At 42.1% G+C, this 52,636-nt stretch overlaps 1 protein-coding gene across 2 annotated transcripts; it reads left to right on the top strand.

The window, feature by feature from the left end:
* The first annotated feature begins 599 nt into the window (after positions 1–599).
* Positions 600–52,382, top strand: TEAD4 (TEA domain transcription factor 4). Of its 2 annotated transcripts, none has more exons than XM_027722124.2 (13): positions 600–782; positions 1,130–1,208; positions 15,021–15,275; positions 31,771–31,835; positions 32,731–32,793; positions 36,539–36,673; positions 37,503–37,546; positions 38,851–38,906; positions 39,555–39,685; positions 40,619–40,792; positions 47,765–47,905; positions 49,333–49,485; positions 52,143–52,382. In XM_027722124.2, exons 3-13 carry the CDS (start codon positions 15,269–15,271, stop codon positions 52,254–52,256), a joined length of 1,083 nt encoding a protein of 360 aa, XP_027577925.1. In that variant the 5' UTR covers positions 600–782; positions 1,130–1,208; positions 15,021–15,268; the 3' UTR covers positions 52,257–52,382. The 2 variants fall into 2 exon arrangements, with proteins under 2 accessions (XP_027577925.1, XP_027577924.1); XM_027722123.2 differs by lacking the exon at positions 600–782 and adding an exon at positions 9,380–9,434 and having other exon boundaries at positions 959–1,208.
* Positions 52,383–52,636: the final 254 nt, after the last annotated feature.

Raw genomic sequence — 52,636 nt, forward strand, 5'->3', positions numbered from 1 at the left:
CTCTGCCGTGTTGGGGTTGTTGTTCGTTTCGCAGGGGCTCAGCTATGCTGGGTGGAAATCACGGCACGTCTCTAAGGGGCTTGGAAGCAGCGCTGCCGGCGGGCCGGGACTGGCTGGCAGGGATTACCCAGGGAAGCCGTGTCCTGCCCGGGCGGGCGGGAGTGTCCCCGGCACCGGAGCCCCCTCACCGGGCGCTCGGCCCATCGCCGGAGTCCCGCCCCGGAGAAAGCACCAGGCAAGCAGCGGCGTTCCCAGGGATCTTCCCCCGGCTGAGGTCGGCTCTTCGCGGCCGCAGACTCCAACTTCTCCTGTGGCCGGGCGCCGCGCCCGCTCTCGATCCCTGGAGGCGGCGGTCGCGTCCCGCCCGCTCCCAGAGCTCCCGAGCCGCCCCCTTCCCCCGCTCCCGGAGTTTCCTTCCCCCGCCCCCGCGGGCCCCTCTTCCGGCCATTGCCCGCGTTCCCTCCGCCCCGGTCACACACAGCCCCCGGCCGGGGACTGCCCGGCCCCGCTGAGTTTTGTTCCCAACTCCGCCTCGGCCCTTCTCCTGCTGCCCCCCGCCCCCCGGCAGTCCCCTCCCAGCCCCGTCCCAGCCCCTGCTCTAGCCGGCAGTCCCCTCCCTCCCTCGGCCGCGTTCATTTCATACCAACTCTCATTCCTAGCATTCCTCACTTCCTCCTTTCAAACTCCAGGGGAAATAAAATCCCTCCCTTTTCCTCCCAAACTCCTGCCCGGCCGCCCCCCCGCCCCGCTCGCCGCTCCGCCGGCCGCTCCGCGCTCCTCAGGTGAGTGTGCGCTTTGTGCCTGCGCTCCTGCCGGCCCGGCCGCCCCCCCGCTCCTCTCCCATCCCATCCCATCCACTCCCGGCCGCCCGCCCGGCCCGGCATTGTTCGCGTCTCCCTGCCGCCGCGGGACCGAGGAAAGGGGAGCCCCGAGGGCCCACCCCGGAGCCGCTCCTCGCCAACTTTTTTTTCTTTCTCTCGGACTTAGAGGCGGCGATGCTGAACGAGAGGCTGACCCGCCCGCTCCCCCTGTCCCAGCCCCCGCTCCCACCCCTGAGGGCTCGGGGGTGGGGATCGGGCGGGAGCGAGGGGCAGGCGCGCAGTAACAGCGCTCAGTGCTCTTTTGGCAGAAAGTCCTGGAGCTGAAGGAGGGTTTGAAGCCGGTCCCCGCTGCCCCTACGGAACCGCAGCCGCTCTTGCCTCGCTCAGGTCAGGACACGCTGTTTTACGGTCGCTTTCGCGCGGGGCGAAGGGGCGCGGGTGCCTGAGGGAGACGGGCTGGAAGGGAGAGTTCGGACCCGGTCATGTGCGACAGAGGAGGCACAGGCGTACAAAGGAAGCGATGGGAACATCCTCAATGGAGGCTCCGGCGGCTTCTCCCGTCGGGAAGGGGCTGCCGGCGATGGCACTTGGGGAACTCGGTCTCTTGTCGCATCGGCTGAAAACTACAGCGCTAATGTGAAAAAAAAAAAAAAAAAAAGGTTTCTGTACCGTTCGTAGAGATGTGCTTGGGGAGGGTAGAGAGGAAAAGCAGTGCTTTCTGTCATAGATTTTAATGTAAATTATGGAAGATGTTTTTTAGAAAAACAAAACAAAATTTCCTAAGGAAGCCTATCTGAGAGAAGGAATGTGGGTTGTTGCAGAGTATTTACCAAAAGATGAGGGAATAATGTTTTTCCCAGTTCAATTTTTCTGAAGTTAAGGGTTCAGTTTTAGTGGCATGCCGTCGGAAAGGATTAAACACAACAAACAAACAGACATAAAAAACAAACAAAAAGCTTTCCCAAGGAATTTCTTATCTTACGTAGATAATTCCGTTTAAATAATCTCTTGCATGGGATGGTAAAGATGGGCCTTTTTTGGAGAAGAACGTAACTCAACGCGCTTAAAGACTTCTGTAAAGTGTTTTAAAGTGAATGGTCATATGTAAGTTAAAAAAACGCCCCAAACCAAAAAAAACCCCAGAACTAACCACAACTAATTACCAATTTAGCCTTTGTTCAACCTGAAGTTACACTCGTGTTGCTTTCTTGTCTTAAAAGTTGAGTTCTGCGGCTCCTCTACAAATAAACAGCAAAAATACTTTTTCAAACGCGGGGGACTGGGTGGGAGAGAAGGAGATTTAGGGTTTTTTCCCCCCACCCCTTTTCCTATTACTGCGAACAGATCGGCTTCCCCAAGACCTTATTGCGGTGTCTGTGTGCAAAGTGAGCGGAGCATTCGTTCACCTGTCTGTCCATCTGTCTGTATAGATGTAAGAGGTTTTATTGTTCTCCTGCAGAAGGAAGTAGGCAGTAGGACAGGGCAGAGAGTAACGGGGAGGAGCGAGAGGAACAGAACAAGGGGGAAAGCAGAGTGGATATATAGCGAGTGCTAGGGCTGGGTTGAAGCTGCTGTGTTATCACCTGTGCAGTTAAAGCCTTTTGGTTTTGATAGGCTTCTTTCTCGCGACTGAAGAGCGTGGTTCATCCTGTAGTGAATACAGGGGGGCTTCTTTATTAGAGCAACTGAATGCTGAGGGACTCCAGTTTTCTCTGGAACTTGGATTGGCAGAATCCAAGGTCAGCCAGCCAGTGGGTGCAGTCACCTTCTGAGTTCTTACTAAATCCCTCTGTGGATGGCTCCCTCGAACTCAAGCAGGCAACAAAGTCTATCAATCTCTAAACTGGACTATCAGCTCATTGTTTGTATCCTCTTGGAGGTGATCTTGGAAGCAAATAAGTGTGCATGAGAATGGGTGCTAGGAATTTCTCCACTGTCTTGGTTTCTGCTACATCTTTTGGATTTTAAATTAGTTCTACCAATGGCTTTGAAATATTTTACGTTATTATTGTGGCAAGTGTCTTAATGTTGGTGTTTTACAGAACACTTGTGGAAATATGGTATGAAAATAGTATCGCGAAATTTTAAAGAGAAAAATGGCTCTATGGCACCCAATCTTGCTTGTGGCTTGCATAAAATCACAGTTGCCGTTGACTTTCTTACTCAGGTATTTGTTTCACAGAATTTAAATACAGTCCGTAGTTTTGAAAGGGTTGCTGAAAAGTACAGTCACCAAGAGATGCTACTTTCATCTCTGTTTGGAGTGACGTTATGCTTATTCACAGCTTTCCTTCCTTAGTATTGTGTCCTTTTCTGATCGTATCTTTCAGCTCTTGGTTCTGTCCCAGCATAACCCAAGGGGTGGGTCCACAAGGACTTCAGGCTGGCACTGCTGTGGAGAGAACCTGTCCACACATCCTCAAACTGTCCATTTCCTTACTTGTTACACCTCTCTGCTTTGTTGCTGGCATGGACACTGGCACTGCTGTTCACTGACTTGGGTCAGGGGGCTGATCCAGATGAAAAATAACACTCTTTTAGCAAGTTAGTTTTCAGCCACATCTGTTCTCCAGGCAAGTTAATCATACGGTCACGTGCTGGAGTGTCTGGAGGAGGGGGTGCAATGACTAGAGGGTGAGCAGTCAGGGAAGAATGGGGGTATTTTCTTAGCAACATTGCCATTTTTCCACACCTTAAGTTGTTCCTTGGATCATGTCTACAGTAGTTCCTGTGATAGTGAAATGAATTTCTGGCCACAACTGTATCTTAAGAAAGTGAAAATTCAGTGTTACCTTTCTTTAAAGATCTATTATACTTTCCCTTTAGCTGAGGTTTGTCTTTTGTTCATTTGTTGGATTTGGTTTGGTTCCCATCCCCTCAAATACTATGTAAAATTTTCTTGGGCAACTTTTTCATCACCCAATGTACATCAGAAAAGTTTTCTTACTCTGTTGGAACAGTTTTTGCCTTGCTGTTTCTCCGAAAGATTCTTTATTCTCTAGCTCTGCATTTGCATCTTTTAAGTTCCTAAAGCTACTACTGAGGCTAAAATTTTAATATTTTTCAATGTCTATTATTCTAGTCCTAATGTGTATTTTTAATACTCTTTTCACTTTCTTCAGTTTATCTGTGTTCCTTCTGCAGAATGAGATTGGATATTCCATGAATTGGAGGTGATTCATCTCTCTTTGTTGCCTGAAGTGATATCTGAGCCCAGGCAGATTAAAGTCACATTGGTCATTTTGCAGAAGCATTTGCTTTGCTGACAACTCTGTCATTTGTTCAACATTCTCACTTTTGCATGTCTTTAGCTCCCGATTCTGACAGGGCTTTTTTTTTCCTTGATTTTATCTCTGGGGTTCTTTTCATTGTTATTTTTTCATTTTCTTTGCATTACTTTTTCCACATAGTCTTATTTGTCTCCCTTGCTTCTTTCATTTGTTTTTATGCAAACTCCCTTTGAGTAGTTTCTATCCACCAGTGTTTGTAAATGTCATTCTGTATCATGCAAGTTTCATTAACATTACCTTTATTCAGTCTTAGATCTTTAATTAAGATGTCAAAGGCAACTGGACTAGCAAAGATCCCTGCAGCAATCCAGTAGATGCATGCCCTTGTACCTGTTGGTTTTGTTTGTATATCATTATACATCATATCTATGTTATATAACATATGTATCATTATGCTTATTTTTGAAGCTGTTAATTTTCTAATAATATGAACAACCAAAGCCAATTTTTAGCTATGATTTCCTTAAAGAATAACAAATAGTATTCTAAGTCTAAACTTATTACGTTGTGCACTGTATTCTTTCCATTCTCTACCTTCACAGCAATTCTATCCTGCTCTGAAGAGCAATCAAGTTTATTAGTAAGGTTTATAGTAACGGATGCTCCTCTCTCCAACTTCTGTCAACCACCATGTTAAATAAATGCCCAACGTGTTCCTTTGTAGAGCCTTGTAAAAAACGTCAGGAATTCGCATGCGTGGAGCTCTTTACAAGATCTGCGTGGAGCTCTTTACAAGCTCTTTACAAGATCTGAGACTACATGATTAGAAAGAGTTCTTTAGGGTTTGGAGGTGGTATTTTGGGTTCTTGGGGTTTTGGGTTCTTTTTGGTGGGGGAGGGTTGGTGGATTTTTGTTTTTATTGTTCCTGCCCCTCAGGTCCTCCTTTTTCTGGAGATGATGCAGTCACTCTGCTTTGTTTTTAACACCATATGAATTAGACGTTTTCCTGCTAGGGAGGGGCAGGTTTTCCAGTTCCTGGTGCCACTGGCTGAGTCACTGGCTCTGTTTTTCTGTTCTGTTGTAGATTTATAATTACCTTGTTCTTACCTTTGTTAGAATGTGATTGCCAAAGGGTAGGTGTTTTACTTTGGTGTATTTCTAAGACATGAGTGCCGTGGCTTTCAGAGCCTGGGTACCAGCTTTTGAAGCATCTGCTTTGCTATTGCCAAAGAGAAAATAAATCAGTGTAGTCCTCCAAGTGCCTCCTTTCCAACAGTATGGTAACCATTAATGACAGATGTGCAGGTAAAGTCTAATTTCTTATAACCAGGACTGCTTTAACTGAAGCAGGAAATGTCAAGAGAGCATGGAACATATGTATGCTGAAATGGAAAGGGAGGATTTGCTGATGTGTCTTAAGTTCATTTTACCTGATCATACATCTCCATAGCAGGTCCTCAAAATAAAGCTCATTGGTACCAGATTAGCCAGACTTAGACTGGTCTTTTGGTCTGAAAATCTTGTCAGCTTAGGGGAAAAAAAAGGGAGGTGTAAAAGAGAGGTTGGTATAAGAAGATTATCTCCAAGCACACTCACTGCTCTTTGAATTATTTTTATAAAAATAATAAAATCCTATTTATTTCTGTGCCCTATTTGTGAAAGGTCTATATGGTCAGAAGAAAATAACTGTGTAGGGGAAACAATGTAAATCTGTTTCTATCCAGCTTGTATGCTAACTGAAAAACAGAGAAGAAGTGTCTTTTTCCGTTCCTTTTGGTCACAGGTTTTATTTGTAAGAACATACTTTAAAAACTGGAGTAGAGTCTGTTGTTGGCTGTGTCCCTTTAAGAATCTAGTTTTGCTTGGCTAGCTGCCCTTGTTCTCCTGTAGATTAATCCAACAGAAGGTATATAACCTGTTGACCTTCCTGGCGAGAAGGGTCTGGAAGGGCAAAGAGATAATTTAGAAGGTTCATGCTTTCCTGTAATATCTGGGGACAAGTTTAACTTTTTCAGTTTTGACATTTCTTTTTATTTTTTTTCTTTTTTTCTTTCTTACTGATACCTGTTTGAGGGTTGGGGTTGTAATTACAGATTCTCATTATTTTCATTTGCTTTCTGTGAAATCGCTCTGTTTTCAGCAGGTTGGAAATGACAGCTTGTTTATGCCATATTTAGAGAAAGGAAAGAGTTTTGAACTCAAAATTACACTACTTTGAGTTGAGGACAGCTTTACTGTCCCATGTATCAAACTAATAGGAGAACTGGAATCTGGTTTAAATGGCTGGTGTGTGTTTATCTGCTAGGAAATCTCAGACTCTTACAGGAAACCAAATCTGTTTGACTTTCCCCAGTGTCAGCCTTAAGAAGTAACCAACTTTGCTGTAAGCTGTGAATGTTTACCTTCTGCATGTTCCAGATGGAGCGTGTGCTCCAAAAGTGAGCTGGGTGTCTGAGTTCCCCGAGGGAGTGAAGCTTGGTTGGTAGCCATGAGTAGGGTTCATTTCATATGATGAAGATCTTTCATGACAGGTATTCTTTACTTAGTCATTGTGTTATCACAAGTTTCAAACTCCTTTAAGCTCATGTCTGACTACTACTAAAATCAAAGCACATGTGTAATTGGTTGACTGAAGGAGGAAAAGTCAACGGAGCACTAAGCATTGCTCCCATTTTATATACCTGTTCTGCCTGATTGTGGTTTGCATTTGTCTTGAGGCTTTAGTAGAGGGCTTAGCCCTGGCCAGACAGGTCATGCCCACAAAACAGACCACCTGCAAGCACCGCAGAAGTGGAAGTCACAGGTTGTGTGGTCAGTCTCTCTCTCTATTTTCTTGTAAGTCTCTTAGCCCAGGTTCATCTGTTTCATTTCTTGGAGACTGACTATAGTCTTGGAGCTAAACATTTTCACCACTTTGGATGAGGTTTGCAAACATCTGTCTTCTGTCTGAGTTCATGTGCAGTTCTGCCATTAGTGCAATGGGAAGCTAAGTACGTCACAGTTGTGAGTTTTTTCTGGAACATCTACCTTTGAGTCCTAGACAAGAGGTTGAAAGATGTCCTGAGCAGGAGGCAGGATTAGGAAATAAGGATTTGATTTGGATATCATAAAATGGGCATTATGAGTCTCAAATTAGTGTTAATTGCCAGTAAATACTCAAAAGATGTTCTATTTCCAGACAGTGTTGAACATGAGTCCCTCTGAAGTTAAACCACTTGCAATTGCAAATCGCTTTTAAAGTTAACCTTTTCTTGTCTTGAAGATCTTGTCTAGATTTTAACTCCACTCTGATTTTGCTTTTGGGTGGTTCACTTTCGTCTTTGTGCTGTACTTTTTTTCATAGGTAAAATGCAGGCTTTTGAGCCTGATGGTGAGATTTTCAGGACAACTGAGTTTTGGTGGGTTTAGGAGCAAGGGTTTTTTTAGTTTGCTATTAAAGGTTCCCTATCCTCTAATAATTAAGTGAATAATACTCTTTGGGAAAATGCTCAGCTTTGTTTATTTCTGTCTCTAGCTTGGTTTGGTAAGACTCAAGTAATTTTAATCTGTCAATATCTACACTTGTCTGTAGTTCAAGGGACAGTTATAATTTTAACACATTAACTAACACTACCAGTGATTCTGTGATAGAAAAGGGACTGATTATCTGACTCCCTTCTGGGTCTTTGCTTTCTAAACAGCTCTGTGCTTGATGGGAGAATGACTCCTGGTCACTGCTGCTGCCAGCACGAGGGTGACTAACCATTTTCACCCTGCCACAACCTTCATCTGTTTGGGAAGCTGGGAAACACATGCCACATGTCTTGGAAAGTCAGGGAGAATGGGAGCTCTGGGAACAGTTCCCGCATGGGAGATAACAGTGACTCCCCAGGAATTCCACTGTTCCTTTGAGAGCTGGGGCCAGCCCACTGTGTGGCTCAATCCCAGGACAACCTGGCAGTGTCAATCTCTGCTGCCCTTGCTGGCTCGTTTTTCCCTCCCAGCTGAGACATTAATCATGCCGTAGTCATTTTGTCAGTCCAAGGCTGATGGCCTTATGATGTGGCCTCTGCCTGGGAGCTGTGCATCAGTTACCCATCACTCAGGATTGATCCCCAAGCTGGCCACCCCTAGACTAGTGGGATCAGAACTAGCCTTTGGGTTTTGTTGTTGGTTCGTGGGTTTTTTTTCTTCCCTCCTCAGGGCAGCAGGGCTCTGTGCTCTGTTTCCTTTATCGCAAATGTAACCGATTGGATGGTGTGCAAGGCCACCCACAGCCTTATCTCATCACATCCTGTTTGACTGCATTATCCAGGGCTGCACTGATAGAAGTTCTGCTCTCTCCTTGCTTTGATTTATATCACTCTGCTGGACACTACATCCTCTCTCTGCTTCAGCCAGAGCTAGCTACTGCAATAATTTAAGAGTTGTTTTGCTTTGCCCGGGAAGTCAGGTGCCTTTTGAACAGCAGCTGCTGCAGGCGGTTTTGGTGTAGCAAACAAAGCGAGCTTGATTTTGCGTTAGGCAGTGTGACGACCATTCAGCTGGAGCCCGAGCTTATGCTGGATATGATCTGAGGATTGTAGTGCTTGGTCCTTCGTAAACCAGTCTTATTCAGAGGTGAGACAGAGGCAAAAATCTCACCATGCAGCTTTTAGATGTAATGAGTAAATTACCTTGCCCAATACATAGAGGAAAGTATCAGTTCTTTCCTCTTTGTCTGGCACTGCTGCCAGCTAAGAGCTTTTGCTTCACCTGCAGCAAGTAACGCTTACCTTAACTTGTTTTATTCATTGGATTATGCAGCATTACTCTGGTGTCCTAGCTGGATAGGGCTCTTCACTGGGAATAGCCAGCATTGCTCAGGATTGCAGGATGCTCTGGGCAAAAAGTAAGATTATAGCCAGGCTCACCATTTGGCTAAGCTGTTATGGAGTGCTTGAGTGAAGCCCCCTCAAAAGGCTCAGTGAACTGCACCCACCCATCTCCACTGTCCCCGGATCTTCTGCTGAAACTGAGTGGCTCTGGCTCCAGGCTGGCTTAATGATGGGAGTGCAGCTCCTAAGGAGCCTTAGAAACTTGTTGCTGTCTGGTGCTGCAAAAATGCTGTTACCTTCCTAGATACAGTTCAGTGCTAATTAGTACTTACTACAGTTGCATCTTTATTTTTCTCTGTAAACATGTCCATGATTTTTGTCCTCTTTGCCTGCAAGCTTTAACAGACCTTGAGTTATCGTTGAATAGCTGTTTTCCCATCTTTTCCCCTTCTAGTATGTTTTTCCTGCAGTCTTTGAGTTGAACCGTCTTGAAGCTGCTCATCTACTGATTGCACTCATTCTTCTCTTTCAGAGGAACTAAGATACTATTGTAGTGTCCCATAGAATTTCCCAGCCTTCTTCCTCTGGTAAGTTGGAATGCTATCTTCCATCTTGTACCTTGCGCAATAGGTTTCTTAGTATTTCAAATCGTTGTTCCCCTAAACCCAAATTTCCTTGTATGACTGCATTGTGTAAGTTCATTTGTTAGCTGTTCTGGATTGAAGTAATCGACTGGTTGTTCCTGTTTCCGGATTATCTTATTGTTATAAACTGCTTTATGGTTCTGGTTGAACTAAATTTTTTTAATTCGCAGTTTGACTGCTGATCAGATATGAAAATGTTGTAGTTCAGATCCTCTATAGTAGCAGTATTTGGTTCACGTTACCAGATGAATACCGGTATTGTTTGGTTTTGTTTGCATTACAATGACACCAAGGAATACCTGTAAGGAGAAGCAGCCCCTGCCCCCACAGCTTGCAGTTCCATTGAATGACACCAAGCATGATGGGATGTTCTTAGTAAAGCACAGTGACTTTCTCAGAGCGCTGCCAGCTCAGGAGCAGGAGTGGAACTGCACTGTCAGACTCCACACGGCTGTGCTGGCAAGCGTTCCTACCTTGGAGAGGTGAGTGAATAGGGACCTCTCTGGTTAGCGTGTTGTGATCAATTCCAACAGGGAAAGGGGATGGCCATGGAGTAGGGGGAGTTTCTTTGGACAGAGCAGCTCTAAGAAAACTGAACAACTGGAGGCAGCTGGCTGCAATTTTTCAGATCCTCAGGAAAGTATGATTTTGTGTTGAGCAGCTGCCACAAACACTTAAGAGGGAGCTGTTACCAACAGTAATGACTGAGGGATTAATATTAGAAAGCAGATGTGTCAGACCATGGAGTCTGTTAAAGATGTGCTCCCTGTCAATGAGACCTTGCTGAAGGGCTCTTGGCAGCTGTCTAGCCCTGCAGGATCTCTGAATCTCAATGAGATACCATGTGTGAAAGGAAACAGAGTTAGTGTTGAAATTACCGAAATTGGAACACTTAAACCAAAGCTGCTGGAGCTGAAAGATTTTTGTGCTTTCTCCATGGTTTTGCTTTCCTCAGACCCCAAAACCTGCCTTTGTGAGTGACTCGTTAAGAGATGGGCCATGGCAGAAAGAAGAACAGGGAACAAGATGAATAAGAAACAGTAATTTGACAGAGGGAAACATGAAGAAGGAAATAGAGATACTGTGGTGAGGAGGTAGATGAGCTGTGAGGGGCCTTCTGTCTTTGATCCTGGGAGAGAACCCATGACTTGACCCCACAAAAAATAATTGTTCATCCTCTCTCAGTAAAATAAGAGTGGGATCAGAATAAGAAAAACTGTAAGGTACAATTGCAGATATACAAGAGCCAAGGAATGGGGCATAAGTTTTAACTGAGGGAATCTAAACAGAACAAACACTAAGCCCTATGACCTCTGGCAAAACTTGCTATTATGAGAACGGGACAACATCCTCTGACACCTCTGATCTTAAGAACTGTGCCTGTTGAGGGAATTCAGATGGGGAAGGAATTGTCTGAGCATGTCTGGGATGTCTGTTTAGTGCTTTCAGAATCAAATTCCCTCCATGTCAGAAGAAAGCTTTGTGATTACAAACTCTTCCACAGGTAAAATTTGAGAAAAAAATACAAGTACTAAAATATTTACAATATTAGAACACTCAGTAATAGAAATCACCATTAGAGTAACCAAGATATATGCATATAGTAACTATTGATTGGATGCTAACTGAAACATTTCTATTTTGTTAAAGTAGTTACTAATGAATATTATTCAAACCTTTATTACAAATAAGACACTCAACATTCTCACATTTCTGAAAAATGCTCTGTTTTTCACCAGATTGCTCATTCCATGGGAAGTGATTCCACTGCCAGTTTTTTAATTTGCCATTTACCACAGGGTTTAGCTCCCAGATTTTTTGGTTTGCTTTGCTTAGTTTAATGAGTGGTCACCTTGGCCACCAGTGAGTACAAATCAACAATGCAGGAAACAGGCCTGAAGTGTTCAGTGAAAGCAGAGCCACAGACCCCAGATAGAACCCAACTGGAACTCCCTGAATTACTGTTTATTGCCTCTGAGCATAGAGTATTGCCTGGAATTGCACTTGGAGCTTGCTAGTTAAGCAACATTATTTAAGAAAACTTTGCAGGCCCTTTCAGCCCTTGGCATCTTACTAATCTAGAGGCAGAGTTATAAGGATTTTCATGGCTATTTCAATCTCTGGAATTTCTTCAGAAGTTATCAAAAAGAAGTCCAATTTGTGTTAGTGTCTGGGTGGTTACAGAGTTTTCAGCTGGAGATGGCCAAACATCCTTGATTTTATAGTCTGTACAGTTCCACTTTTCTCATCATCCATCAGGAATAGCTTTTGTACCAAGAAGGGAAAGCAGAATCAGGCCCCAAGGTATAGAAAAGTTGGGATTGCCCACAATAACACATTCAGTTTCTACTGACCTAGCTGTAGCTTGGGACAGGACTAGCATTGCTGGTTGAGGCACAAAAAGTAAGAAGCATAAAAAAATATATCTAGTCACTTCAAGATTTATACAATTTCTTTTGTCACTGCTATTATGTTCCATATCTCTCTTGATTTACACCAATGTGAGAGAAAGCTCACATATTCAGTGTCTTGCTTGGTGGACTTCCCTGAATGTAAAAATGACATCTGCTCAAGTTGGTGCAACTTTTCTTTCATGTTTGGAGAAGAGAGTCTGGAGAGCTGACACTAAACTGAAGAGAATGTTTTTTCTCCTCCAGTTATTCTGGAGGAATGGAAAGGACCCAGAGATTCCTTTGTCACCAAAAGCACTTAATGCTAGTGCGGATGCAGAGCCTTGTAAAACACGGAATGATCAGGCAACGACTCCTAGGGTGTGAATGCGGGAGGAGGAGAGTTGTGCTTCAGATATATTTACTTAGTTTCAACCTAGGAGTGTGCCATGATAAAATCATCTGCTAGGTATTCTGTGTCAGCATGGACATTAAGGAGATGAAAATAACTGGATTCAAAGTAGGTGCTTTTTATGGTCATGATAGTCATTCATTCCCTAGATGACTTTGTCTGCTTGTATGCATTGCTAAGAGATTTGGCTTGACAGCAGAGGAGTAGCTTCCAGTGACCATGGCTATGGGAGTCACACAGTTGAGCAGGCAGAGCATGTTTTCACTTCATGTGGAGCCTGCTGGCTGTTATGAGACTTGCAGCTCTCAGTGCAGGTGGTACCATGAATATACTTGCTGTCACACCTTAGGATTCTTTCTGAACCCTTCCATTTCTCAGTCTGTCAGCCTGAGTTAAAACTAGTCTGTGCCTTGTGTTTGTGGAGATTTTAATGTACATTAACTACAGGGGGTTTTGAGAGCCTCTAGGGACTAGGGATGCTTGGGGAAATTTCAAAAGAAGAAGAACATTTGGAACTTCTGTTTGTCTGTCAGAGTCTCCCCGTGGAAAGCTTACTCCTCAACACTAATTCTGCAGCAGGACAATCTCTTGAATACCCATATAAGGTTTTATTAGCATCTGTCAGTAAAAGGTGATGTGTTCATGGTAGATTCTTGGTACGGGAAGCAACTGTTACCCTTCATTTCAGGGTCTCTTAAAGTCACATTGTCTGCTTTGGTGCCATTGACAGTGTGCTTGAGATGGCTGTCCCATTGGTAAAGGCCAGGTGTGAGTTGCCCTTTCTGCCCTGCCCCTCTCGACTCCCATTTCATTTTTTCTTCTCACGTTCCTTTGAGTTCTGAAAATGTATACTGTGGGTCAAGAGGATTGAAATAATCTGATATAGGGGCTGAAATGGATGGATGGAGAGTAGTTCACCTGTTCTAACAGGAAATAAGTTGTAAACTGGGTTTTCTAAATGTCTTTGTGAAGCACTTGTTAAAATGCTGCACAGTACAATGTGTCTAGAAAGTACTAAAAGGCCCAGTGTTGTCTTACTTGTTTCCTTACCTTTTGGTGGGTTATGGAGACATAAAATATGCATCTGCCCCCACCTAAAGTCATTAAGGAGCAGAAAAACCTTCTGAAAGCCAGTGTTGTCAAATCTTTTTACAACTTCAGCTCTTGAAATGTTAAAATTCCTAAAGAATATCAGTTTTTCTTAAAAAAAAATAAATAATCTCATCATTATGGTCTCAGAGAAGATTTTTGTAAACAAAATCCAAAGAGGTAAGAAACCAAAGAAAGACTTAAAAAAATTTGATGTCAGAAGAGTTTCTGGAGCCATGAGTCCTGAATTTTTAAACTTCTGAAGTGTAACGAATGGATCTGCTTTTCCTCTTTATCAACTAGGGCATAGCATAACTGCATGGTTTTATTTTCTATCTAGTTTTTGACATAGACTATGCTCCAGTTTCTCCCCCTTTATATTTTTAATGTGATATTTCTGAGCTATAGACTTGGCATGTCAGAGCCCTCTCCTTACTCTCTTTTTCAGTACAGGTTTGATTCTGTTGCTCGCAGAAAAAAAAAAAATCCTTATTCTGATTTTCTTGCTACACAACTCAGTGTTGATACACAGGGAAGTGTTGAACTCTCTGGCTGGCTTCTCAGATGCTGGCTTATGAATATTCTTTGTAGCCCAGATAAGCAAAACTATTAAAATGGTAAACGAACAGCTTTGGGATTAAGCAAGAGGAGTGATCTGTGTCTTTAGGAGGCATTTGTCTTCCTGATGGTTGACTGGAAGTGTCTGTGTGGTCTTAAGTCTTTCTCAGTGAGTGTTTCATCAGCTCCGCTCAGTGGCTTCAGCCTCTACAGCCTCTACCGTAGGCATTTTTCAGTAGACTGTAATTTATTGTAGTTTCCAAGAGCTAGCAGCTGCCTGCTTAGGTTCAATGAGAAACTAATTTCTGCTCCTGCCCGGTGGCAAATCTAATAGCCTGGGACCGGTAAAGGATAAGGGGGCAGAGAGGCAGATGGAACTGAAGGAATTTGCCAAAGGTCGATCTGAAGGTGAGCAGTAGAAATAGGCAAAGCACCTAGGTTCTTGACCTGCAACCTAGTGCTTTTATGCCTTTACTCATGGTGCTTTCTGCTCCTGCCAGAATATGGTGCTGAGATTTGGGAGACATTGCATTAAACTGTCAGGCTCCAGGAACGGCTTTTAAAAGTGCAGATGATCCTTGAGAAGAAATGTCAGTGTTAAAAATGACACTGACTGCTAACTCTGATCCAGTGAAACAGTATCTAAGAAGATTTCAACCCCAGTGCTCCCGTGCTCAGTGATTACTAGATACATCACTGCTATATTTTGTATAGTCTTTCACACAGACTGAATCCCTGTATGTGTGCTTCAAGAGTTAAATAACAGTTACACGGATAATAACAGCAGAGGGAGAAAGAAATAAGGAGATAAAGACAGATAAGAAGACACATCTGAGGAAAATTGGGAAGTGACAGAGAGTTAATGAGCCAAAGAGAGATTGGAGCAGGTTGTTTTGTCAGAAAAGATTTTCATCTCAACATAAATAGAAATCAAGCACATGGTTGAGTTACCGTTTAAGGTAAACTTGAAGTAAAACCTCTCCTCACTGACGTTTTTTAACTTTTTTTTTCCTTTAGTATCTCCACATTTTCCTAGAGAGGAAAACTTGCAACTGACATGCGCTGTGCTCGCCATTACAGGTTCTGAGTCTGCTTCTCCACGTGGCACCTTGGAGTTTCTAGCTGGCACCATTACCTCCAACGAGTGGAGTTCTCCCACCTCCCCTGAGGGGAGCAACGACTCGGGGGGCAGCGAGGCCTTGGATAAACCCATTGACAATGACGCCGAGGGGGTGTGGAGTCCGGACATCGAGCAGAGCTTCCAGGAAGCGCTAGCCATCTACCCACCATGTGGTCGGCGGAAGATTATCTTGTCAGACGAAGGCAAGATGTACGGTAAGGAGAAAGAAAGGGCACGTCCAGGCAGCCTGCCCCATGCAAGCCACTTGTCTTGTACCAAGTGACGTTCTGAATGAATTCCCTTCTCTCAGGTGTTCCCAAGCTGATGCAGTTGGTTGCTTCAAGTTGTATTTTGGAGAATCGGTTAAGATTTTAACATTCACATATCAGAAAGAGTTACAGATGTCTTTTTCAGGGGACTATCAAGGTAGATCCCAGAATTGGGCATACTACTGAACTAATCTTTAGATACATGTAATCTAGTGGCTTCATGATATGCTAAGTATTTTTTATGGTATCTCTCTCTGCTGTCTCCACCGTTCTTGTTGGAGGTAGGAGCAGGTAAAGGTCTGCATCTCTGATCCTGCAGGGCAGAAGTTCAGCTCCTGAACCCCTGAATAGCTCTGCTGATGTGCGAACACCTACGGTTTGCTAAGTAGCTACAGTTTTCAGACCTTAAGAAGGGCAGAAAGCAGACTTTTCTGTCCACTCCCTTTTGTTGTAGTTTGCTTTCTCATAGTCCTGACACAAATATCTTTCACATGGGTTATTCTCATCTAGCTAGCTAGATACCCAGCCCTGAATGCAGAGGAGCACTGGCTAGGAGCTGTAGCAGAATTCAACTTTATAGGTGGTACACATGCTTTTGAATTTGATTTTTGATCTCTTCCACAGTTGAAATGTCTCTCTTGATTTTGTCCACAAAAAGCTGGTCTGGCCTGGATTCTCTAGCCTAGCATTGGAAGAAGCCACCTGGTGTGACTAAAAAGCAAAGGCAGAGTGCCCAGTATTTGGTTACAAGTCCCAAGGTGGACTGTTTCTCAAAGCAGTAGCAAGGATCTTATGGAAGGCAGCCCTGTAACTATCCAGTCAGTGCTTGTTTTGGTTTTTTTTTTCCCCTCCCACCTTGGAATCTGCTTGGCTCTGCAGGCCCCATCATGGGATGCTCCATGCCTGCCTCGAAGCTTCATATGGAGCACTTCACAACTCATTTTGCTCCTTTCTGTCCACCCCTCAGGCCGTTGTTCCCTGAGAAAGAAAATGGATTGCTCTGACTGGGGGGGCATGGGTGGGGTCTTGTTTACATGGCCTTATCTACAATGGATGGTTTTACTGGGTACACACATCATTGTATCTGGAAAGAGCAATATATATTGGGTAGCAATATATATATATTGGGTAGCAATATATATATATTGGGTAGCAATATATATTGGGTAGCAATATATATATATATATAACTGATCACCCTGAGGCTAAGCAAGTGTTAGTATTCTCAGCCAGACATCAATTCCTGCTCTATCCTGGCACAAACATTTTGTGCTTGTGCTATGGAGTCAACCAGGGAAGTGATCTAGCTTAAAACTGACACAACCAGAAAGGGAAAAAAAGTGAACCTCAATCTGGATGCTGCTCTACTGCTTGGGTTTACAAGGACGATGAGAGTGGGAATGAGCAGCCATGGTTGAGGTGAGGGTAGGACTGCTTCTTTCAGGATTAATACTTGCTTAAAATGTTACTCAAACTAAAATATAACTTGAGAGTCCACCCCATGGTTTTTAAGCATAAATTAGTGACACAGTCCTTGTTGCTCTATGTCTGCATTACTTTTCACGATGGGTGACTTTTAAAGTTACTGGTGAAAAATTACAGTTGTGTTTTAAGACTCTATTAATTTACGAAACATTCTGCATGGTCCCTGGAATATTTCAGCTTTGCAGTGAATGTGTCAGAGCAGAGAGTGAAATGAACCACAAAAGAAATGAGTGAGAGCAAAAACAAAGTACAGTGGACTACAATGGAACTTAGCTGGGGCCTGACCTAGCATGGACTAGTGTTTGGTAGAACACATCTAGTTGACTGGACTGGTGAACTGCAGAAGGTAAATAACCCACTTGCAGGGTGAAAAGTTAAGAGTAGGCTCCAGGAGAGGAACAGCTTCTCTGCAAGCCCTCCCCCACTACTCCAAATGGGACAGTGTCCCTGCTTGCCTTCAGTGCACCTGTTCCAAGTTGGTCCGGTGTGCTTCTGACAGAACTCGAGGCAATGATTTATGCCCTCCTTTGCTTACTGGTCTCCAGGATCCTGTTCAAGGAAGCAGGGCCCAGCCTGCGATCTATAGAAAGATATGACCGGGCAGGGAGAATAAATATAGTCCCTGATTTCATCTTCACTGCTTACAAGCCAGCTGGTGGTCCAGAACAAGCTCGATGTGGAGCTGGCCCTGCCTCTGAAGAGATGGTTGTTTAGCTGCCCTGTGACTGACTTGCACAGAGCTTGCTGAACCAAGGGGTGAGGTGTTACAGAGAACTGTACATGCCCCTTTCCCTTGGCAAAACTGGGACCATTTCACTTTTTCCCCACTAAGAAGTGGCTCGTGTGGTAATGGTACTTTGGCAAGATGTTCCAGGTCCCCGTATCTCTTCTATGTGCAATTATATACTTCTCACCTGTTGTGAGGCAACCTATTGTCAGTTTAAAGTTTTTTGAACTATCTACAATGCACTGAGCCAATATGAAGAACTTTCATTGTTTTGCTTAAATACCTTTAAAAATGCACAGAAAGGTGTGTTTCAGCCTGTGCACAGACTCCATGCTACTGTTTCCACGACTCTTCAAAGCTGGCTTGTTAACAGCTCTTCAGACAACACCCTGCTGATTGCTGAGTGGATGTGGTTCCTTCTTCACCTGAAAGTCAGCCAAGCTCTTCTCTGTACATTGATGATCTGTGTCTCGATGCCTTTCCTGCCTTTCCTTTCATTATCTTTTTCCATCCTAGACATGTTCTATTTCTGCATGGAGGCAACATCCTGACTGAATAAGCTCATACCACAGCACAGCTCCAAGTGGAAGCCCTCACTTGTCCTCTCCCAGCAGTCTTTGCTTACCACCTGCTTAAGGCACAAGCAGCTGTCTTGTGTGATACGGAATGCTGTCCTTTCTCCTAATCATTGTGTTGACATTAGAAGCAGTGAGTCTGGGGCACTTACTGATCTCGTGCCTTCTGGTACAACTAAGGTCTTGCAGAATAATTTTTTTTTTTATGTGTTGCTGCTAGAATAAAATAGGGATATTACAAGTCTGTTGTTCACTGTTCACTTTTTCCAAGTATGTTTTTTCCATGGGAGAAATAATAACTGTAGTATTTGTATGAAATACTAAACACCAAATTCTGTGATAGTTTATCTCCTGGCATCTTCAGCACTGATCTAGAGAAAGCAGAGGGAAAACGCTTAGTACCTTTGTGAGCTTTGCATGGAGGTGCTAAATAGATGAGGTTTCCCAACACTACTGAGGACAGAGAAATTAAAAATAGTAACTTGCAAAGTGATACTTATTTTGACAAAACACTACTAGGGCCTTCATTTACAAGAGAGAAAGCAAAAGCTTAGAAGACATGAGCTACTGCCTTAGCTGTCCAGTGTTGCCTTCTGCTGCACGAGCACCTGTCTTGGAGCACCTTTTTGCAAGATGGCTAGGATTGGTGGCTGTTTGTTAGATTGCTGTTCTGAAGGAGTAAATAGTTTAGCAGCTGCTTTACAAACAGCTCAGCCATTTCTGTGCTGAGCAGGGAGGGGCAGACAGCTGGGAGCAGTCATCTATCTCCCAGGCTGGTGCCATCTGTTTGTGAATTGCTGATAGGAAATACTTAGAGGTGTCCAAAGCTCAGAGGCTGAGTGATAGAAGGATAGTCAACCATGTTACTAGTTAAAACCTGGAGCAGGCAGTGGACCATGAAGACTTGAGCTTGCAATGTGAATTAAGATGGAATAACAGGTCAGTTTGATGCCAAAAGCTGCCATGTCACAGCTGGTCCCTCCCACTGCTCTTCTGAAGTAACTAACTAAATTTGTGGGATAATGCCTTTATCTCAAAGGGATAGGCTAGCATTTCATGTTTTCCTCAACATAAGAGTCACTAAAAGTAGAACTGAAAAGCAAACACATAAATGTGAAGAAGCATAAAAGGTACACTGCCTGTCCCAGTTCCTAAACACTTTTCTTTGATGCGAGGGAGGATATGAAAACCTTCAAGGTGTCAGTCTTCAAATGCTTTCTTCTGTGTTGTAGTTTAGCATCTCACCTGATGATGTTTCAGTCAAAGCAGTTGGAACATGGTGAGAATGTGCTCAGTTGACACTGAAGTGTATGGTCCAGGAACATGCTGAGAATGTGCTCAGTTGACACTGAAGTGTATGGTCCAGGTAATTGCAAAATTTGTATTTCAGCTGTGATATCCCTCAGAGAGATACTTCTGAAGTTCCTATCCCTTTCATTATTGTGACCTAGTGAACTGCAGAACAGCCCTTTATCCTACAGTTTTGGTGAAAAAGAATATTTCCTATTTTAAACACTAGAGATAGACAAATTTTGGATTCATAGATAATTGGTCAGGATGCAGACTTTGCCCTCCCCTCTGGTGGTAGGCGATGTTTTCAGAGTTGCTTAATAACAGAGTTTTGTTTCACTCAGTCATCTTTCAGTTTTGCTTTTGTGTGGTTCTGGTTCTTTGTTGTTGACTAGATGAAGCAAGATTTCTGGAGACATTTGCAGCAGGTTAAACTTCTGCTGGAGTTTGTCGTGTTTTTCATTCTATCTCCTTTGTAAGCAGAGTTTAGGGTTCTTTGTGTTAAACTGTATGTCAGTTTAACTGATTTTTTTCCATGCAAACATAAAAAGAAATATTTTTCTGCGAATTCCAAGCATTTCCTGAATATTGAGAAATTTGCCACTTGTAATGCCAAACAACAAGGAATCTGCTTGCTGTTACAGTTATTAGAGTTAATAGTTCTGGCTGTGGCATCTTTCCTTAACATGCTTAGTACTGAACATTAATAGAGTAGCAATTTTATTGTGTACTACATGTTATCAAAATTATTGTGACTATTTTGAGGGGCTTCAATGGAGCAACTCTGTTGCTTCAATAAAGGGCACACACTTTTTCCTGTCCCTTTTGATTTTTAGCGGGTTTGTAGTCCCATATTTATCTGTCAGGCTTAAAACTAAGTGTGCTGTTTTAGTACTACATTTTTCTCACGGTGTATGTCTGCAGCCACAGAGTTTTCATCATGTTATAGTAACTTCCTTTATTAGCAACATGGCATTACTCTTTTGGTTCTTCCTCTGAGTTTTTAATTTTTAAATTTCAAACTGTTAATAATTCTCCAAGATAGAGTTGATTGATAGTGGTATATTGTCAGAAAGGCACTTGATCTGAACTTTTTGCTTTATAGATAACATATCCAGTTTAATTGATTTCTAATTTAGTAAACCAGCTTTAGTGTTTATCTGCCTTGTAACTGAGAGACTGTTTCAATTTCATTTGTCAGCCTTTTCCCTTGTTGCAAGTCATTGTTTTGCTTCTCCTATTCTTATGGATAACTTTATCCATTTCCAGTGGTTTTCTGAAAAGTTTAGTTAAAAACCCTTAGCGTTCTTATACGTTTTAAAATCCACTGCATTCTTTCACAATTGGGTTCAAATATTACCAGTTGCTAATCTGCTCTTATGCCAAATGTTTATTAATATTTAAAAATATGGATTGAATGAAAAATCTGGGAGCAAAATCAGACATGGAAAATGAAAATTAATAATGTCCAGTGACTTGTGTTTCTTCTTTCTTTAAAATAGGTGCATGTAAAGCTCTTGTCTGGACAGGTTTTTGCAAACACATTACCAGAAAGATCTCAAAAACATGGAGTGAGTTCTGAGAAGAGTGGCAAGCATACCAGACTTAACACTGAGCTCTGAGAGTAGAAGGGACTGATTTAGGAGGAAAGATTAAAGTAGCTAAATATACATAGCTTGGCTAAGCGATGACTGAAAGGTGGAGAGTGGGGGGACACATAATAACAGTCTAAAAATATTTGAAGGGTGTTAACATTTAGGAGGGAGAGGGATTTTATGTGGAACATGTGAGCATGACTAGGATTAATGGGGGAGAAAGAAAGAATATAGGATGGATATCAGCAAAGACTTCAAGACAGCATGGTGCTCAGTGCTGAGGGATCTCTAAGGAGATAGAATGGAAATGCTGTTGTTGGGGACTTTAAAAATTATATCAGACAAAACTAGTAGGATTGTATTTGTACAGCCAGTCCCAAGGAATGGGGGGTGTGTGCTCATGTGTATCTGTGTCTATATGAATGAGAGGTGGATTCCAGATTGGAAGTGCTATGGTTTTACCCAGGAGACAAGAGAACAGTGGGCATTAGGTGGCTTTACACTGTAAATATCAGCAGTTTTTTTCTAAATTGTTAGTCCTGTGATTCATGCTGTCTGTTTTTGTGACATGAATATGTTTGTGAGACTGGATATGTTTATTGACACAGAAGCTTTTTCTTAGGTCTGAAACAGAAGCAGTAGACTTCTGGATAAACACTAGGAGTGCTTTCTCAGAATATGCCTACTCTGTTGATTAGCCAAGAATTGAGTAGAGAAGGGTGATAGCATTTCTCAAGAAAGGGTGTGCATATACATCGAGGGAGCTGTTAAGTGTCAATATGCAGATTGTGTGAAGACCTGGCATAGGAAAAAAAGGAGTTTTCTTATTTACACAGTGCATGTAAGCAAAACCTATTGTATGAGCTCTCTTTTAAAGTCTCTTTCAAGGGCATTCCTTAAGCAAAACCAGTATAAGACAACACAAGCATTCCGGGTTCTAGTGCCTTAAGGAGTGCCCCAAAGTGGAGGAAAGCTGCTTGTTCAGAAAAAGACACTAATATTACAGCTAGAAGAAGAAGCAGTATTCTCATTCACGCAGGATCCAGATAATGAGCACAGGAGAACTAGGATTGTCTATTGGTTTAAACAGTTGCTCATTAACTAGTCCATAACAAACCCTGTATTGTCTGCGTGTGGTGAAGATCTGGGCAGCAAAACTGAGAAGGCTGTATGCAGTTCGTGCCCAGACAGATGGTCTTATAAATCTGTTGGTCACTGGCAGAGCTGACTTAAACCTCTGGGGCCTGGGTACACCTGCTACTGAAGGGTGCATAGCCAGCAGCTGTTCCTCATTGCTGTCACCTTGAACTTGTGACCCGTCCGAGTACTCCTTTGCATTCTCAGTCTCACTCCATGCACACATACAGGCAGAGCCTTGCTCTGTGTCTGGCTTCTTGAAGAGGAAATGACACTGTTTTCATATAAAATGGCTTTAGAATCACTCTTATTTCCTCTTGAATGTGGTTTGTGCAATAATTACAAATGCCTTTTCAGGAGCTTAGGTTGGAGTGTGTGGGCTGGAGTGCAAAGAGCGCAATGCTTGATGAGGTAACCCAATAGCAGTGCTCCAAGCTGTTGACTGCAAGGGCTGTAGGCATAGGGCTGTTTCTAAGCTTGACAAGTATTACTGGGAAACACACGTGCATGTGTGGCATTTAGCACAATGTTGCCTTCAACCTTGACTGGGGATTATGAGCATTCCTGCATATAAAGGCTGCATCATCATCTTTAGTTGTAGAATTGTAGAAAATGGTGCTGGGAGGGACCTTCAAAGATGATCTCATCTGCTTCTGGGCCCAGAGGCAAAGCCAGCTCACTTAAACTGTTCATGTCTAGTCTGATCCTTTATGGCTAAGGTTGGGGGAAAGTGGTTTGGCAAGTTTAGGTACAGCAGCTTTTATTTAGAAGGTAGTTAAAGCATCTAGATATTTTCAAATTTCCTTCTGGACCCACGAGTTTTTAGGTATCTCTGCAGCTTAAATAGTTTTGTCATCCTCTTGTTCCTGCTCTCCTGTCACTGCCTGAATCATAGTTGCTCAGCTATCTATCAGACTTACACTGTAAACTCAGTCAGGGAACAGGTGTTTAAAGAATGTGGAACAGAATTGTGCCAGTGTTAGGAGCAGGAAGAAAGTGGGGCAGGAAGGGGGAATATCCAAAGCCACTGTAAGGAAATTTTATGAGCTTGGCAGAATTCAGCTATTATCCAGACCAGTTCCTGGGTAGCCATTCAATTATGAAGACTGTGTTTCTGCTAGACTTTGCTGTCCACATTCTCTCTTCACCTGCTACAGAGCATGACGTCTTTAAGAACTATTCTTGCTAATGTTTGGATGGTGTAAAACTGTTCTGTGTTGAGACCAAGAGTATATTTCTTCCAGAGATGGTGAGATGACCTAACAGTTCACTGCAGAAAAAAAGAAGGACTTGCCACTCCCGTTTCCTTGTTCCTCTGCTCTGCTTCCAGTTTTGTGCTCCTGCCCTTTAGGCTGCTAGTTTCTAGCAGACTCCTTGTGGATGCATTTTAGCTTCCTAAATTGATAGCAAACTATGTTGGCAAAATGAGCTGGGCAGATTTCTGCCAGATTAGAGAGTTGAACTGACCCATGGAACAGTCTGGTGAGAGGTAGGTAGGTTGGTTGGGGAAAAGGCAATCGCTTTTTTCAGGAGTGTCCAGCCATTTGTTTAAGCTGAAGCTATAACTTAATAGTTTAAAGTAATCACAGACAATGACTGCACACTAAATTATGATGGCAGAACCTGAAGCCGTGTGGTAGCAGCCATTCCACTTAAAAAAATCAATATTCATTTATTCATATAATGCAAGAACCCAAAAGTCTCTGGATTCTTTTGCTTTTCTTGAAGCTGCAGCATAATTTGCAGTCATTTCACTGGAACTGGGTTGTGGTGTAGTTTTATGTGTTAAATGAAGCAGTCGTGACTCCTCACAGGAATAAGCCAGACCAGACCAGATGCCTTGAGAACTGCACGGTCTGTGCTAGTCATGCAGCACATCTGCATAGATCTCACAGACCCCTTTAAGCTCCACTTGCTGTCATGGCTGAAGCTTTGAGTACTTGGTCAGCCTGTCATCTGGGCACATGCATAAAATTAGCACTTGGGGCAGAAATCTGCAAGAAACTCTGTACTATTGGTACTGGCAGAATCAGCTGACCACAAAATCAGGAGGAGGAGAGGTGCTGAAGTTTTTGCTGTCATTGGAGACATCACCAAAGCAGTGCTGAGAGTCGCTTTCAGAAGCCCTACAGCTATTGGAAGTTACTGAAGCAGACATCTGTTGATCTAAGGAAGAATGTAGCAGATGTCCAGGTCTGTAATGTAGAACTTGGACTAATGGGAACTGGAGAATGTTGTTACAGTTAAACAGTGGTTTGAGTGCTGCCTTCAACAGTCATTTTCTCTGAACCTAGGCAATAGTGTTCTTTGTGCCTATATAAGGTGGTCATTCTCAGGTGTCCCAAGAGACTGAAAGCTGTTAGTTTGACATGCCTTTCCATGTAGGATTGTTATTGCTTCTTTCAGGTGTTATCTGATACACACTAGCATATGAAGGACTCGTATTAGTATATGCAGCTGCTTTGGTGTGATCGTGGGATTTCCCAGCCAAATTGAATCTAATCATTTTTAGGAGGATTCTCGTCAGTCTTAACTTGGAAGCACCACAACAAGCCCGAGCTCTGTTGCTTTTGCGGCCCTTACTGTGTAGATAGAGGAGCACTTATTGGATGGATTAACTTATGCTTCTGTGGCCTGAGGTGATAATGTGGGAAAACTGAGCTGATGAGGACGTTCAATTTATGCACTCGAAACTACTGTTAAAAGACTGAGGTGTGGTGAAGACCTGCATAGCCTGGAGCTTCCTATTAGGTTGATGGGGAGGGATTGCTGCCTGCATACATTGTTGTACCTTAGTTAAAGCTCATCTTTACAAGGAATAACTCCATATGCCTTTGGGGCAGTAATTAGAAGGCACTTAAACGCTGTTTAGCCTTTAGACAAATAATGCAAGCACAGGAAGTGCCTTGCCCATTTTTTTACCAGCCTGTATGAGTGTGAGAGTTAGGTGGAGTACAGTTCCTGATGTTTCTCTGGTGGTAAAACTGGTTTAAGAAGTTCTGCACTGATTCTTTCTCTGTTCTCTCTGTTGTGCCAATGCTGTGGTAAATGTGACCACAAAATGAACTAGTTCACCAATCCAATTATAAATAGGCTGATGGGGGAAAACCAAACAAAACCAACAGAACCCAAATGGGGGTGGGTAGGCTTATTTTTTGATGTTGGTAATTAGGGTGGTGCTTGCCAGTCTTTCCCCTCTACCCCCCTCTCTCCTTCTTCCATTTAGTTGGTCTAACTGTACTCCATCAACAGGAGTTGATGGAGAAGGAATGACCAGCTAAGGAGTGGGAAACCTCTTCAGATTGTATTGCTCATGAAAAATTTGTTGCTGTAAGTACACCCGCAGTGACTGACTTCTCATTTTTCTCCACTCCTTGTTGGGAACCAATAAGATGCTTCCCCAAACCTGCGGGGTCTGTAATTATTATCTCTTAAAATGACGATCAAGAAACAGCAGTTTCTAAATGGTGGTAGCATTTCTCGTGTGTCTGACTGTGAATTTAGGTTATACATTGAAAAAGGAGAGAAGTAAATACTAATCTTTTCAGCAAAAGGCCTTTTAGACAAGAGAGGGTTGCAGTCTTTAGATGAGTTGGTAAATCAGACAACTGAGTTTTATGATCTCAGACAGAGATCACCTGACTCAGACAGAGATGACAGATCTCACACAGACACCTGACTGCCATTTCTCCATGTGAGGGGCTTGACTGGCGCATTCTGCCCAGCAAATGAAGCTTCAGTTTTGTCATTTTAGAAGAGGAAGGAGCTCAGAACTTGCGTAGTCAAATGATGAAAACAGGTGTGTTGGGGAAGAGCTGACAATGTGATGGTACTAATCACTTCAGTATTGTGTTTTCAGGGATCTGACTGTTGATATTTTTCAGAAGTACTGGCTCATCTTGCTTTGATTGTTCATCCCTTACTGTAGGGACTGCATAAAAACTCAGAGAATCTTCTTGTGAAAGGTTAATCCTGAGCAAATTCAAGCATAGAATAAATGATCAGAGTGAGGAAATTTGCTTTTCCCAGCTGAATATAAAATTAATTCACTAGTATGTGTAATTTTGCTATGGGAACTCGAACCTGACTATTGAGCACTGAAGTTCTGCATTGGTAGATTCAGAGATGTCTTCATAAGATAGGCCAGTGCAGTAAAATGGTTTTCTATGGTCTCTTTTGTGGAAAATGGTCACAGTATGATAGTCATAATGGAGTATTAAGTTCTTTTATTACCTTCTGAGTACAAGAACCTAGCAAAATCTTCTCATCAAGGCTTTAGTAAGAAAAATTGGTTTGTGATGAAGGGAACATCTAATGAAGGTAGGATTAAACTTAAATTTTGTCAGTAAGAGTTGTCTGTGCATCTTGAGGAAAAGATGGAATTAGCCATCAGAAAGACAAAAATTTGTTTTCTGACACATCTAGCCCTATTTCTGGAACAGTTGATGCCCAGGAAGGCATTTAGCATAGCTGGAAGGAGGATGCAGTGGAGTGAGAGAGAGAAAGTAAGGCTGTGCACGGGAGTTATGGGTGGGGCAGACCAGATAGCCCCATATGAACACGCAACCAACCACACACTGTTTTTGTCTTAAGTGTCCTTCTGGTAAGAGTTGGTTGGCAGTTAGTTTTGCTTTGTATGCATAGAGAAACACTGATCTTGGGTGGAAAGATGTGTCCTTACCTTCCCTCTTTTGTCTAGATTTATTTGCCTGATGCACAGTTCATTATGCTTATGTTGATTGTAACTAACAGTTAACTACCTGTGAAGTATCAAGTGACACAAAAAGATAGAAATGATAGTTGAGATGGCTTTTTTGACCTCACTTTGATCAACCTTTCACTGGATACAGCTGGATAGTTGCTTCTGTAGTTCTCTTAAAGAACTGCTTACAGATAGTTGCATATGTGTGCTTTGGATATAGAAAAGATACGGTATCTACTAAGACACAGATACTTTCAGGCAGTTTCCTGCTGAAAGGATTTTGCAGAAATCACTAAGTTCTTTGCTCTCACCCGTCACAGAAGAGAGGCTTTTGGTTCTTCTACTTTCTTTGGCAACAGGTGTGAGGAAGTAAAGTTTGCAAGAGGCAGAGAAACTAATATACCTTTACTAACAGAAAGCCATCATGAAGCTTCGAGGTAGGACTGGGAAATGCTTTCTATGGTGATGGGAATCCCCTTGATTATCCCCTTTCCTTACAGAAAGACATTTGTCTGCTGTTATACTGAAAGGTGCATAGGTGTAGAATGGAGAATCAAAAACCTCCTTATTCACTTCTCAACTCCTTCCTAAATAATTTTGCAATTTAGTGTAAGACAGAGTGAGAGCCAAATCGATGCCCTTGGAAATTTATCTGTTAGGAGTGAGAGGTAAAGAACATAAGAGAGTATCTCTTTACTACTTTTTTTCATGCCATGCTTCCAAGGGGAAGGCTACAGGGAGGATAAAGGTGCTGTGCTGCAGTTGGTATGTTGGCTAGAGCTCCGTGAAACCCAATGCGAGGTTTCGACAGAAGAGTCACAACTGTTGGCAGGTTCTGGTGACCGTGGCAGACCTCAGTGGGAGTTATTCTAAGAACACAACATATGATCAGGTTACTGGAGGGACACTTTACATGGCTCTAAAAAATGAACCATCTGACGGTTTATGACAGCTCTGCTGTTCCAGCCAAGTGAGGAGTGCTAGTCGTTGCTGACCCTGCAGCCCGGGTTGTGAAACAAAGAAAGTGCTTTCCGGAGGCTGTGAGCCTACAGACTTCCAGCCACATAATACCTGCTTGCATCTGACTTCTGATAAGAAAAACAAAAGACATTAGGACTTGCTTCTCTTGCAGTTTTGATTCATGGTAATTTAATGCGTTCTTGTTGCATTTTATTGGGCTTGGCAATTTGTGTAGTTCTATATTTAGTAATCCCTGTGATGAATGTCTTTGTAGAGTGATCTGTTTGTTTATGGGTTTGGGGGGGTGGTAGTTTGTGTGTGCTACCAGTACCTTTATTAGCTTAATATAACCTGCCACTTTTCTGTTTTTCTCTGACTGAGGACACACTTGTGGAAGAGGAAGACTGTATGAGAATTGGTAGCAAGTGGGAAGTGAATTGTAAAACTGGAAAATTTGAGGATCTACAATTAAATGCTCTCTGTGGAGAGTTTCCTTCTAGAGAATTTCTGTACTCACATCTAATATCTGCAATTTGTACAACAGTTTCCCCTCCCACTAGGCTTTTCCAGTGAAGTACATGGCCTGAGAGAACTTTGCAATTTTTGCTGATGTTGTCAAAGACAGACATTTAAATGCAGTTACAGAAACACCTCCCACTTTCCCAGGCTTGAATACAGTTTATTGTTTCTGCTCCCTGCTTCCTACCCTATTTCCCTTGTTTTGTCCTCTCTAACACTTAGTCCCTCTTTAATTCTTTGAGATGCTGGGTGATGCAGAAGGCTGGCATCACTGTATAAAATAAAGGTTTCTTTCTGCTAGTTCCTGCCTTTTTTTTGTTTTGTTTAGTTCTTTTTCCCCTTTGGTGCTCCTTGTTTCTTGCTTCTCCTCTTTTCTACATGGGTTTTCAATGGGCTGCAGTCCTTTCAGAGTTGTGTCTGCTCTGCATGGCGCTGCAGTTGCCTCAGGGTACTTCTGTACTTCTGTCATGGAGCACCTCTTTCCAAGAAGACTTTTCCGGCCACATCCCCAGCAATGTCCCCTGCCATGTCTCCTTTTCTCCAATTTTGTCTTTTTACATAGCTTTTATTTTTCCTTCTATGCATCCTCATGTCTCCTTTTGTGGTTCCTTTTGTGTTTCGTTGTGTGTGTTACGTCCCTAATGGCTCTTGCCCTTTCCAAAATATATTTGAGCAAAGGTAGCTTGTGCTTCTCTGACTGGTTGAGGTTCTAATGGATTGATTGTCATTTTCATCTGGTTTGGGGATGGCTGGAATTGACTGTGATTGGCACAGAGCTGTTCATGGCATCCTCTCACACAGATTACTCCTTCTACCCTCTGTTGCTGAAGCAGAATAGTGCTCTGTCATACTCTGTCTGTATGATTTTTTTACTGTCATGGAAACACAACAAAGCTAAATTTACTCCTTAACACTTATTATATCTCGTTGAGAATCCATTGAAATTAGTTTTTCAAGGCTGACCCATAATTGAGCCAATGTCTGGAGAATTCCCATATATTCAAATTTTCACAATAGCCCAATATGAGCCCTTTAAAAGTTTGCCTGAAATTCTCCAATATCCACTTCTTCTCAAGGCTAGTTTTACATCTCTCTTACACTGACTCATTCCCCTTACCCCTCAAAGGGTCCCCTTGGTGTGCAAAAATTCTCGTTCTTTTTTCTTTTTAGGTAATAGCGTTTGAACACCTTGTTTTATTCTGCACATTTCCCACTTCTGCTGTGTGTCAAACCATACTTCTGAAATTTCATATGTGTCGGCATCCGTGTGAGAAGAATCACTTCAGTTGTTTCATACCTCTCAACTTGGGTCCATGTCTAACAGATGGAGGCTTTGAAAAGACATAAATATTGTTGGCACTAGAGTAAGGTGGTGTGGATATGTGTTGCTAGTAATTGGTCTCGGCTTTGTGCAAGTGGTTACATGGGTTGGAAGAGCAGCCAGGTGGAAGGTAGCATAATAACATCTGCTGCCATCAAACTGTCCTGGGCATGTCACCATGCTAATGCTGAAACTGTGGGAACTGAAGAGGTCAGTGGTTACATGCTGGGCATTGTGTTTCTGGCACAGAAACAATTCCTAATTTGTGTATACAGGAGCTGGAGCTGAGTTCTCAACTACAGACCTGTTTCTTCTCCCAGAGGAATAAGGACCTGCTGTAATGACACCATTAGGAAAACACTGAGATCTGTAAATGTAAAGTGCTTTCCTGTCCCTGTGTGTGCTTTGGTTATGTTTCATGTTATGGCTTAAATGCAGTCATGGACATTTACATTCTTCTGTTTCAGAAGCAGATGGAATTAGGAGCTTTGCCAGCCCTTCCCCAGAAGGTTGAGCGGTCAATTTCAGCGTAGAGTCTTCCCTTGCATAATTTTTTTCAGGTCTGAGTGAAATAAGAGTTTAGAATAAAAACAAGTGACAACTTTTCCATGGAATATTAAACCACTGGAATAAATATTGCATTTGATTTCACTGCTTGCTTTTTGATGTCTTTGATGTCCTAATGTATAAGTTCTCCATTCAACCCATAAACTTTTCATAGACAACACTGGAGTTTTATAATTTTGTTACAAACTTCACAATAGTTGTGGCTTTGCTTCCCAGTTCATTCCTGCTTCATTCTGCAAACACTTGCAGGCATATAAAAATGTCTCACAGCCTTGCAGTTCCCACTCCCAACTTTTTATTGAGATACTGTATTGCTACTAGTGTGGTCACCACAAATGTATTAATTTACAGAGCCTGTTCTTCCTGTCATGATTTCTGCCTTGAACTAGCCTAGAGTTCAGATGTGTTGCTGCTGCCTTTATGTTTCTGCTCTTTATTACTCCATCTCCAAGAAAAGAATAAAATGTGTGACTGCTTAGATTTGATACATGGGAGCCAGTGTATGGAACCTGGATAGTCTGCCTACAAGAGCCAGAAAGCACTTGTAGTTCACTGTGTCATGTCACACTGATAAATTCTGTGTAACTGTTTCCACGTACTCCCCCCTTGTTGTTTATTTTCTTGTACTTAGATTCACAAAATGACAGACTCATCTTGGTTGGAAGGGATCTCTTCAGGTGGCCTAGTCTGGCCCTACTGCTCAAACAGTGATAGGTACAGCCAGCTGCCCAGGATTCTGTCCACTAGGCTGTGACTATCCTAGGGTGGAGACTGCAACCTCTTTGGGCAGCCTGTGCCAGTCTTTAACCACCACTATAGTAAAAAAGATTGGGTTTTTCCTTTTTTTTTTTTTTCTTTTTTGTTTTTAGGCAGAATTTCATATGTTTTAGTTTGTGCCATTTGGTTCTTGTCCTATCACTGGGCACTATTCAGAGGAGGGTAGTTCCCTTTCTCCTTTTATTCCCTTCCATCCCAGGTACTTGCATGCATTGATTAAAAGCTGCCCCTCAGTCTTCTCCAGGCTGAACAGACCCAGTTCTCCCAGCCTTTCCTTATATGAAAGATGCTCCAGTCTCTTTAAAATTTTTACTGGACTCGCTTCAGTGTGTCCACATCTTTCCCATGCTGAGGAGACCAGAACTGGACAGTATTCCAGATGTTGCCTCAACAGTGCTGAGTAGAGATGAAGAATCAAATCCCTTGACCTGTTGGTAACAATCTTCCTATGCAAACTGGGATTTGCCATGAGAGTGCATTGCTGGCTCATTGTCAGCTTGTTGTCAAGCAGGACCCCATCTGTTCGGCCAATTGTCAGTCCACCTTCTTGTCCAATTATCTAGCCCATACTTTGTCAGTTTGCCAATAAGGATGTTACAGGAGACTGCTCATAAAACTCAAACTTCTGCCATGTGAACTAATAAGTTCCTTTCTAAGAAAGAAAATAATGTGACAGGGAATCATCCCACTGCTGATCTCTACAGATATACAATGGATATACAATCTATCTTTTTCACTGGGGTAATAGCTTTCTAAACTTGTGTTTGCATTTTTTCTCTGTTTCAGGCCGAAATGAGTTGATTGCCCGCTATATTAAGCTGAGAACAGGGAAAACACGCACAAGGAAACAGGTAAGTACACGGTTTTCCTTGTAAGCATTAGCTTCTTTGGACTACTAGAGATTATGAAGGCTAATGAGAGCAAACCCCTTACTGTTCACTTGTTCGTTTCTGGCTTTGCTGGAAAGAGGTTTTTGTCCTGAACTGGTTAACGAGAGTGGTGGGAAGAGTCAGCTCAGGCATTTTACAATTGGATTATAATGCTCATGTCTCCCAACCACATAGTGATCCACAATTTTCTTTCTACTGTTTAACAGTGTGTAATTTTATTTCCTTGGTCTGCTAGTGAATGTTTCAGTGAACATCAGTGGTTCTCTACCTGAAGACTCTTTGTTCAACCCAGACAGACCCTCAGCAATGCTGATTTTGAAAATACCCGTTGCACAAGATGAAAAAGAGGAATCTTTGTGATTTGGGAGTGACAGCCCAGGCTATGCTGGACAAAGCATTGAGCAACATAGACCTACTTTGGTTAGGGGGCTGGTTGCTGACATTCAGAAGTTCCTTCCAACCTAAATAATTCTATGATTTGTTTCAGCCCACATTAGATATGGAGAAGTTATGAGAGTCATTATATAGCAGCAGAGGTTTCTCTTCTCCCAAGAGGAGGCCAAGATTGGGAAACAAAGAGATCAGAACTCCCAGTCCCTGGTTTTAAGGATGAGTTCTTTTTTTTTTAGAGGAGGTCTCTGGCTTGATAAAGGCATTTGAACTGAAAAAGGCCTTAAATGGCCCATCTTTTCTGTCCCTCCACCCTCCACCCCATTTCATGGCACTTCTGAACACAACTTCTCCTTCCAACCCTAAATAACTCCCTATTGCACAAGGTGCCTTAAGTATGTTCACTTCTACAAGAAGCTACTAAGTATTCCTCTGGAATGAAAATGGATTTTGTCTTTCAATGCAGGTATCTAGTCACATCCAGGTCCTGGCAAGGCGGAAAGCTAGAGAGATCCAAGCCAAGCTCAAGGTAAGATGGGTGTTCTTTAACATATCACACAAGCCCCCAAGTCAACCATTCCCTTAAGAATGCATGAGATTAGTCACTGAAGTATAGTAAGCTGGAGAGGAAAAGGTACTTCCCAGGAAGTGTTATGCAAACATTCATTATTGTTGAAGATCAGTGACGTCTGGAGCAATTCTATTTAAGGAATAGAGAAACAATAACTTTTTAAATTTCATGTGTCTTATTTCTGCCTCCAGTTTGTGCTGTTGTCATCCAAGTCTGAAAGACCCTTAGACTTAAGAGTATGCAAAGAGTGCTTACCTGAGAAGGAGGGGTTTCTAGTTACAAATGCTGACCAGTAACCAGTCCTTGGTGTTGTGGTGGCCTTGGGAAAAGGTAGCCTTATAGTTCCTACAGCACCTGTTCCACCTCTACCAGAGGTAATGGTGTGGAGGTGTCCATTGAGAAGAAACAATAAGCCAGCTGGCATCTTCTCAGGTAAAGTGATGCCAGCTGAATAGACTTTACCCCTTGATTATTTGAGACCTGATTTGAAGAGGCCTGGGCTAATGAGAAAGAAAATGGTTTGACTACTTGCTCCAGAAAATCTGTGTTTTCATTTCTATAGGAAAAGCTCTGAGATCACACTAATGAACTGATACCTCTTGACATTTATTTCCACTCACATTTGATGCAGGGAGATGGTTTGTGTGCTCAGACTGAATTGCCAGAAATATTGAGAAGGTCAAGTGCATGTGTGACAATTGCACAAGAGGGTGTCCCCCGTTAGAATGTGAACTATCCAGAAAGGTCTTGCTGAGCAGGATGTGATGTCTGGGCCTTGTTATGTTTCACTAAGACAGCCAGAGAAGAAAGGTGAATGCTGACCTTTCTGTTCGATATGGCAATTAGTAATCTGGAAGAGTGTTGCCTTCCCTGATTTTCAATGCTTGACAGCCCATTCCAATCCTGACTGTTGAGTGGATGGCTGTTAGTATGTGCTTCCTCTTGGCTGTCTGGGCAATTCCTTTCTGAGCACCAGCGGAAACAGACTGTCCTGTGAGTGAACTGTTGGCACTCAGTCTTGACCGGTGCTGAAGTGCATGCAACTCTTTTGCAAGCAGTGATTACCTCTAAGCCATGACTGCACCCCCCCATCCCATCCCCAGCCACATTTTAGAAAACTGTGCTATGTCTGTTATTAGCCTGCTGTGTTTCCAGCTGCTCTGATAAAAAGAAGGAGCCACAAATTACAACTATCTAATTCAGTGCACCTAGGTAGGGCTGCCTAAGCTTGAGACCTGTGGTGCTGTTAAGTGGTCAATTCAGGTGGAGGCCTGCTTGAGAGGCAAGTTAGAGCGAGTAGGAAACAACAGCTGCCCAGGGTGTTAAAAGCTTTAGTGCTGCTTATATCTGTAACCTTGATTCTGTTCCTTGTGTGTCACAGCTCTGGGATTTGGCATGATTGAAAAGCCAGTCAGCCGAGCCTGTTTCCACTTAGCACACAGGAGCCGGCTGGTTTTGTTCTCAGGGAACGAAGGTGTCTCAGGGAGCTCCATGGAGCCATTGGCTGTTGTCCTTTTACACCACCCAGGCCATGCTGTGAGCTCTGCCCAGCTGCCTGCAGTGAACCCTTCCCCAGTACCAGACTGTTCCTTTCCGCCTGCAGAGGCAAGTCGGTAGCACCAATTTGACTCATTTACTTCTTTGCTTTTGCTGGTCATTTCCATAGAGCAAGGAAATGAAATCGTGAAAGATGCTGCCCTTCTTCCAAGTTCCTGCTGATAGCTATGTGTTCTTCTGTCACTGTTCACTTTTCATACAAGTATAAGTTTTCATACTTATATCCTAGAGATCGGAGCAGCTTTGTGATGACTTTTCAGAGCAATTTCTATAATACTTCTGTCTCCACACAAATTGGGGTGTCTTTTTTAAGTGTGCACTGTCTATAACAGATAGAGGTGGAAAATATGGTAAAGCTTGAAGAAAAATCCGTTCCCTGAAGTCAGTAGTTTTTCCATGCCCTGGGTGGCTAATACATATCACCTGTACTAAGGAAAAAGTGGGAAATTGTGGTGGTATGGTGATATTATTATCATTGTCAAGAAGAAAATACAAACATTGTAAAAGTTTTTACTGATTTGTTTGTTTGTTTGGATTTTTGTTTGGTTTTGGTTTTTTTCCTGGAAACATGTGAAATGAATACAGAATTGTTAGCTGAAACAGAAAGATGTCCTTTACAAAAACATGCTCTTTCCAGCAGTTTGTCAGGTATTTAAACAAAACAGAAAAACACAACAGGGATTAATAGGTAAAATATTTTCCCTGCTTACTTTTTTTTCCTTTTAACTTTAGTATCTCCACAAGTAAATGCATCTTTCCAATAACCCATGTATAATGTCAGGTAGGCAATTTTTCCAGTGAGCAAGTAAGGGAAGGAAATAAATAGCAACTGGGAAATGGTCCTGATGTACGTTATGAAAAAAGCTCCTAGAAAATAATAATTTCCCTTAAAAAATGTAGGTAATCCTTGAATTATTCCCTAAAGCATCATTTAAACTGGATTCTGAAAAACTTTCCTATAGCTTTGGAGAACACTAGGAACTTTCTCAGCAATTAAAATGTTTTCCTTTCATACACTTGAATAGTGCTAACAGAAGTAACAGATGCTCTAAAAAAAAAAAGATACATAATTTTTTCCCATTCCTACTGATCATTCCACTTGAACATTAGCATTTATTCTTGAGAGTTTTTTATGCCTCCTCCACATAATGTTTTTGTATTTGATGCATTAGAATCCCTGGACTTTAAACTTTAGAAAATTTTAGATAGATTGGAGAGGTTAGAGAGAATGGAGATCCAAGGGTGAAAACTTACTGCAGTTCAATGAATGCAAGTGGGAAGTGAGAATTCCTGGAAAAGACAGCAAGAGTGTACCTCTTTCAGCAGTTTCTACAAGCTGTGAATTCTTCTGTGCCATTGTAATTACAATGTCACAGATAAACATGGAGTGTTTGAAGGATAAAGATTAATTGTAGGGGATGTAGAGTGAAAGGCAGAATTTGGGGATGTGCTTCCGTTTGTCTGTTTATTCCTTGGAAGCAGAAATGAAGAATGCTATTTGTTTTATACATACATCACTCACTAGTGGTTGCACTGTAATTGCATATAAAAGTGTGTGTAAATCCACAGTCCTGTTAAAATAAAAAAGGGAATGTCCTTGCCTTGCCTATGTGCTATGGAGATTATTAAGGTTTCAAGTTTCTCTGGAGATGGGAATAAAATTATCAACTCTACCTGATACTAATGCAGTCCCAAATTAAACTAGTCTTTTTTGCAGTGATAATGACATTCTCTTTTTGTGAGCTTGTGTTTAGAGGGATTTTTTTTTTAATTGATAATAAAGAGTCTTTCCCATTGAATATTCTTACCAATTATTAAAACACAAGAGTCAACTAGAGTTGTACTTTCCACAACAAAACTTTTCAGCTATGTGGCTGAAAGCTACAGAATAGATAAATGCTCAGCAGTCTTTAAACAGCGTTTCAGAAAGGATGATAATTCACATATGAAGCTATAGTAAAGAATGAAAGACTTACATGGTTTGAAGTGTTCTTAAGGCAGTTATTGGTGAATTTGCTGCCCAGGTTTTCAGAGATGCTTGTTTTCTGCAAAGAGGCTGATGAGAATCCTGGATATACAGCATTAGAGCAGGCAATTTGTTAATCATTATAGTAACTGGTTTTTTGGTTTCTGCTCTTCTCCATAGGATCAGGCAGCTAAAGATAAAGCCATGCAGAGTATGGCTACGATGTCATCTGCCCAGATTATCTCTGCAACTGCCTTCCATAGTAAAATGGCCTTGCCTGGTCTCCCACGACCAGCCTACCCTGCTGTTTCTGGGGTGAGTGAATCAGTGTTTTAGTGGAGTTTGGCTGAAGACATTTGAGTATTTGAAAGGGTGTTGGGACCTGCTCAGGAAAATCCTGAGAACACCAGACAGAATGGGTCAAAAGGCATTGTCTATGTAAAATAAATCTGTTATATGGCTTCAACAGTTTGGGTCTGATTCTTTGCCCACACTGATGTAAAACAATAAGGTTTCACTATATATGTTTTTTAATGATACAAGTGAAAGAACAATAAGTTCCTTTGGATTTTTATCTGCCTGAAATGTTTTTAGGTGTCTTTATCACTTTCTTAGTACAGGATCTTGTTGAGTTAAAACAGTTTAGGCCATCCTGACCCTTTCTCAAGATTATAATTCCCAAGCTCATCCTGAGTGCTTAGATTACAAACAGATGGCCATTACATAAAATCCTTAATGGAGGAGGCCTGTCGACAGCCCCTAAACTATGAGTTGGGCCTAGTGTGCTTTTGCTGGGCATTGGTTTCTGCTGAAATACTTTCCAGCTCTCCTGGGGAAAATGGCTCTTTCAACAGAGTGAGTATCACTAGAGCTTTAGAGATGGAGGCACAAGGTCCATATATAATATTTAACATTGAAGCCCACTATCAGTTTCTTGCATGTCAACAGTGGTAGTGTGTAGAAAGAAAACAAAAGTGAGTCAGTACCTCCCTAAGAATGAAACCAGGAATGTAGGAAGAAGAGATACAAGTCAGTCACATATTTAAAAGTCTGGGAGCTTGCAGCTCCTCAGAAAGGAGCAAGCCTTGCTTTACACGTCGTTCCTAAGAGTGCTGACTTCTGTCTATATGTTGTTCTCTTGCAGTTTTGGCAAGGAGCCTTGACAGGCCAAGCTGGATCTTCCCAAGAGTAAGTATTCCTTCATGTGAGCATCCAAAGCAGATGGTTCTGCTGCTTTCTCTGCTGCCTGAGGAACACCATTAGCTATTACAAGATCTATAAAATGCTAAGATAATGTAGTAAGGCAGATGCCTTGACTGTGGATCTGAGACATTTAGGAATAGACTTTAGTGACATGATAGGAAAGACTACACTGACAAGGTGTGGGGCATGCACAGACAACTGGCACCTTTTTTTGGCATATTCTCCCTAAACATCCCCATAGCAAATCTTGTGCAATCCCAAAATGCTTTTCCTTTGCATTCCTAATGTGTCCCATACCATCCAGGCAGTAACCCTTCTCAGTGTATAAGGTTTGTGAGACTGCCCATCTGGCTCACTGGGTAGGTTTCACAGCTGGAGATGAGCCTTGGTTGGGCTGATGATTCACTTGTAATGGCCCTGAGTGTAGTGGTCAGAGTGTTATTCAGGTTGCTCCGTCTGCTGTTGTTTCCCTGTGCTCCTTTGTTTGTGTGGAGGCACACCTTTTATCACATAACCTACCAGGAGCAGTTTAAGCAAAATTTAAGGACAAACAGCTGAAAGGGTGTATGTTCTTTGCCTATCATGGTACTGTTGCTAATGTTTGTGGAGCAAATCAGGAAACAGATACTATAAAATATCTTGTGGGGAAAATGTCTAGTAAAAGAATGGAAGCCGTCCTAGGAGAAATAAAAAGTAGGTTTTATACCTTAAGCTAGAAAGTGAGCGGGGAAGCATCAGTGTGAGAGGTTCTTTTAGAAGCTGATGTATCTGCCACCCTGCTGTCAGATGCTGTCTCCAGATCTTCATTTTTCTTGCAGTAGTGTAAAAAAATGAAGCTGAGCTGTCTTGAATGCTAGCTTCAGTTCTGTTGATGTTGAATATCTCTAAATTTGGGTCTGAGAGACATCCAGCCCAGAACTATATCCACCTGCATAAATTTAAAACTATTTGTAGTTGAAAGGAAAGGATAAGTCAACAGGCACCAGCATATTAAGAGGCTGGTAAAAGGATCTCAGGAAAACAAATCTTGTGGGAGACACTGTTGAACACCTGCAGGGAAATCTTAATTAGTCTAGTCCTGGTTGCTTACTGTTTTTTGAGTCTTTCCCCATGACCCTCTTTTGCCAACACAGAAAGATAATTTCCAAAAGACATTTATGCCCCTTTCTCCTTCAGAAGAAATACTTGATCTAATCTGTGCAAACAGCTGGTCAAGAATATTTTTGTTTGTTTGTTTGTTTGTTTGTTTGTTTTTTTAATTAACCACCTCTCTTTGTGTACTTCTGTAGTGTGAAACCTTTTTCTCAACAACCTTATGCTGTACAGCCTCCACTTCCATTACCAGGTAGGTAAGGAAATGTAGTACCTTTGAAATCATATTCCAGCTCCAAAACCAGCCAACACTTTAAAAAGTCTGAAAATTAATTTAAAAAATTACCTAATTACCTATTACAACATTTCAATGAGCTGAAGCTTTTTAATATTGTTTTATTTTACAAAACTTTTTTTCTTGCTTTGTGTTGGTTGTGTTGGTTTTTTTTTCTTCCTGGCTCAGCACAATATAGAAGTTTACTGCTCTTCCACCATGCTGCATGTTCTAGAACACTTTTCTCCATCACAACATGATTGCCTTCCTAATTTCTTATTAAGAGAGGTTAATGGTGACACTTCATTTTGATACTAAGCAGTTTATTTCACTGTTCCTTTAGGGCTCAATCTAGGTCCTTTTAAAATTACTGAACATCTTTTCTCTGATGTCAAAACCCAGGCAGATTGTCTTTTACATCGTTACCTACCCTGATAGTGCTGTCTTAGCAGAGGGTAACTGACCAGCCATTTAGAGCACAGGTAGACCTTGTGAATGATATTTTTGCATGATGAATGAAGTCATAAGAAAATGTAATGAGTCAGCTTTGATATCAGGTGCTCTACTGGAAAGCTATTACTGACTTTTCTCTTTCTAAATTTTGTTATATAAATCCTGTGTGCTTAGGGTTTGAGTCTCCTACCGGCCTCTCGCCTTCCCCGTCAGCACCAGCTTGGCAAGGACGAAGAGTTGCTAGCTCCAAACTTTGGATGTTAGAATTCTCTGCATTCTTGGAACAACAACAAGACCAAGACACAGTAAGAAATACACCTGACTTCCACCCCTCATTAAGTTTTGCTGTTCAAGTAACTCCTGTTCATCTCATCATGGATTTGTTACACTACTCTATGTCTATGGAAATACTTGCTTCATTGCTCTCCAGAGAATAGAAAGCCATCTTTGGGAAACACCACAAATCCTTCTTTTAGAGGATAGATAGAAATAGAGCCAGCTCTGTGCGATGTGCTTCTGGTCTCCCTCTCCAGGATCAGGGTGTTCACATACCAGAGCTCAAGGCACTGAGGTCATAAGCTCCTGCTGGGCTGTTCTAGCTGTCCTGTTCAGCCTTGTAAGAAATATTCCAATATAGAACCCAAAATCAGATGATGGTAAGATCACATAAAGCCACGTATTTCTCTGCTGTGCTAGGAACTTAAATCTAGGGGCAATTAGGATGAATTTGCATTAGTGGGTTTCTACGGTGCCACCTATAAAATGGAAGTAGTAAGATTTTCCTGTCTCACTAAACCTTGAGGTACTGCATCTTGAGATGCGCTTTGATGATGGGCTGAGATAGGAAAGTTCAGAAAAGGTAATATTATTTGACTGGTACCTTGCTGTGGAATTTCAGGCTCTTCATAGGACAGGAACATTTCCTGTCACAGGAAACACTATCTCAGGTTGTTTCAGACTATATAGCAGTAGCATGAGGCAATGGTTTAGGAGTGAGTATAGGAAGAAAAAAGCCAACAATAATGCTTCAGAGAAGCATGAATGTATTGATAGGAAGGAAAGAACAGCATGAGCTGGTATTAGCAGAGATATTTCTGTTAATTTCTTCTTCTCTTTTAGAAAATGTTATCAAATCTTCACTGACTTCCAGTAGTCTTCTGTGAAGAACAATCGATGTTCAGTATGTACTGAAAGGTACTGAACAACTCCCTAAATCCGTGTTTTTTCTCTTTTTGCAGTATAACAAACACCTGTTTGTGCACATTGGGCAGTCAAGCCCCAGCTACAATGACCCCTACCTCGAGGCAGTGGATATCCGGCAGATCTATGACAAGTTCCCTGAGAAAAAAGGGGGCCTGAAGGAGCTCTTTGAAAGGGGGCCAGCTAATGCCTTCTTCCTTGTCAAATTCTGGGTAAGAGAAGGACCCTTTGTAGGGTACCCATTTGCTATGAAGTTCCCACTTTAAAGGCAGTGACCTCGTTAGCTGTTGAAAGACTGCTGCCTCCCAACACGTTTTTCCCTGTGCAGGTAACTTAATACAGCCATGACTGTCACTGGAGATCTTTCCTTGGCTGCACAAGGCACACTTTCTGGCCTGCAGCAAGATATATCTTTCACATTGTCATCTTTAGAGCTGTTCTTGACTACTGTCTGGAGATTTTGTTTGGTAGTGGTGACTTGGGCCCATTAGATTTTTAATTTATGTATAAGTAAAGAATTCAGAGGAAATTATTCTTTGCATACTCATATATGTTCACTTCTCTTAGTGTTGTGTAACTTCTGAGTCAGAAGCAATATTTTTCCATCTCTTCTCCTGTCTCATTAGCTGCATTTTGTGTTATCCAAGCACTAATAATTTACAGATGCATGTTTACTGCTGGCACTAGGACAGACAAAAGATAAGAGACATAATGAAACTGGATTATGCTGATAATATATTACTGAAATGACTTCTGGTAAGCTGGAAGAAATCAGCCTGGCAGAAGCTTACTCACTCAGTTTGGATATTTGTGATTTAGCTGAAATTTGCAAAGCTGTGTGATTGTGCTTCAGTGTACTAACAAAATGGCTTTGGTGACCAATATTATCATAAGTATTACAAAATTAAAAATAATAGCTTCTTGGGGCAGTTGCATGCTAGATGGCTGAGGGAATGTGTAATGGGGTTTGGAGCCTTTCACCTTGAGTTTATCACTTAAAATTCAGGATATATTATAAGTTTACCATTTATAATCCTCAGGTCAGGAATGAGATGATGGAGAAATAAGCTTTCCTGTCTCATACTCTACGTATAAACTGGTGCTAGAAAGCCTCCTAACTGCTGCTTTCAGGAGGAAGAATTGACTTAAGTGCCTTGATATGTAACTTCCCAGCTGTCCCAAGCCTAGCCTTTCCAGAAATGAGTTGGAGAATGTTGCTGGGAGTCTGCTGCTCAAGTGTCTGTGCCTAGAGCGCTGGTTCCTAATGATTCTTGGAGACACATAATTTTGCTATCTGCAGACTGTGTGCTACTGAGTTGGGCCTCTCATGGGATTAACCTCTGTTGAAGTAACAAGGCCTGCTTGGGAAGGTCAAAACAAACGGTGAAAGATCAGCTCTGTTCTGGCTGGGAAAGACAGCAGCACCATACTGAGAAGCGTATCTTTTGACAGGGTACCCTTTGAAAGGTAGTGATTACCTTTTGCGCTTCAGAAGTTTCAAGAACCAAAAGGAAGAGCTTAGAGGGAGATGTTACATAGGGAGAGAATAAAACACTTTGAATTCCTTGACTCGAAGAGAAAGAAATCATAATGAAATTGTGGTCTGGTGTGATTGTGATTTTATTTATCAAAACTGACAGCGTGCTTTTCTGCTTTTGTGATTTGGTTTGGGGATTGTGATAATTTGTTTTTCAGTATCAGAAGGATAAATGTGGCCTATGCCTCATGTCAGACCAACCTATATCAGGCTTTTGAAAGATTTACATGGATGTCATTAAGTTGGACTCTTTCTGGACCCATGTGAGGTGTCTGTTCAGAGGGTATCAACTCACTGGAATTCAGCTTGCATAAAGAGATGTGACATAGGATTTGAAAGACCTTTGCTCCAATGTATACATGATGTTGTGAGGCTCTGCAATTCTACACTTGTAAGGACAGTAATATTTCTAGCCTTGATTTATTATTTTGACTTTCTGATTCTTTTTTAGGTACCCTTGCATTGTTGCATCCCATCTGGAGTTAACATTGGTTTTATTGGTGGCAACATTACAAGTTGTCACTTAAAAATAAACGAAGTTTACAAATCAAGTCATTGGTTGAATGGAAGTTTCTAAGCCTTTAAGGAAGTAAATAAATAAATAAACACTTTCCACAGATAAGGCAATTTGATTTTAAAAAAATTAACAGCAGAAAACTAGATTTCAGCAGAAAACTTATATCCCTCTGCATTTTTATAATTATAGCAGTATGTGCTAGGGTGCTTTTTAATTTTGCTGCCTGATAGCTCTGGACAACTATATAAATATGCTATTGATGTTCAAAGAAGCATTGAATAAAGCAACTACTACACTGTTGAATTTATAGAATCATTTTAAGATAAAAGTATTATCCAAAGGCAAATTACTGATAAACTTGGCGAATAGAATTAAATAACTGGAAGGGGTGTTTTGAGACATGAAGTTATGAGTGATTTTTCAAAGATTCTGAATTAAAGCTGTGATGCAGGTGACAAAGACTTTAAAACCACAAGGAATGAATAAGTTGCATTTGTATATATGCAGTTTTACGCTTGAAGAACATGGGGCATGAACCTACCATTGCTACATTAAGCATTGAATATACCAGATGATCTGTTGTGCACCAGAAACTTAACTCTAAACACCAGGGTTGGGGTTTCTTGACGTCTCTGGTAGCACTTAGGATCTAATATAACTGAGAAAGGGATGTCCATGTTTGTTCCCGTTGGTATTTAAGTTATTTATGCAATAGCTAAGAGTTAAAAGTTGATTACTTTGAAACAAAAGCAGTGTTTGCAATTCTTCCTTGAATTTGGCATTGGGAATTTGGTACAATGAACTAACTCTTGGACTTGGACTGACAGGTTGTGTGTGACATCTCTGTGACATTTCTCTGTGCTCCAAGTGCATTCTAGCACATGACAATTAATGTGAGACGTTAGCCTCCCAACACATGGGCAGTGGCAGCTCTGCTCTTTTCCAGTGTAATATTATCTCTACCACCTGTTACTTGCCTCTCCCCATGAACGCCTCCTATACGCATCGTTATTAATAGTTTGGGCAAGAGGCGTTTTCAGGGCTTTGCATGTTGAAATGGTGCACTTGCATCTTAAAACTTTCAGTAGTTGTGAGACTCTGGATGGAGGACAGAAGGAAAATGACAAACCCGGAATTCAGGACAGGCAGTACTTTGTACAGAGCAGCCATCTGCAGAAGGGTGGATTGGGGGAATTTCTTGGGAGAGATGTCCTGCCAATATATGTAGGAATTTCTTCTCGGTGATATGCAAACTGAACCAGTCAAAACACTGAGTGTTTTCTTTCAGCTAAATATATTATACTTTTGTGGAAGGTGCTGAAGAGGTGGCCTGGAGACTGATGTCCTCCACTTGACTTCTCTCCTGTCGCAAGCAAATCTTGTCAAAGAAGCAGCAGTGCAAATTCCCCTTGGCACCCTGCCTTGCCCACTGTATGTCTTCAATCCTGACCTGGCAGAAACTGCTTGGAGAGCAAGGAGATGGCAATTCAGTTCCCATGTCCATTCTGTCCTTGGTACTCCTTCAGAGGCAACAAACAAGGCAGCAGCTAGCAATAGAGATTTTTATGATCTTTGCACACACTAATTTCTGCTGCCATCACCTCCAGTTGCTGTCCCATGTAAGGGAATTCTGCCAATAGCCCTTCTTTCATCAGAGTTATTCCCCACAGTGTTCAACAGTATAGAGGCTGTTGGCAGCAAAAAGCAGATTGAAAGACTGAATTGCTGAGGAGTCTATCTGCTGGATGTCAGAATAGCACAGTTCTGCTGGGCCAGCTAAGTCACAGCTCCCCATACTGCTAGCAAGGCTATCTTTGGCTAGATTGGGAACTCTTCCCACTTTTTTGGAGGCTGAACCTGCAGTGGCTCAAGTTTTGCACTGTTCTTGAAAAATTGTTCAGCATATGCGTTTCTATTGACCACGTGGAACCTGTGTGCAAGATATCTGCAAGCTATTGTTTCTCATGGCATTTAATGCCACCTGAACTCTTGTCTAATCATTGCTTTTCAAAGCCTCCGATAAACTGAAGGCTGAGTCTCAAAGGCCACATTTCCCTTTGTGAAGAGTTTCAAAGAACTTTTGGGAATGAGACCTTTCTCAGTAATTAGTTGTGAAACTCACTCCCACCAAAGAACAGACAAAAATCTTGGTTTAATATGTGGTTAGGACAGTGCACAGTGCCAGCTTTTCTGTAGTTCTTTCTTGGGGTTGCAGAAGTTACGTGATATACTCAAACTCATCAGAGTTGTTTTCAATTGCTAAGACTCAGATCACCAAAGATTTAAAAAAATAGAAAGTAATACTAACTTACTGAGGGATACTACGCTTTTCCCTGAACAAATCCCTTCTCTTCCATCTAGAAATCTTGTCTTGTAGGTATTTAAAAGTTCTGCTTACTTTTCTGGAAAGGAGAAAATCTCAGGTGTTTCCCCCAAAGCAGGTAGGTCCAGTCTTGCATGTAATACGTAGATCTCTGATGTGCTGTATCACAGATACCTCAGTGATTATAGTTTCAGCATATTTGGAAGTCATCAGGCAAGCTATGGATAAGTGTGTCATCTGTGTTGAGCTTGCACAGCAAATTCAATACATCCCAGTACCTTCCTTGAGAGAGCGGGAACCATAAGTTAATAAGCTGTAAGGTCAGCAGTGTGTGTCTGAGGTGCTGAAGCTCCATTGTCCTGTAAAACATGAACTGGAGCCCTCAGCAAGCTGCTAATGTCATTCCCCAGAGTTGCTGATATTCCATGTATGTATGTTTATGATCTGAGATTTTCAGAGGTGACAGGAAGTGGGTACACAGCTCTTGATGACTCACCGCCCTGTCTGATGGTCCCAGCCCATAATATGGGACAAGCTTTAGAAGGAAAGGTGCTGTGTAAATGTCAGGGAGTTCCAACATGATCCCATTGCTTCACTGCAACAGGACTTCCAGGAATCTGATTGTACGTAATGTTGGTGAATGCTGATGACTCTTTAATTCAAATAATATTACCATATTTTTCCCTATTACCAAATAGTTCAGTGTGGATTAATTAGATGTTAATTAGCTGTGAAATTGATGGAAGACTTGTCAAATTGTGGAGGCACCTAGAGTGGCTTCTTAGGGCTAGTAAAGCTTTTCTCATGAAGTGGAACTAGCACCTTTCAGCTTTGCCTCATATTGACTGCATTTATCTTTTAATTTCCCAGTAAGTCTTAAGAAGAATGTAACCTTAACTTTACTAATGAGCCCCTGAAAATGTTTGTCTGGTTCTGCAGGGAGAGCCTCTGCTATGTTTATGTAGCAGTGGTCTGACCAAGCCTCTGTAGCCTTGACCCTTTGTTCTTTTTGACTCCGTGGGACAATTTTTTTGGAAAAACGGAATCGGGTCCATGCGTTGTGTTTATCGCTCCCAAGGGAAATAGCTGAAAAATATTGCGAAGGACTTAGTCTAGTTCCTCTTTGGAGAAGGGAAGGCATTAATCTTTATTCAGACAGTTGGAGTGTGGGTGAAATATACAATACAGTTAGTTGCATTGACATGGAAATGAGTATTACAGTAACTCAGGAAAACCTGGACCAGAATAGAGTAGCACTACTATTCTGTAATACAGGTACATTTGTGGTACAAAGAAAGTAGTTGTATAACTATAGTTATTTGATATCAAGGTCTTCAGCATGACCATAATAATTCACTTGGCATCCTGAATTATGATGAAGTCTGTTATGTCTATGCCCTGAGCTACCAGCTAAAGCTAGCCTGGATTTGCCCATATACGCTCTTCCAGTGTAGACAAACCATTGGAGCAGAACACTTCATTACAGTCATTTAGGTGGTCATGACAATGTACAAGCTTCCAATCTTCCTCTAGCTGTCGTTTCCAAGTTTTATGCTGTTATGCTCTCCATTAAGAGCCCTGTGAGCAGAGTGAAAGCTATGTCCATCCCTCCTCAACTTTTGCAGTGGCACAAAGGCAGCAGCAAGCTCACGTGTCTGCAAAAGGGGAGAAAGCTTGACTGGCGCTTTCTAGATTGACTTAAACCTTTTGTGAACAGCATTATCTCATGGCAGAGAAGAGATGGGTATTTTGCATGGTATAGAAGGGGGGCATTCTTTATTATGGTGATCCTATTCCAGTGCTAGCATTGCTTGCCCTAAGTGCTGCTCTAGGTCTCAGACAGAAAAACCCTTCACTGACATTGGCTAAGAAAAGCACGCTAGAATGGCATGTAATGCTGTCCTGTTCACACTGTATCCACTGTAGCAGGAACACACTCTCTTCAATTTCCTCTTTCCCTTGGTTCATCTGGAAGAATAAAATAGTCTGAAGTAACCTGTGGGAACTGATTCTTGCTTTTATGCTGATGTAAACTAGCACCTGGGCTTATGGAGCACAGAGAAACTCTACCCTTCCAGTTTTGAAAGTAAGAAAGCTGAGCTGGGCATTCCCACACACCCCCCCCTTGTATTTCCAGAGCTTAAGGGAACCACCTCTTCTTTTCATAACTGTGGCTTGAATGACCCCTGGTGGAAGTTTCAGACAGCCAGGATTTTTAGGAGTTAGGTCCCAGTAGGAGGCTTTGGTTGGCCAACCTGAGGCACCCACATTTGAAAACTGTGGCTGCTAAAGGAGATGGGTTTGCATTCAGGTGGAACTGAGCTAGATCCATCAGCAACCTACATTCCTTATTGCATTCTGTCTATCTGCATTCTTTATATCACAGTACCTGAGCCTAATGTGTGTGTGTGTGTGTACTCACACAGTCCTTTTCTCTGCTGTCTCTTTTCCCTTACCTACACACATACCTAAGGGAGAAACACTTTATTGCTGTTGCTTTTCCCTTATTTTCCTTCTTCAGTGAGGCATCCCAGTCACGCCTGTCTGTTGCACTACTCTGTCTCTACAGTGCCCTCCTTTCTGCTCTCCACATGCTTTGTGAGCAAGATGTGTCATATGTTTTTAATGTTGAGGATATTCCAGTGTGTATGCAAATCCCCGCCACCATTTTTTGATGCACACTGATCTGCTTAAGGAGCTTAGGACACTCCAATACTTAACTATCTTGGCTGTGTAAGGTAATGGTGAAAAAAATGCCACAACTATCTATTGATAACCATCTATTTGCCCCCCCTTTTTTTTGGCAGGCTGATTTGAATACCAATATTGAAGATGAATCTAGGTCTTTCTATGGTGTTTCCAGCCAATATGAGAGCCCAGAAAACATGGTCATTACCTGTTCCACCAAAGTGTGTTCCTTTGGAAAGCAGGTGGTAGAGAAAGTAGAGGTAAGAAGCAGGCACCTGGGTGCAAGGTTCTCCCTGGTTGCTGTTTTTTTACTTCAAATATTTGCATCCTGCATATATCTCAAGATAAAATATATCCCATGCTTCTTGTCAGAGGGATGGATACCATAGATTATGATTTCTGAGACATGCAGGTGTAAGATTGCTCCAGTCTGCAACGTGACCTTGTCTCAGGAGTTCCTTGAAGGTCTGGGAGTGTTTGTTATTTTTTTCTTATTTTTCCTTAAATCTCAGTTTTTGAAGATATGCAAATATATAAGACTCTTAGCTCTGGTGATTCTCTGTTTTTTTAGGGGAAGCAAAGGAAAACTAGGAAACAGACCCTTGTTTTGAACTGCAGAAAGGTGGAAACAAAGAGGCAACACCTCGCTCTCATTAGTGTTTTTAAACAGATCATTTATAGACTATAGCTATTAATTAATAGACTGTAATAGTTTACAGACTATAGTCTTGCGGTTTTATGAGACTTAGAGCTTATGCTGCACTTACCGCTTATGCTGCAAAATTATGCATATATCTGGCACTGAAGAAGTTCTTTCTGATACCACACTCATTTGCTGAGAGCTGCTTTGACATGCATCCCGCTGCTTTCTTTCCCAAGGAACCCTTAGATGTAGGGGAAGCAGCTATGTGCAGAACACCAGGGGCTCTCATGTCAGCAGTCAGTTCAAGCTGTATCCTTCCCAAGACCCATTTCCAGTAACATGACAGACATGCCTGAGGTCCGGTTAAGTATTTGCAGATGGGATCGATGGGCCAAAGGAAGATGTCATGGTGCCCAGGAACGGAGACCAAGCTCCTGGGTGAAAGGAGTAACAGGCATTTAGGGATCTGCTGTGAAATGATAGAGTCTTGCTTCAGCTTCTGTTTAAAGGAACATGAAATATACAGGAGCTAAGATGTGAATGTGAACAAAACAATCCATCTCTTTTAAGATTGGTCAGACCCTCTCCCAAGGGGAGGAGCAGAGATACTGTGTTTTCTCTCTCAGGTACCAAAAGGCTTTCATCTTTTTCAGCTGTAAGGCATCCTGAGTGTGTGTTTACCATCATTACTGGGAGCTTCCTGGTCTTGCTAAAGGATTTTTTTCAGTATATTCATTGCTAATGTTTTTCCAGTAGAGATGCTGACCTTAGTATAGGTGACAATTGGTCTGTTCCTCTTAGTTACCTTTCACAGCTCCTTGACATTTGCTGCTTGTAAGCTGGAACCCACTGTTTTAAAAAAAAAAAAGAAATCAAACTGAAGAAATTGGAGGTCTCAAGGGGACCGACCTTGGTACCAAGTACTGTGGTTACTGTTAGTAAAATTAGTTAAAAGTGCCACTGTAATTTTTCTGTTCTGAATCCCTTTCTGTTACTAATGTGACAGCATAACCCCATGTGCCCCTTTTGTGTTTTGCATTGCAGACAGAGTATGCCCGCTATGAAAATGGACACTATTCCTATCGCATTCACCGTTCCCCTCTCTGCGAATACATGATAAACTTCATTCATAAACTCAAGCACCTTCCTGAGAAGTATATGATGAACAGTGTGCTGGAGAACTTTACCATCTTACAGGTGGGACTTTCAACTGTTTTGGTTGCAACTTGGCAACACGAAAGCCCAATGCAGGAGTTCACTGTTGTGAGTCAAAGCAATTTTCCTTTTACAGCTCAGCGCCTAATTGAACTTAGTATCTCTTGTGTGTATTGCACTTCAAGACCATTTATGGAGCTCTAGAGATAGTAACTCAAGCAGAGAAACAGCAAAAGAATTTGAGAGACCTCAGTAAGAGAGAGGAAAAAGAAAAATAGAGGGAGATTTCATGAGGCAGAGAGATAAATGAAGGAGAATGATGAAAAAGACACTGAAGGAAATGCTTATTCCAACACTAAACAAATGCTGAGATCCTTTCTGTGCCCTGGCCCTTTTTGCAAGGTAAAAATACTGCAAGAGCACTGTTGAGTGGCTATAAAACATTTTTATGGGAAGAGTTCTTCACTGACCAGATTTGGACAGGGTGGGGGTTGGAGAATTAGTTTCCTCAGGACCATCCTGGACCTAGAAGGAATCTAGAGGCATGTAAAGAAAGGGGCATGTTGTGGGGAAGCTCTGTGACACCTGCATGAATCACTGCAGCCTCTAGGTAAGGCAGTACTACAAGGCTGCAACAACTAGATTTGCATTAGTGTTTTGTTATACCAGGAGCTTTTCCACACTCAGATGCAGCCTAAATTTGGGAAGAGGGCAGGCAGCTTAAAACATAGATTTTTCTAGTGGACTGAATTCTGTGTTTGCCTCTATAAGAGACATCACAGATCTTCACCCAGAGAATCTGAGGCTGGGTAAATAGAAGAGATGCTAGTGGCTGAATGGAAATCAAGTGGTCTTCATTACATTCTCTGAAGGTCTTTGAGAACTTCAGGCAATTCATTTCACTGCTCTGTGGCTCAGATATATCAGCTATATAACACAAGGTTAATAATATACCTCACAGGGCTTTAGGAAGTTTATTCTTTCATGTTTGTACAAAGATTTTAAACATCTGGGAGAAAGGAGGAGTATGAATGCTGAGAGTTCTTTTAGATGAACAAAAGCATGAAGCGGGCAGGGACAGAGATAGGGAAGGTCTGTGTGTGCTGTAATCCATACTGAGGAACACTGTGACTGCTCTCTGCGAGTTATATTCCTCAGTCAGGCCAGCACTTCCTATAAATTCTATCAAAAAGCTGTCACATAGTTACACTTCCTCTGGGGCTTTGTGTTTTGAGTAATTTCATGTCCTTCCCTTACCTTTTGTCACAGAGAAGCACGTCTCATGTGGGTGCTGGCACGGCCTTTTGTACATTGCCTTGCAGTCCTGCTCCCTGAGCAGCAGGCTGAGCATTTTCCACTCCCTACGGGGAAGATGAAAAATGCGTAATGTAAGGCATGTTGCTAGTCCTCAGTCCCCACTACCAACTTCTGAGGCAAGTCTAATTATTTTTTTCTATACCCTTTTGTGAGCTTAGAAACCCCTAATCCTATAAGCATGATTTATCTTGCTTTGCACATTGCTTTGGATCTGGTACTCTGAGGTTTCAGTGCCCATTTTTCAGAAAAGGGTCTGGTGCCTTACTACATATCGATGTGTATAACTCATCACAGCCTGCAGAATAAAGGAGTTTAACTGCAAAGCCAATCATGAAGTAAGAAAACAGAATAGACCAAAATCAGACTGCTAAAATTAATAAGCAAGTTTGACAACGGTTATTTTCTTTCTGTTTTCACAAGAAAAATTGGTCTTTGGTACAGTTCAAGCCTCCAGCTGGATTTGAGTTGGTGCTACTGCTGATAAAAATCTATCTCCTCCAGCAGGAGAGAACTTTAGCACAAACTCAGGTGACAAGAATGTGCAAAGTTGTGCAGAGTCAGAGAGAGAGGGAAGCTGAGCGAAGAGCTCTGGGTGCAATATTTCACTCACCCCTGCCACGTAGTGCATGCTTCTGAAACATGGACAACACTGCTCCTTCACCATGTTCCTGACACTGATTCATGTTGTAGAGTAGCTAAGGTTCCTGAGGGACCATAGAAAGAGAAATTGGAAAGAAGGAGCTTCTGTAAAAATGCATAAATGTAGCAGCCGTCCTTCTCCAGACATCTGCAGTGTATGAAGAAGGATAGCTGCTACATTCATGCATTCTTACAGAATGTGTAATGGAGTCAAACCTATAAGTCTCCTGTAAAATGAGGTATACTCTGTAATCCTCGTGGTCTGTGTCTACAGGAGGAGATGGAGGGAAAGAACTGTTTGTGGTTGTGGTATATCAATATCCATGTGAGCAGGACTGGATGTGCCACAGAGGGGGCCTCTCTATAACCAACAGCAATAAGAACTTTTTTGTGAAACACTTTCCCTCTGCTGAAATCTGCAACGCCAGGGCATGGGGAGTAGAGGGCCTAATGGACCTGCTTCCACGTATGTGGTCACTGCTGGGTCACAGTGGACTTCTCTCCACAGTGGACTCTGCTCACCTCCCTGTCTCTTCACTGCATTGTATTCTGATACTGTGAAAGTGCTTTGCTTTGGTGTGTGGGCACACAGACTGGGCATTGTGGTGGCCAAGCTGCATATCAATCCTGTGCTTCTCTGTTCTTTGTCTATTACTGACTTTTTGCTTTAGGTTAAATGTATTGGAATATGTAAGCAGAGAAACAGCAGTTGCCATCTCAGCTTCTTCTCCTTTTCTGTCTAGGTTGTGACAAACAGGGACACACAGGAGACCTTGTTGTGCATAGCATATGTTTTTGAAGTATCAACTAGTGACCATGGTGCCCAACATCACATCTACCGGCTGGTGAAGGACTAGAGACTCTCTGCTTTGAGTTGTCCATGGAATGCATGTATAAGAAAAAAGCCTGTGCTTGAACAACCCCTGCCCCCTCATACCAAACTGAAAAATAAACTGCAGATATTGTGTATTTTCAGAAAAGTACCTCTGAGCTGGTTTGTGCTTGATAAAGTTTCTGTCTGCAGGTTTGTGCAAATGGGAAAAAGACTTGGAGTCAAAGAAATAGACAAATGACTGCTTAAGGGTCTCACCAGAAACAGCATCCTGTGAAAAGTACTTTCCATAGAGTACACACAGAGTGTGATCATACACATAAAAGGAGTGGCATGCATCTGGGTATACTGGTATGGCAATGGCAGCAGCTTCCTCAAGTTTCACCACATATGAACAGGTTGAAA

The sequence above is a fragment of the Pipra filicauda genome, unplaced genomic scaffold, assembly GCF_003945595.2.
Source record: "Pipra filicauda isolate LSUMZ 115617 unplaced genomic scaffold, ASM394559v2 scaffold234_size1211729_pilon, whole genome shotgun sequence".
Taxonomy (NCBI): Eukaryota; Metazoa; Chordata; class Aves; order Passeriformes; family Pipridae; genus Pipra; species Pipra filicauda.

Bases quoted from the DNA above. Each gene is read 5' to 3' on its own strand.
- TEAD4 (XM_027722124.2), top strand. The intron at 39,686-40,618 runs GTAAGAAATACA...CTCTTTTTGCAG, and splicing joins AACAACAAGACCAAGACACA to TATAACAAACACCTGTTTGT. The intron at 47,906-49,332 runs GTAAGAAGCAGG...TTTGCATTGCAG, and splicing joins AGGTGGTAGAGAAAGTAGAG to ACAGAGTATGCCCGCTATGA.